General features: G+C 40.4%; 1 long non-coding RNA gene across 1 annotated transcript, besides 3 other annotated features; it reads right to left on the reverse strand.

Moving 5' to 3' along the window:
* Positions 1–15,792: 15,792 nt before the first annotated feature.
* On the reverse strand, positions 15,793–49,395 carry LOC105373579 (uncharacterized). Its single transcript, XR_923251.3, has 3 exons — positions 48,796–49,395; positions 46,087–46,330; positions 15,793–16,119 (listed from the first exon to the last, which is right to left on the reverse strand). It is a non-coding gene; the product is annotated as an uncharacterized LOC105373579 (long non-coding RNA).
* Positions 33,073–33,608: an enhancer, noted in NCBI's record as "NANOG-H3K4me1 hESC enhancer chr2:119234661-119235196 (GRCh37/hg19 assembly coordinates)". NCBI's record gives its function as "activates a minimal SCP1, AML or CMV promoter by ChIP-STARR-seq in naive H9 embryonic stem cells {active_cell/tissue: H9 hESC(naive)}" and the evidence as "EXISTENCE:reporter gene assay evidence [ECO:0000049][PMID:30033119]".
* Positions 45,677–46,237: an enhancer, noted in NCBI's record as "OCT4-NANOG-H3K27ac hESC enhancer chr2:119247265-119247825 (GRCh37/hg19 assembly coordinates)". NCBI's record gives its function as "activates a minimal SCP1, AML or CMV promoter by ChIP-STARR-seq in naive and primed H9 embryonic stem cells {active_cell/tissue: H9 hESC(naive and primed)}" and the evidence as "EXISTENCE:reporter gene assay evidence [ECO:0000049][PMID:30033119]".
* Positions 46,238–46,797: an enhancer, noted in NCBI's record as "OCT4-NANOG-H3K27ac hESC enhancer chr2:119247826-119248385 (GRCh37/hg19 assembly coordinates)". NCBI's record gives its function as "activates a minimal SCP1, AML or CMV promoter by ChIP-STARR-seq in primed H9 embryonic stem cells {active_cell/tissue: H9 hESC(primed)}" and the evidence as "EXISTENCE:reporter gene assay evidence [ECO:0000049][PMID:30033119]".
* Positions 49,396–72,089: the final 22,694 nt, after the last annotated feature.

Here is a 72,089-nt window from a genome sequence, read left to right on the forward strand (position 1 = left end):
TGAAATTGAATATTATTTCCCACATATGTTGTTCAATCAAACTTTCTTGTAGGTGAAATGACTATTCATATTTTGGTCTATTTTTCTATTAGGTAATTTTTTTTTACTAATAATTTGTAGGATTCCTTGCATATTCTGTATACTAACCATCTGTGTTTATTAGTTATATAAATAGAAAGTATTTTCCCTGCCATATGAAAAGATAGAAATTGCAATTAATTTTTCCCCAGTTGTCCCAAACCACTGATTAGTTTTTCCTCTCCCTTTTGACTTGCTATGACATTCCCATCATTTACAAAGGTTTTTTCTATGCATCATTCTAAGATTTCTACTGTGCTCCACTATCCTATTTGTGTATCTCTGAGCCAATGCCATATTTTAATTACTATAGTTTTATAATTGGTTTTAATATCTGGAAAAGCCAATCTTCTCCCTTGCTCTTCTTGCCTTTTCTTGGCTACTGTTGGCCCATTATTCCTCTATATGAGTTTTAGCATTTTTTTTAACTCCATGACAATTCTTTTTGTTATTTGAATGGAACTATGTTGAATTTATAGACTAATTTAACTAGAATTGCCATGTTTTTCAAATTGTTTTATATAGTCTATATTTTTATTTGTTCAGATTATCTTTTATTCTCAGTATTTTATAATTTTTCTCTATTAAATTTATTGAAAATATTTTATGTTAAATTACTCCTAAATAACTTAAAATTTGTAAATCTTTAGGAGATTATTTTTTCTATAATATTTCCTAATTGGTTTTTCTTTGGTGTATAGGCATACTATTTTTTAATGTCAATCTAGAAATCTTTATGAACTTTCTTATTGCTTCAAAATTTTGCTTGGATTTTCTAATTAGATACTTATAGTGTAAATATAAAAAACATTTTATTACTCTCAAATTCTTATAGTGTTAGACTATTGCAAATAAAGCTGTTATGATGATGATTTATGTACAAATCTTTGCATGGACAAGAGCTTTCACTTCTCTTGGATGAAGAATGGAATGGCTTGATCATGTGGTAGGTGTATGTTTAACTTAAGAAACTGCCAGTCTGTTTTCTAAAGTGGTTTTATGGTTTTCAAGTCTTATTAGCCGGGTATGAAATTTCCAGTTATTCCACACCCTTGCCAACACTTGATATGGTCAGCCTTTTTAGCTTTAGACATTCTAGTTAGTGAGTAGACAATTTTGTTGTGGTTTTCATTTGCATTCTTTTTGTCATTTGAATGGAATTATGTTGAATTTATAGACTAATTTAATGCTTTATGAAGTTTCGTACTTCATATGTACTTATTTGTCATCTGGCCAACTTTCCTAATAAAGTGTCTGTTCACGTCTTCTGCCTAGTCTTTATAACTGAGTTATCTATCTTCTTGCAATTAACTTGTAAAAGTACTTTATGTGTTCAAGATTAAAATTCTCTTTTAGGCAGATATTTAGCAAATATTTTCTCCCAGTTTATGGCTTGTCTTTTCATTTTGTTAACAGTATCCTTGACAAGAAGAAAATTTCAATTTTATCAAGTTCTATTTATTGATTTTTTCTTTTATAGTTCATTTTGCATGTGTGTTGTATTGAAGAAATCTTTGCCAAACCAAAGGTCACTAAAATGTTTACCTATGTTTTCTTCTCAAAGTTTTCTAATTTTTTGCACATGTCTATCCAATCGTTCCAGCACTGCTGAAAAGACTGTCCTTTCTTCCATTAAATTGCCATGGCACCTTTACCAAAAATCAATTGGCCATAAATATGAAGTCTACTTCTGGAATTGAAATTCTGTTCTGTTGATCAATATGCTTATCTATTTGTCAAAACCACACTATCTTGATTATAGTAGCTTTATAATAAATCTTGAAACCAGTTTATTAAGTACTGTTTTTACACATTGTTTTGGCTATTTTAGATTATTTGCATTTTCATACGAAGTTTAGAATCAGCTTTTCTATTTTGAAAAGAATAAATTTTCTGGGATTTTGATTGGTATTATGTTTAACACACAGATCATAGCAGCTTTTTCTGTAATAGTCCCAAACTAGAAACAACCCAAATGTCTATCAACAGGTTAATAAATAAACAAATTATGATATATCCATGTGATGGATGGTAACTCAGCAATAAAAAGGAATAAACTGTTGATAACTACAAAATCATGGATGAATCTCAAATCATTATGCTGAGCTAAAGAGCCAGCCCAAAGAGTATATATTGCATGATTCCATTTATATAAAATTCTAGAAGCTGCAGCCTAATAAACAGTGGCAAAATGTATATAAGCTGTTACCTGGGGCTGGAGGTTGGGTTCCGGAAAGGCATAAGGGAGAGGTTACAAAGGTATATGAAGAAATTTGTGAGTGATGAATATATTAATCATTTTTATTGTAATGATGATTTCACAGATATATATATAGTCAAAACTTACCAAACTGTACACTTTAAATGTGTAGCTTATTATATATCACCTATACTTCAATAAATCCATGAAAGAAATATTATACCAATTATTCTTTTTCTTATCTTTTTTCTCCATTGGCAATCCTCACATAATATGGGATGATGGTAGGCCTCCTTGTGTTGTTTTTGGCTTAAAGGAAATGTTGCTACTGTTTTCTAAGAACTTTTCCTTTTTCCCACCCATTTCATCCTTTTCTTTTTCTTCCTCCTTACCTACCTTCCTTCCTCCCTCCCTGCCTCCCTCCCTCCCTTCCTTTTGTCCTTTTTTACTTCCTTCTTGTCTTTCTTGAGATAGATAAAGTCTATGAAGTTAAAGAGATTCCTAGATCTCTAACATTTTTTTTTTTTTTTTTTTTTTTTTTTTTTGAGATGGAGTCTCGCTCTGTCGCCCGGGCTGGAGTGCGGTGGTGCAACCTCGGCTCACTGCAAGCTCTGCCTCCCGGGTTCACGCCTTTCTGCTGCCTCAGCTTCCTGCCTCAGTCCTGCCATTTTCCTGCCATTCTCCTGCCTCAGCCTCCTGCCTCAGTCCTGCCTAGCTGGGACTACAGGCGCCCGCCACCACGCCCGGCTAATTTTTTTTGTATTTTTTTAATAGAGACGGAGTTTCACCGTGTTAGCCAGGATGGTCTAACATTTTTTTAATCAAAATCAATGTTGAGGTTTACAATTGCATTTTTTTGCATCTGAAGGAGTATCATATTTTTTCTTCTTCTGTTAATGGAAATATATATATATATACACACACACATACTGATGTCTAAATATTGTATTTTTTAGATAAGCCTTGTTAGTCTTGAAACGTTTTTGTTCTTAAAATTATGGATTTGATATGCTACGTTTTATTTAGATTTTTTTGTATGAATGTTCATAAATGAGATTGGACAACATTATTTTCTTGCCCACATTTGGCCAGTTTTGATGTCATGTTTGAGTTTTTACCTTATAAAATGTGTTGGGACACTTTCCTGCTTTTTAGATTTTTCAAAACACCTTATACAACATAGAACTTATCTATTCCTTGAAGGTTTGTAAAACGTCACCTAAAAATATCTATTGACATATTTTAGGGGTAAGGTATATTATTACAGAGTCAATTACTTTAATAATTAATTGACTTAATCAATTACTTTAATAATTGGCTGTAATAATATGGCCTTACTCCTAGAAGATATATTTACTTTATACTATAATTAATATATATGTTAAAGTAATTACTATGTAATTACTCCAATAATACTGTAATAGTTAATTATGGATTACTTAGCTTTTTATTTCTTATTTAGTCAATTTTTGTGGTTTACATTTTCCAGACAGTTCATCATTCTTTTAAAATTTACTTAAAAAATATATTCATATCAATTATATAAAAATAAATGTATACTCATATATATAAATATAAATGAATATATACAAAAAATATATACATACATGAATATATACACTGAAGGAGAGTATGTAGTAAGACACACACACAGAACATCTCTATTGTTTCTGTAGCTTTGTCTTATTTGTAGTCCCTAATATTGTCTCTTTGTGTTTTCTACTATTTGCTTGATTGGACTCACTAAATTTTGTCTTTATTTAAAGAACTAACTTTTAGTTTTGCTGATTTGTTTGGCTGATTTATTACTGTCTGTTTTTTAGTCCATTAGTTTCTGCTCATGTAACTATTAATTCCTTTGTTCTCTTTAGGTTGTTACTGCTTTTCTAATTTCTTCAACTGAAACACCATTTTTCAGTAAATATATTTAAAGCTATCCATTTCCCTATAAGCTAGCTTTAACCTCATTTTACAGTCTTGAATATCTTTATCTTTCTGTGCTGAACCTGGGATAAGTCCTCAGAACTATCTTACATTTCACAGTTTGTTCTTTGTGTCCAATCTATAGTTTGTTTTGGAATCTTGTCTACTAAGTATTGTATTTGAATGTCTATACTTCATTTCTAAGATCTCTAGTAGGTAGGTTCTTTTTCAGCTTAAGTTTGTAAAAAAATATTTTTGGTGAGAAGAAAATTCTAGGTTGGAATATTCCTTTTTAGCATCTTAAATATGTTATTTTACTGTTTTCTGACTTTCATAGTTTCTATTGGAAAGTTAGCCTCCAGCCTCATTGCTGATCATTTGGAAGTAACATACCCTTTTCCACCCCTTCTTCATGCTTTGATATTTATCTCTCTGCCTGCGTCTTCCAGCTGCTTCACTATAACCTCAAGTGTGTTTTTTTCTGTATCTACATTGCTTAAGGTTTCTGAATCCGTAGATTAATATTTCTCATCAGCTTTGCAAAATTTTCTCTAGAAATAGTGCCTGTCCTTATTCTCTCTCCTCTCCTGTGAGACTCTAGTTACAGGTACTTCAGTCCTTTACATTATTTCCTTTACGTCTCTTATGCTCGACTTTGATTCTCCATTCGTTTTTCTCTTTGAGCTTCAGATTGGATATTTCTACTCACATATCTTTAAATTTATTTCTAAAATTCTTAACTTTGGATATTGTATTTTGTAATACTAGAAGGTCCATTTGATTATTTATGTAGATTCGCATATCTAGTACCTTTTTTGTTATATGCCAGACATTTTATTAAAAGGAATTGTAGAGGCTACAGATAATATCTTTCACAAGAGAGAGCTCTCTGTCCCTTATGTTAGGCATATTAGTAAGGGGCCGACCACCTTGATCTAATCACAGCGTAAGCTAGGTTAAGGCTGGTTGCAGTTTTGCTAAGATTTATTTCATTCACCTCTGTTTCCTCTCCATTTCTTGGATGTATCTCTCTTGAACTTTTGATTGACAGGCTGCTGGTTTCTATCTTTTCAATCTTAGAACACTGGGAAAAATTCAGTCTCAACCTTCGAAGGTTTGGATTTTTGCCCCTTTGGAAATTTGGAAAATATTTTGGAGAGGAGAGTAGGTGTATGTTTGCAGTGGGCCACACTCCTCAAGCAGGAAATTTTCTCCCAAATACTGTGAGATCAAGAGATTTTATCCCACTTTGTCAAAATCCCATAGCCTTTTGTACAGCCTTAGAATTTAGAAAATGAAACATAGCGAAAGCCAGCTGTGCATTAATGGCTCCCAAGGTTTCTAAATTGTCGTGCCAGCCCTGCACAACTTCCAAAAGCTTTGCTCATTTCTCTTTTCTCTAACAAATCCCTTTGTGTTTGTTAGATCTGGTCCTCAACCAAATACAAAATTGGCAAATGCACCCAGAGGAAAGAAACAGCCAATAACTGACTACTCTCATCAGAAAGAATTTCTCTTCTCTGGAATTTTAGTTCATTTAATTCTCTTCATTTCTACAGCACTCTAGTATCTTTAAAAGCACAACTTTTGCAATCTATCTGGATTTTTAGCTGTTACAGTAAAATTGGTAGTCTACAACTACCAACTACAGTCTTTCTCAGAACATAATCATATTTTAAAGTCATTTTCAGATTTCTTCTTATTCTCATTTTATTTGGGGTAAAAAGTCTAATTTAATTTTCAAACATCATTTTTATCATTTATTTTCTTTTATATATATATATAATTTTGATTTTCAAGCTCATTTGGATAAGATTTTTTTTTTCAGTCTTGCTCTCTCTCTCTCTGTTTCTTCCTGCTCATCACTTAGCAGCTAGGGGCTTTGAAATTACCTCCCTCTCTCCCCTTGGCAACCCTTAAGACAAGAACCATGTTTTTATATTGATGGTGTGGGGTTCTCATTCCCCTAGGAATTATAAGCCAGCAAAAATGCTTATCTTAAGTCTTTACTATAGACTTCTGTCCCCAGGTCAATGTGGACAACTTCTCCAGCTTTCTGTTATGGGTAGGGATGAACTGCCTCAGTGTCTGCTCTCAACCAAGGAGCTCAGTTCTGCTCTCCTGTTTCATGTGTGTGTGTTTGGGGGTGGGGGATGTTTTCAGCTTGTTAGCCACAGGACACAAATTTCTTCTCACCTTTATCTTTTTCTAGACCTGGAGTTCAGTAGGTCCCTGCTTCATCATTTCTAACCCGTTTGCATTTTGTATTTCTGTTCTTTTTTGCTCTGTGGAAATGGCATGTTTTTGAGCATAGCTTTATCTTTGTAATTTTTGTATTTTATCCATCTTAGCTATGTATATGAGTTAAGAGGAGATGGCTTTGCCTAAAGCTTAACATTACAACACAATTTTCCTGAGATTTTTTTTTTTTGCCAATGTTTTTTGGCTTTTAAATAGCGAGTGAATGCAATCTTCCTTTGGACACACTAGGACGTCACCTCCCACTGATTCTTTCGTGTACTCAAGAAGTCTCAGCATCATTCAAGTAGGCTGGATCAGTCACCTTTTCAGAATAGAGTTTTGAACTCTTCAAAAAAAAAAATGAATAATGAGCAGAACTTTCCACAGAATTCCAAAACAAAGGAAATGAGATGTAAACAAAGTCTCCAAGTGCCCTCAACCCATGATGAGGCACATCTAATGCATGATATTTAGTTACTAAGCAGATCTCTCTCATCATCATCATTAAGAAATAACAGTCCAGGGTTCTCAGGCAAGTTTGGATTTCTCTTTGCTCTTGGACAACTTGTAAAAACATTCGGATTTCCTTAATGTTTCTACCTACCTTGGCATCGCTCATCTCTCGTCTGTCAAATGCTTAGTGAGCACAGTCCTGGCATTAGGATAAGTCTTCTCAGCACGCCGGCGCAGACCCTAGGCGACATCCATTCAGGAACCTCCCACGTTGCTTTTCTAAAAATATCATCTTTATCTTCTTTACTATCTTGAAATGTCTGTTGTTACTCTCTTTTCAGAAAAAAAAACTGTTATAGTCAAATATCATATCACATTTTCTTTTCAAAAGTCTAATACCATAATACCTTGGATGAGAATTTTTTTTTTTTATTATACTTTAAGTTCTGGGATACATGTGTTACATATGTATACATGTGCCTACTGGTTTGCTGCACCCATCGCCTTGTCATCTACATTAGGCATTTCTCCTAATGCTGTCCCTCCCCTAGCTCCCCACCCCCTGACAGGCACTGGTGTGTGATGTTCCCCTCCCTGTGTCCATGTGTTCTTGTTGTTCAACTCCCACTTATGAGTGAGAACATGTGTTGTTAGGTTTGTTGTTCCTGTGTTAGTTTGCTGAGAATGATGGTTTCCAGCTTCATCCATGTCCCTGCAAAGGACATGAACTCATCGTTTTTATGGCTGCATAGTATTCCATGGTGTATATGCACCACATTTTTTTTACCCAATCTATCATTGATGGGCATTTGGGTTGGTTCTAAGTCTTTGGTATTGTGAATAATGCTGCAATAAACATATGTATGCATGTGTCTTTATAATAGAATGATTTATAATTCTTTGGGTATATACCCAGTAATGGATGGCTGAGTCAAATGGTATTTCTGGTTCTAGATCCTTGAGGAATCACCACACTGTCTTCCCCAATGTTTGAACTAATTTACACTCCCATGAACAGTGTAAAAGTGTTCCCATTTCTCCACATCCTCTCCAGCATCTATTATTTCCTGACTTTTTAATGATCGCAATTTAACTGGTGTGAGATGGCATCTCATTGTGGCTTTGATTTCCATTTCTCTAATGACAAGTGATGATGAGCTTTTTTTCATATGTTTGTTGGCTGCATAAATGTCTTCTTTTGAGAAGTGTCTGTTCATAGCCTTCACCTACTTTTTGATGGGGTTGTTTGTTTTTTTCTTGTATATTTGTTTAAGTTCCTTGTATATTCTGGATATTAGCCCTTTGTCAGATGGATGGACTACAAAAATTTTCTCCCATTCTGTAGGTTGCCTGTTCACTCTGATGGTAGTTTCTTTAGCTGTGCAGAAGCTCTTTAGTTTAATCAGATCCCATATGTCAATTTTGGCTTTTGTTGTCATTGCTTTTGATGTTTTAGTCTTGAAGTATTTGCCCATGCCTATGTCCTGAATGATATTGCCTAGGTTTTCTTCTAGGGTTTTTATGGTCTTAGGCTTTACATTTAAGTCTTTAATCCATCTTGAGTTAATTTTTGTATAAGGTGTAAAGAAGGGGTCCAGTTTCAGTTTTCTGCATATGGCTAGCCAGTTTTCCCAACAGTGTTTATTAAATAGGGAATCTTTCCCCATTTCTTGTTTTTGTCAGGTTTGTCAAAGACCAGATGGTTGTAGATGTGTGGCATTATTTCTGAGGCCTCTGTTCTGTTCCATTGGTCTATATATCTGTTTTGATACCAGTACCATGCTATTTTGATTACTGTAGCCTTGTAGTATAGTTTGAAGTCAGGTAGCATGATGCCCCCAGCTTTGTTCTTTTTGCTTAGAATTGTCTTGGCTATACAGGCTCTTTTTTGATTCCATATGAAATTTAAAGTAGTTTTTCTAATTCTGTGAAGAAAGTCAATGGTAGCTTGATGGGGATAGCATTGAATCTATAAATTACTTTGGGCAGTATGGACATTTTCATGATATTGATTCTTCCTACCCATGAGCATGGAATATTCTTCCATTTGTTTGTGTCCTCTCTTATTTTCTTGAGCAGTGGTTTGTAGTTCTCCTTGAAGAGGTCCTCCACATCCCTTGTAAGTTGGATTCCTAGGTATTTTATTCTCTTTGTAGCAATTGTGAATGGGAGTTCACTCATGATTTGTCTCTTTGTCTATTATTGGTGTATAGGAGTGCTTGTGATTTTTGCACATTGATTTTGTATCCTGAGACTTTGCTGAAGTTGCTTATCAGCTTAAGGAGATTTTGGGCTGAGACAATAGGGTTTTCTAAATATACAATCATGTCATCTGCAGACATGGACAATTTGACTTCCTCTTTTCCGATTTGAATACCCTTAATTTCTTTCTCTTGCCTGATTGCCTGGCCAGAACTTCCAAAACTATGTCGAATATAAGTGGTGAGAGAGGGCATCCTTGTCTTGTGCTGCTTTTCAGAAGGAATGCTTCCAGTTTTTTCCCATTCAGTATGATATTGGCTGTGGGTTGGTCATAAATAGTTCTTATTATTTTGAGATCTGTTCCATCAATACCTCATTTATTGAGAGTTTTTAGCTTGAAGGGGTGTTGAATTTTATCGAAGCCCTTTTTTGCATCTATTGAGATAATCATGTGGTTTTTGTCATTGGTTCTGTTTATGTAATGGATTACGTTTATTGATTTGTGTATGTTGGACCAGGCTTGCATCCCAGGGATGAAGCCAACTTGATCGTGGTGGATAAGCTTTTTGATGTACTGCTGGATTCAGTTTGCCAGTATTTTATTGAGGATTTTTGCATCGATGTTCATCAGAGATATTGGTCTGAAATTCTCTTTTTTGTTGTGTCTCTGCCAGGTTTTGGTATCAGGATGATGATGGCCTCATAAAATGAGTTAGGGAGGAGTCCCTCTTTTTCTATTGTTTGGAATAGTTTCAGAAGGAATGGTACCAGCTCCTCTTTGTACCTTTGGTAGAATTCAGCTGTGAATCCGTCTGGTCCTGGGCTTTTTTTGGTTGGTAGGGTATTAATTATTGCCTCTATTTCAAAACTTGCTATTGGTCTATTCAGGGATTTGACTTCTTCCTGGTTTAGTCTGGAAAGGGTGTATGCATCCAGGAATTTATCCATTTCTTCTATATTTTCTAGTTTATTTTCATAAAGGTGTTTATAGTATTCTCTGATGATAGTTTGTATTTCTGTGGGATCAGTGGTGATATCCCCTTTATCATATTTTATTGTGTCTATTTGATTCTTCTCTCTTTTCTTCTTTATTAGTCTGGCTAGCAGTCTATCTATTTTGTTAATCTTTTCAAAAAACCAGCTCCTGGATTCATTGATTTTTTTGAAGGGTTTTTCATGTCTCTATCTACTTCAGTTCTGCTCTGATCTTAGTTATTTCTTGCCTTCTGCTAGCTTTTGAATGTGTTTGCTCTTGCTTCTGTAGTTCTTTTAATTGTGATGTTAGGGTGTTAATTTTAGATCTTTTCAGTTTTCTCCTGTGGGCTTTTAGTGCTATACATTTCTGTCTAAACACTGCTTTAGCTGTGTCCCAGAGATTGTGGTACATTGTGTCTTTGTTCTCATTGGTTTCAAAGAATTTATTTATTTCTGCCTTAATTTTGTTATTTACCCAGTAGTCATTCAGGAGCAAGTTATTCAGTTTCCATGTAGTTGTGCAGTTTTGAGTGAGTTTCTTAATCCTGAGTTCTCATTTGATTGCACTGTGGTCCGAGAGACTGTTTGTTATGATTTCCATTCTTTTGCATTTGCTGAGGAGTGTTTTACTTCCATTTATGTGGTCAGTTTTAGAATAGGTGCAATGTGGTGCTGAGAAGAATGTATATTCTGTTGATTTGGGGTGAAGAGTTCTGTAGATGTCTATTAGATCTGCTTGGTCCAGAGCTGAGTTCAGGTCCTGAATATTCTCGTTAATTTTCTGTCTCGTCGATCTAATATTGACAGTGGAGTGTTAAAGTCTCCCACTATTGTTGTGTGGAGTCTAAGTCTCTTTGTAGGTCTCTAAGAACTTGCTTTATGAATCTGGGTGCTCCTGTATTGGGTGCTTATATATTTTGGATAGTTAGCTCTTCTTGTTCCATTGATCCCTTTACCATTATATAATGCCCTTCTTTGTCTCTTTGGATATTTGTTGGTTTACAGTCTGTTTTATCAGATACTAGGATTGCAACCCCTGCTTTCCATTTGCTTGGTAAATATTCCTCCATCCCTTTATTTTGAGCCTACATGTGTCTTTGCATGTGAGATGCATCTCCTGAATACAGCACTGATGGGTCTTGAATCTTTATCCAATTTGCCAGTCTATGTCTTTTAATTGGGGCATTTAGCCACCCATTTATATTTAAGGTTAATATTGTTACATGTGAATTTGATCCTGTCATTATGATGCCAGCTGGTTATTTTGCCCATTAGTTGATGGAGTTTCTTCATAGGGTTGATGGTCTTTACCATTTGGCATGGTTTTGCAGTGACTGGTTCCAGTTTTTCCTTTCCATATTTAGTGCTTCCTTCAGGAGCTTTTGTAAGGCAGGCCTGGCGGTGACAAAATCTCTCAGCATTTGGTTGTCTGTAAAGGATTTTATTTCTTCTTCACTTATGAAGTTTAGTTTGGCTGGATATGAAATCCTGGGTTGAAAATTATTTTCTTTAAGAATGTTGAATATTGGCCCCCACTCTCTTCTGGCTTGTAGGGTTTCTGCAGAGAGGTCCACTGTTAGTCTGATGGGCTATCCTTTGTCAGTAACCTGATGTTTCTCTCTGGCTGCCTTTAACATTTTTTCCTTCATTTCATCCTTGGAGAATCTGATGATTATGTGTCTGGGGTTGTTCTTCTTGACGAGTATCTTTGTGGTATTCTCTGTATTTCCTGAATTTGGATGTCGGCTTGTCTTGCTAGGTTGGGGAGGTTCTCCTGGATAATAGCCTGAAGAGTGCTTTCCAACTTGGTTCCATTCTCCCCATCACTTTTAGGTACGCCAATCAAACATAGGTTCGGTCTTTTCACATAGTACCATATTTCTTGGAGGCTTTGTTCGTTCCTTTTCATTCTTTTTTCTCTAATGTTGTATTCACACTTTATTTCATTAAGTTGATCTTCAATCTCTGATATCCTTTCTTCTGCTTGATTGATTCATCTATTGATACTTGTGTATGCTTCATGAAGTTCTCATGCTGTGTTTTTCAGCTCCATCAGGTCATTTATGTTCTTCTCCAAACTGGTTATTCTAGTTAGCAATTCCTCTAACCTTTTTTCAAGGTTCTTAGCTTCCTTGCGTTGGTTTAGAACATGATCCTTTAGCTCGGAGGAGTTTGTTATTACCCACCTTTTGAAGCCCACTTCTGTCAATTTGTCAAACTCGTTCTCGATCCAGTTTTGTTCTCTTGCTGGTGAGGAGTTGTGATCCTTGGGAGGAGAAGCAGAGTTTTGGAATTTTTCAGCCTTTTTGCACTGGTTTTTCCTCATCTTCATGGATTTATCTACCCTTGGTCTTTTATGTTGGTGACCTTCGGATGGGGTTTGTGTGGACATCTTTTTTGTTGATGTTGATGCTATTCCTTTCTGTTTGTTAGTTTTCCTTCTAACAGTCAGGGCCCTCTGCTGCAGGTCTGCTGGAGTTTGCTGGAGGTCCACTCGAGATCCTGTTTGCCTGGGTATCACCAGCGGAGGCTGCAGAACAGCAAAGATTGCTGCCTGTTCCTCTGGAAGCTTGGTCCCAGAGGGGCACCTGCCAGATGCCAGCCAGAGCTCTCCTGTATAAGGTGGCTGTCGACCCCTGCCCGGAGGTGTCTCCCAGTCAGGAGGCACAGGGGTCAGGGACTCACTTGAGGAGGCAGTCTGTCCCTTAGCAGAGCCTGAGTGCTGTAATGGGAGAACTGCTGCTCTCTTCAGAGCCAGCAGGCAGGAATGTTTAAGTCTGCTGAAGCTGCAACCACAGCCATCCCTTCCCCCAGGTGCTCTGTCCCAGGGAGATGGGGGTTTTATCTATAAGCCCCTGACTGGGGCTGTTGCCTTTCTTTCAGAGATGCCCTGCCTAGAGAGGAGGAATCTAGAAAGGCAGTTTGGCTACAAGGGCTTTGCTGAGCTGCAATGGGTTCCACCCAGTCCAAACTTCCCAGCGGCTTTGTTTACACTGTGAAGGGAAAACCATCTACTCAAGCCTCAGTAATGGCAGACACCCCAGCCCCACACCAAGCTTGAGTGTCCCAGGTGGACTTCAGACTGCTGTGTTGGCGGTGAGAATTTCAAGCCAGTGGATCTTAGCTTGCTGGGTTCCATGGGGATGGGATCTGCTGAGCTAGAAGACTTGGCTCCCTGGCTTCAGTCCCCTTTCCAGAGGAGTGAATGGTTCTCTCTCACTGGCATTCCGGGTGCCACTGGATTATGAAAAAAAACTCCTGCAGCTGGCTCGGTGTCTGCCTAAATGGTTGGCTAGTTTTGTGCTTGAAACCTAGGGCCCTGGTGGTGTAGGCACCTGAGGGAATCTCCTGGTTTGCAGGTTGCAAAGACCGTGGGAAAAGTGTAGTATCTGGGCAGGAACGCACTGTTCCTCATGGCATAGTCCCTCATGGCTTCCCTTGGCTAGGGGAGGGAGTTCCCTGACCCCTTGTGCTTTCTGGGTGAGGTGATGCCCCCCCTGCTTCAGCTTGCCCTCCGTGGGCTGCACCCACTGTCTAACCAGTCCCAGTGAGATCAGCCAGGTACCTCAGTTAGAAATGCAGAAATCACCCACCTTCTGTATTGATCTTGCTGGGAGCTGCAGACTGGAGCTGTTCCTATTTGGCCATCTTGCCTGATGAGATAAATTTAACCCTGATTTCAGTGAGACAGAAGTGAACATGAGAGGGAGCTGTTCAGAATAAGGTGTTTATGAGCTATGAAGATACTCTGTGTTGCTGAGAGATGGTCCCACCATTTAGTGGGACAGACAGAAGATAAAACACCTATGTTGAGAAGGAGGAATATAAAGTGAAAATTTGAGGGAACATTACAATTTTGCAAAGAAACAGTTCTGACCTGGAACATCTGAAAAGAGCATCTGGTATGTGCGGACATGTGTGAAGATGCTCATGTAATTGGGGAAGTCAGGGAAAATCTCCCAGAGGGAGACTGGAGCCAGGGCCAGTAGAAACAGTGTGTGCATGGCAGATGCTTCCAGGCAGATGTGTGCGTCCAGGCTCTGGGAGTCACAGCACCAGGACAGCTGGGTGGCTGGGATCCTCCAGCTCCTCCTTAGCTGCCTGGCCAAAGACACAGCTGGCTCTGGCATGCGCATGGGAATGCCTTTGGAATCCCATGCAAGCTTTATGGATACTGATTCTGGTATAGAAGCAAGTGTTGTCTAAAGTGTCATAACAGACAGAAATGGGGACAATTCTAGGTAGACTGTTCCCAGATGCAAATGATCTCCCAGAAAGAGAATAAAACCATGCTTTAAAAGTTAAAATATTTCTTTGTTGCTTGATTCATTTGTTCATGTTTTTCATTTGTTTATCAGATATTTGTTGAGTGTTTCCTCTGTGGCAGGTACTACACTAGGTGCTGAGAATATAGGTGACCCAGACACTGCTTGTGTCCCAAAGGGGCTCACATCCATTGGAAAAGACAGAAGTTAATGAGTAAGCAAGGAAGAGTGGGAGGTGCTGAGGACACCCCCTCAGGAGGGGGGATACAATAATTACACCCAGAAGTATTAAGCGAGTGAATTCTGAGTGACCCTGGATGTCCAGAGGGGTTTCTTTCCTGTTTCCCCTAAAGACAGATAGAGAATAGCAGCCTCTCCCACACAATATAAGAAGAAAATCTAAATCTGTGCAGAGAATCTGTGTTTTGGTGACACACAGCGGTAGGAAACTCTCAGGTTTGTGTCTTCTTTAGCAAACCAGATCTCCCTGCCTCCCATCCTCTGACCCCACCTCTCCACCACTGAGAAGAGCAGTGGATGAGCAAGTATGAGACAAAAGGAGCCTGTAGAAACTTGAACTTGGCTGTTGGTAACATTTATCCAGATATGCAATGCCTTGGTTTGGCCCTCTAGGAACTAAGGCAATTCACAGGATTCAGGAGTGAGTACTAAAAACGACCCCCACTATCATAGAAGTGTGGCAGATGAGCCCACAATGTGTTTCCACAGTTAAAAAATAAATTACCACAAAAAATAACAGAAAATGTTCATATTCTACTGTTCTTGTTTATGTAACATCAAATACCTGAGCATTCACAATATCTCGAGGTTGAACATCCTGCAGAATGACATCAACTATCATGTCTTGAGATACTACCAAATGTCAGGTATAGTGTTAAGTGCTTCATAGGCATAATCTCATTTGAGCCTCATCTTTTATTATGATCTCATTTTATATATTAAGAAACTGGGGTTCAACTGAGGTTTCTTAACTTGTCCGAATTCACACAATGTGTGAATAGTAGATCCTGTATTCAAACCTGAGTTGGCTTTCTTTTCAATACATGATTCTTTCTTTACAAGCACCTAGCTATTCCTAAGAAATACCTGAGTATTTTCTTATGGATTGATGGCTGGGTAAATGCATTATCTTATAAGTTTCTAAAAACAGGTTGCCTTACTATTAATAGCTGTTTTCTATGCTTATGTACACTCTACTGGACTGCGGATGACAATGTGCTGGAAGTCATGTGTCTCATCTCTGTCTTCACATGTCACACAGCAGCCAGCAGAGGGCTGAACCCATTCTAAGTATTCACAATTGACCACAATCCACAAATCAGTGGAATAAAATGTCCACCATTGTAGACTAACTCACTCAGTTTAGGACTGTGCCCAATTCACTGGGAACTCCTTCCTTCTTTGTCTTTGGGAAAAGCCTGGACCATTATTTATTAAACTTTTAAGATTTATTATTTATTGAGGCTCCTCTATGTCAGGGGTAAGCAAACTAAGACATGGTTCCCATCTTTAACAAGGTCATAGAGCAGTTGGAGAAACAGACATTTAAGCAATTACAATGCAAGGCTGTGTTCAACACTGGACAGCTGCATAGCCAGTCTTCTGTCAGAGTGCAGAGGCACAACCATGCCACTGCAGCGGGTGGAGTTGGGGCAGGTCTCTCTGAAGCAGTGGTCATTAGGGAAGCAATCATGGCCAGAGAGGCCTCAAAGCAGAACCGGAAGCATGCTCAAAGGTCCAGAGCTGGGAACTTGATGCCTCCTAGGAAATAAAAAAATCCATCATGACGAGAATGTGCTCTGCAAGGTGGGCAATGCTGAGAGATAAGGCTGAGAAGTAGCAAGGGGACACATTATGAAGGACTAAGAAATAGGGCTTTTTCTGGCTATAAAACAAAGCTAATGAGATTGAGTGTTTATCATCTCCAAATGTTCCCAGCCAACAGGAAGCTTTGGCATTGTTGCTTCTTTCCCATTACTGAGGTTCCTAAAGTTTTTTTCTTGTCCAGGAAATCCCCTCCAATGACAGTTCTTCATCCACTGAGCAGCCAAATGTGCCCCCTTCACTCTGTCCATCACCATGCAGGACAGGGTGGCATGGAGCTGCAGCCCGACGCCTCCCCAGGCTGAGTTTAGAAAAAGGCAGGGCAGCTGCCTGCCCGGCCTCCACCAGGCTCGCCCAGCAAATGGTTTTCTCCAGGCCTAATTAAGGATGACTTGATGTCTATAAGCCTACACTTAAGTCTTTGTTGGCTTGCTATTGTTTCCACTGAGCATGACAAGGTCTAGGAGCTTCAGTCTGGCTGTCTCAGCCAAGTGCCAAAGGCAAAATTAACAAAAAGAAAATCACTACTTTCATTCACTAAACATGCCCATTTACTTGTTTTTCTATTTTATTGCATTAGTCATTGCTATAAACCCAGCGTGGTCTCCTTTTTTATTTTCTTTGTATTGTAGTAATATCCCAAAGCCAGGTGAGTACTCAAGTCATGAGACAGACCTATCCCCCATGTCCAGGGATGCCAGGTGAAACTCCCACAAGCAGCTCCTCCACAGGCACCCCCAGAGGCTCCCAGGTCTAGCAAGCCTGTGTTGCTGCACCCTTCAGAGTCCCTCTGAGAGATCAATGTGATTGGTTGTATCAGTCATTATCATTCTAGTACATGATGTTGACCAGATCATTGCTTTCTTTATTCCAAAAACTAGAGTTGCCAGATTTAGCAAAAAAAGTAAAAGACATCCAGTTAAAATCTTCATTTCAGATAGGCAATAAATAATTATTCAGTATAAGTATACCTCCTATGGTTTTAGGAATAGGCTTATACTACTAACACTTTATTTTATCTACCACCAACTCAACTCTTCAAACAAATATTGAGTGCCATCTCAGTACTGAGCACTGTGCTTGGTGCCAGAGAGTCAAGCATGAATCAGACGCAGTTTTTCATCTTAGGGGGTTCAAAGGCTAGTGAAGGTGAGATTAGTAAACAGCTGAAATATGTACACCCTGATACTGACAATTCCCCCCCACCCACACTCACCCAGATATACATGCACAGGCACAAATTATAGGTGAATATCATTCACAAATATAAACATAAACATAATGTGAATTAATAAAATGTTAGCACATTGGAAACTATTCAGGATTACAGAAAGAAGAGTAATTTGCTTCAACCAACTAAGATTCAACCCTAGAAGACACGAGAGAACTTAAGATTTGAATATCTGTTGATATAATACATCACATTATTATGTCAAAACAAATCTGATAATCTTAACATGTATTAGAAGAGCTTGACCAAGTTCATCCCTGATTTTTAAAAAAACACTCAAAAGCAGGAATATATAGGTAAGTCCTTAATATGATAAAATATAGAAGAAACGTTCGTTTCTAATTATGAGAAACACAACAGAAAGTCTTAAAAAAATGGGATTAGATAAATGTCGTGTGTGTGTGTGTGTGTGTGTGTGTGTGTGTGTGTGTGTATACCAAACCAAAAGTGAGAATCATGCTTAGTGGCAAATAGTAGAATGTCTTCTTTAAAGCTGGGAATGGTTATCATTATAATTATTATTTAATATTATACTGGAAGTGGTTACCATTTCAATTAGACAAAATAAAGAAATAATAGATATAAATACTATATCATGTAATATATATTTATATAATAATATAAATAGAATAAAAATTTCATTAACAATGTCAACCAAAGATATAATATCTACATGCTAACTTATTTAGCATATGTGCAGGTCCCAAATAAAGAAAACTTTAAACGCAAGAGTCTCAAAAATAGTTACGTACCAACAAAAGATGCACTAGCCTCTTGGCATAGAAAGCCTCAATTTTATAAAGACACCATCTGTCTCAAAATTAATTTCAAAATGTAAATGTAATTATAACACCAAAAGGATTTTTGTAGTTGTTGTTATCAAAATTTTTTGAAACTTAACAAAGTTATGCAAAATTCACCTGAAAAAACAAACATCCAAAAAAAAAGGAAAATGAGAGGAGGCAACTTTTACCAGATATTAAAATGCATTTTGCAGTTATAATAAATAAAATACTTGGAGAAAATAAATTCAGGGGTAGAAAATCACCCCCACCCACACTAACCCAGATACGCATGCACAGGCCTTCCATACCGAAATAGAATGAAGAGAACAGAAATAGACACAAATATATGTGGGTCCTAAATACAAGACAAAATAACATTTAAAAATCAGTGGGAGAAAGAGAGATTTTTTTTCATGATTTTGCAAGAACTTGGAGAAATAAGCTAGATTACTCCTTTTAACAAAAGATATTACAATTGGAGTGAAGATTTAAACATTTGACAATACAAAGCTATATAAGTTTCAGAAAACAAAAAATTAACAAGCTTTTATAAAGCAGATACATAATTGAGAGACCATAAAATAATCAAATGATACTGTTGGTGATTTAAAATTTAAAACCTGGCCAGGCTTGGTGGCATCCACCTGTAGTTCCAGCTACTGAGGAGGCTAAGGCAGGAAGATCACTTGAGCCCACGAGTTCAGGGGTATAGTATGGGATAGTCACTCCTGTGAATAGTCACTGTACTCCAACCTGGGCAACCTAATGGGACCCCATCTATTAAAATAAATAAATGAATAAATCTGTAAGCAAAGTTATATACAGAAAGTGAAAAGACAAAAAAAGGAAGTGTTACATCACAAAGGGCTAAATTTTTTAATTAACAAAGAGCTCATAAAATTCAATAAGAAATAAAGTAACATCCAACAGAAACAAATGTGCAAAGTTTGTGAATAAGCAACTAATGAAAAACATGAACAATTTCTCTCATATTTTAATAAAAGCAGCAGTAATTTTCATAATTTATCATCTGGGCAAAAATTAAAGAGTTTCATGGTATCTGGTGCTGGCAATTGTGTGGAAAAATGGGCTTCATGCACTATTGATGGACATTTAAGTTAGTATAACCTTTCTAGACAACAATTTGGTGATATCTACCAGAAGTGGAAATGCATGTTTGCTTCCTTTGGCTGCTAAGATCACTTGTAGGAATTTATCTTTGGAACATATGCATATTTTTGTAAACAATTCCAGAACAGATATACAAGTTTATTCACTGCCATGTTGTTTGTAATTTTGAAGGGGGAGGAGGAAAATAAAAGTGGAAACAAAGTGTCCATCAGTAGGGTACTCACTAAAACTTATTTATGATATATCCATATGGTGAGCAAATATGCAACTGGTAAAAAGAATGAATTATAAGGTTTGTGCTTATGTGATATTAGAATGAAATATCACACAGAGATGAATGGTATATCGTGGCATATTATAGTCTCGTGTTAAATATATGTTTTGTGTGACCATAATGTATAAATATATTGTGCAAAAATATACAGAATATGTATTTTATATATATATATACAGAGAGAATCATAAATACTGATACATGCATGTCTTTCTTGTAAAAAACAAAAATTTTTACTAATGTTGAAAGTAAAAAGAGGGGAAGATTACCTTCCATTTTCTTCCTTTCGCTATACATTGGATTTTCTAAGCACGCATGTGTATTTTCATTTTTCTCCTATACCAGCTGGAGTTATTTCAAGCTGTGGGATTAAAGGTTATTTTTTGTTTTCTTTAAAAATGTACTATCTCTATTTTTAAGTCAGGCAAATTTTTCTTAGGACACGGTGTGATGACCACAGCCAAGGCAATGCTCAGAAGGCTGAGTCTCCTGATGCTGAGGCTCTTGCTTGTTCTCTGACTCCTTCTTTCTCTTCCAGTGTGGCTCCGCGTCCATCATGGTCTTAGGTTCCCTTCCTCTGCCCAAGTCCCATCACAAGTGCAGAATCACTGCAGTTGGATTAACTGGACCCAGCCACAGCTGAGTATTAAATGAAATCATATGTGGCTTTGGTAAGTGATCAAGAAATGCTAGCTTTCCTTTGCTTTTTGTTTTCCTTTTCAGTTTTGTTTTTCCTCTTCTTATGGTGATGAGGAGAGGGGAAAGAAGGCTACTGCTGTCATAACCCTAAGCATCACCTCCCAATGTGACACTTAAGTTTATGACAAGACGTAGCAGTAGGAGCCTTCAGCCTCATATCCTCCAGCTGCAGAGGAGTTAATTCTTCAATCTGTCTCTCCATGATGAGGTGCCCAACCCCAGGGAGCTGCGCAATCCCAGCGGCTGATGGGATCCCCGCAGGCTCTCCTGGGGTAAGCCTGGTCTTCACCAATTCTTATTTCTTCATCACTTGATTTACAGACACACACCTATGACCTGCAGGTCTCTGGGCGTGAGCATCCAAACAGAAAAGAGTCATTAAAGTTCAATCAGACCTGGTGGGTAAAGTTCCAAGTCCGCTGTGAGCCCAGAGCTGGGAAACCTAAGCTCTCTATTAAGGACCGCCGGCAACCCCAGCCCTGTGCGGGTGGAGACAGTCTGTAGTACCTGTTTCGATTCTCCAACCAGAACTGCAGGGCAAGATCTTATTGTTATTATTGCTTGGAGAACTTAGCTTGCATTTTTTTTCCCCTTTGGAATTTTACAATTCTCCTTTAAAATAACTCAAGAAAATTCATAGTTTTAAAGCTTTTTACTATTCAAAAACATATGAAGACAATGAAGAGGGTCTGTAGGACACAGCCTCTGCAGTAGACACATTTGGATGAAATCCCAAGTCTGGCACTCAGAAGCAGAGCCAGAATTTGAGTTTCCAGCTTTAGCTAGCTCATTTGTCAACAAGGATAATAACATTCTCTGCTTCAGGATTAAATTAGGCAACAAATGCAATGCACTTAACAAAAGCCAGGCATACACTAAGCCCACAAGTGATGCTGGCTATTACTGTTACGGGTTGGCACACAGGTGGTGACTTATAGGTGAACTCTAGAGGCAGAGTGCCCAGGGTTTCAATCCAGACTTTGCCAAGTGCTGTTTGCATGATTCTGTGAAGTTATTTAACCTTTTGTGCCCCAGTTTACTCATCTGGAAAATGGGAATGAAAATGGCACCTGCATCGTGTAGTGGTTGTAAGAATTAAATTAGTTAATATATGCAAAGTGCTGTTGAAGGCCTAGCACATAGTAGGTACTAAACTCATGTTGTTGTGCATCAACTATTTACATTTTACATTTTTTTTCTTTTTCAACTTTTAGAATCAGGGAGTACATGTGCAGGTTTGTTACAAAGGTATACCGCATGATGCTGAGGTTTGGGGTGTGATTGAACCTGTCACCCAGGTAGTGAGCATAATAACCAATAGATAGGTTTTCAGCCTTTGCCTCCCTCCCTCCCTCCTGCTTTGGTAATACCCAGCGTCTATTGTTGCCATCTTTATGTCCATGAGTACCTGATGTTTAGCTTGCACTAGTAAGGCAGAACATGTGCTATTTGTTTTGCTATTCCTACATTAGTTCACTTAGGATGGAGGCCTTCAGCTGCATCCATGTTGCTGCAAAGGACAAGATTTTGTTTTGTTTTGTTTTGTTTTATGGCTGTGTTGTATCCCATGGTGTATATGAACCACATTTTCTTTATGCAGTCCACCGTTGATGGGCACCTGGGTTGATTCTGTTTTTGCTATTGTGAATAATTCTGTGATGAACCTACAAGTGAATGTGTCCTTTGGGTTAAATTACTTTATATCTTTGACATATACACCCAGTAATGTGACTGCTGAGTCAAATGGTAGTTCAACTCTTAGATCTTTGAGAAATCTCCAAACTGCCTTCCATGGTGGCTGGACTAAGTTATATTCCCACCAACATTCCCACTGTTATCTTTTGACTTTTCAACAAGAGCCATTCTGACAGGTATGAGAACAGTATCTCATTGTGGCTTTGATTTGTATTTCTCTGATGATTAGTGATGATGAGCATTTTTTCATGTTTCTTGGTCGCTTATATGTTTTCTTATGAGAATAAATATTTTTAAAAGTATTATTGATAAAAAAATCTAATGAAGAAATTCAAAATAGCAAAATAAAACAAAAAAATTCATGCACACAACAAACCCCAAGGAAAGCAAGTAGGAGGCAATAATGAAACAAAATCAGAAAACTAATTTTAAAAACAGGAAAACAGAATTGATAAATAAATTCAAATGAAATACCTCCCCCCACCACACACACACACACACACACACACACACAAACACAAAACACTAAAACACACGAGCCTCTGGTGAACAATGAAGGGATATGAGCCGTAAATAAAATCAGCAACTATGAGCTCAGGTTCCCCCAATTTGAAGTTTTAAATCCCTTTGGGTGGAGGTGGGCCCGGTGTAGCCAGTAGCTGATGGAGTCCTTGCTGGCAGAGGGTCTGCTTTGGTGACTTGTGATTTGTCTCTAGTGGAGTTGTTTCCACCTCTCCTGGCCTGGATATTGGCCACTTGGTGCCAGCCGTCCTGCCCCAAGCCGGGACTTTCTTTGTCATCACCCATCTCTCTATTGGCCTCTGAGGACAGCCCTGATGTCGGCACCATCCTTTCTGGGAGATCTGACTCAGACCTCCTCCTACTGTCCTAGCAGGGCCCGGGACACCCTGTTCCTCAGCCAGCTTCCTGCAAAGCAGCCCACTAGCACACCTGTGGGCTGTCTTAAGACTTGAGACCCAATTTGAGAAATGATGAAAGAGATTTTCCACTCGCCTCATGTAGTATGGTGTTTTGTTTTGTTTTGTTTTGTATTTGTATCCATGGGGGATTGATTTCAGCACCTGTGTCAATGCCAAAGTCCTCAGATGCTCAAATCTTTTCTATAAAATGGCATAGCATTTGCATACAACCTACACATGTGCTCCTATATAATTTAAATCATCTCTAGATGACTTATAGTACCTAATACAATGTAACTGATATGTAAGTAAGCATTATACTCTATTGTTTAGGGAATAATGACAAGAAAAATGGTCTTCACATGTTGAGCAAAGATGCTTTTTTCCCCAAATATTTTCCATGCATAATTGGTTGTTGAATCCATGAGTGCAGAACACGCAGATATGGAGGGTGAACAATCTATCCCCTGGGTCCCCTCTGCATCAAAGACCTTGGGAAATAGATGCTATTCAATAAGCATGAAAATTCATGCTGGGATCTGTGGAATACTGGGCTGGTATGGTAGTGTGTTATGAAGTATAAGAAAAATAATTGACTTTCTACTGCTTTCCAAGAGAAAAAAGAGTTGAAAGGAGAAAAAAATCCAGATATTGGGTACAACCAAGAATATGTCAAAAGAGTAAACAAGAGAGTGTTTGCAAATTCCAAGTGCCTGGCCCCGTTAGTGAGTGTCATGAGCAGGCAGGGAAGGGAAGAAATGGCCCTGTTGTAGTCATGGATGTAAGCCTTGATGGACAGAGAGCCAGGTGACAGACAGAGCCAGAGAGCAGGGGAAGGATCGTCACCGTCAGTAGTACATATTGAGCAGTTCGTCCACTCCATGCACTTCAATGTATTCATTCATTTAGTCTTTACAACTTCCCTATGTGGAAGGTGCCACTGCATGGCCATTTCACAGATGAGAAGACTGACGCACAAGGAAGTTAAGTACTCAGGCCTGTTCTTTTTTTTTTTCTTGAGACGGAGTCTTGCACTGTTGCCCAGGCTGGAGTATAGTGGCAAGATCTTGGCTCACTGCAACTGCTACCTCCCGGGTTCAAGTGATTCTCCTGCCTCAGCCTTCCGAGTAGCTGGGATTACAGGGGCCCCCACCAGACCTGGCTAATTTTTTGTATTTTTAGTACAGACAGGGTTTCACTATGTTGGCCAGGCTGTGGCTCACGCCTGTAATCCCAGCACTTTGGGAGGCCAAGGGTGCAGGCCTGTGTTCTTAACCACCCTGCAGAGCTGCCAGGTAAGACTGTGGTTATATTCAGAGTTGGCCACTTACTCATAGCCTCAGTTTCTTTATCCTTAAAATGGAGGTAGTAATACTAACCTCATAGGGCTGAAGGGGCCAAAATGAAATAACATAGGTAAAGTCTCTGGCATACAGTTGATGCTCAGACATCCCTGGCCATTGCCTCCTAGTCCCACCAAACCTACCTTTGAGCATTATTGACAGATATGTTAGTTCATGCCACGTGTGGTCACCATTTCTGAAATACCCATGAGATTTCTGACTCAATGGCTTTGCTCTGACTCAAAGGCTTCTCTAAATTGGGGGCTTCCCAATTTCTGGAAACCTGGAGTTAAAAGGAAGAGGCATCCCAGATAGAAATGATTTCCTCGAGCTGGAGTGCCTTTTCCTTCTATTTCCAGGTTTCCAGAAGCTGGGGAGCCTCTGAGCCCCCACCTATGTAGCATTTACCCTGTGAAATCCCATCAGTTCCCTCCAGTGTTGAGTCATGTTTCTTCCCTTTGTGCTCCCCTGGCTCTTTGTGGGGGCTGTTCCTGAGAGCCCTGGGTCTCAGCTTTGTCACCTAGAAAAGGGGATAATAACATCCAGTCTGTAGGAACTGTGTAAAGTATGCAAGCTGTGTAACGTTCTGTAACTTTCACAGAACGCAATTAGCACCTAATAAGTGGTGCCTGTTATAATCATTATTGCTGGGCAAAGGCTTTCTCATATTACAGTTACCATTGGGCCAGGTTTATATTTCCTCCTAGATGAGGGATTAGGGCAGGAATGTTATTAAATCATGTTTTGTTCTCCCCACGTTGTCTAGCACACAGCCCGGAGCATAATAGATGCTCAGAAAATGTGGAATGAAGTGAACAAGTATGAAGCTAGAGACCACACAAATGGGGGAGGCTGGTCCCTGTAATAGGAATGAGGCTCTTTCCACATTTGCTGCACGCTTACAGTCCGCAAAGCCTCATGCTACGTGCTCTAGAGGGTATCAGAAGGAACACGTTGAAATGCTCTCTCACCCCAAGGGCTAGCATTGTGGTTGAGCCTAAGTGGGAGGGCACAGCACAGGGTTTATCAGCAAAGCACAGAGATTCCCGAAGCATTGAGGCCACCCTTGGGAAGGTTGAAAACGAGGTCAGGCAGGACACAAGTCCTGTGGCTGTAGGGATGCTGCTCTTTTTATCTACTGCTGTGTGTCTCTTGTCTAGCCAGGTATCCTGGCAGCTGCCCTGATAACAACATTTGTTAAATGGATGAAATGTGGAAAGGCTTCCTGAGGAGGATGAGAGAAATGGTGTGGGGTGTTCGGTAGGAACAGCGTTGATGACAAACTATTGGGAAGAAATTATATATACAACAGTAGGAAAATGATTAGCTAAATTATGATACTTCATTCAATGTAATTATTTATAGTCATTTAAAATTAGGTTTATGAAGACCTTATACCAAGGAAGAATGCTTTTTGTTTTATTTTTAGTGAAAAACACAATGATAGAAAAATTCAGAAACCCTAACATTGTAACTATTAAAGCTATATATAAAGACTAGGAACAAACACACTAGATGTTACTAGTAGCTTGCTCCAAATCCTAGGTTTATGAATAATTTTTTCACCTCTCTTTTGTTCTATTTTTCAAAATTTCTATGACCATGAGCAACTTTGATCATAGAAAAAGAATGAAATTATAAATTGTATAACATATCTACATTGATTAAAGTATTTTCTAGAAATAATTTATGAATTCTATTGGATTATCCATAATTGGTAATCCTCTTCCTTTCCTGATTTTAATAATTTAGAAGATATTGAATATGTATTGTGTACATCATATTTTGGGTGCATTCAGGTGAATCTCTGCAAATACTCTTTAACATGAGAATGTATTTATCGCATATGTGTATATACATCGGAAATACACACACACACACACAGGAAGGGGATATAGTTAGCGTGGAGGGAGATGGACAGGTGGCTAGACTGATGGGGAATAGAATAGGGATAATAGATTCTTAGTGTGTACTCAGAAGTTCAAAGATGTGTTACAGAACTGAGAGAGCCCAGGACAGTCTACCAAAAACACACCCTCTCTCTGGAATGGACTGAGGATTTGAGAGAGAAACGAGACAACAGAGACAATGTATGAGTCCCTTCCTTTCCATCTCTCTCTTGTTCTCTCACTTTCACCTCCCATTCTCTGCCCCCGCCCGACACCCCTTTTCCTCCCTCTCCCTCCTTCTGTCTCTTCTCTGACTGCCTCATGAGCTGTCCAGCCCCAGGGGCTGCTGTCATAAAACACACCATCCATGAGCATTTTGCTGGCTGGGAAGAGGCAATCAGGACTTTGGCAAAACGTTTCTGACAAAGACAAATGCCAAAAGTGGTCAAAATGGGCTGATTTTTGAGAGAAAAAAATATATTTTTTGACCTGGCTGGGCATTTGGGGGTTGTGTTTTGAAAATAGGTATTTAAGGTTGTACGTAATTCATTTAATGTGCAAGGAAGTTACTAATTTTATAGAGAAATGAAGATCCACAGAACTCATATTCTTCTGAGCTCTACCTCAGCCTTAGCCTGGGGTAATTACTAACTGCTTTGGTGAGAAGATAATTTTATTTTAATTCTCATGCAATAGCTGAATAACTTCCATACAAATGCCAACTACTAGTCTTTATGAGTAAATTATTGTCCTCACTATTAGGGTGTGGTAAAGAGAGAATGACATACTTTAGGAGTGATAATGCTTCTTGGATATGAGTTCTTTCTAGTCATTATAAACATAATAACCCTATTTTAAAAATAGTTTAGGTGAACATGTTGAAAGAGCACAAGTAAGAGACAAAAAATTATCATTTAAAAAATAAAACAACTATGCAGATACTACTTTGATAAAGGAGGATAAGATATTTACCTTTTAGTTCCATCTTAGAGAGAACCATGGCTTTCTGACTTTCTGTGCCTTGGGTCCCCACCATCCCCAGCCTCTCTTTTCCAACTCTTTAGACCTATGTTACTCAGCCAAGGGACAGTTCCTGCCTTGAGTATCCTTGCTCTACCTTTAAAAAAATGTGGAATGACACGCCTGTAATCCCAGCACTTTGGGAGGCCGAGGCGGGCGGATCACAAGGTCAGGAGATCAAGACCATCCTGGCTAACACGGTGAAACCCCGTCTCTACTGAAAATACAAAAAATTAGCCGGGCGTGGTGGCGGGCGCCTGTATTCCCAGCTACGCGGGAGGCTGAGGCAGGAGAATGGTGTGAACCCGGGAGGCAAAGCTTGCAGTGAGCCGAGATGGCGCCACTGCACTCCAGCCTGGGCTACAGCGAGACTCCGTCTCAAAAAAAAAAAAAAAAAAAAAAAAAGTGGATTGAAAATTTTAAAAATGTGAACTATGGTATTTTTTTTAAAGACAGAAGGCAAAAACTAAATGGAATAGTTACCATTTGTGCCAAACACTTCGCACAAATGCCGTAATGCTTTTTTATTTACAGAAACCTGCATCAGGCAACCCAGGAGCATTCTGTAGCTGGAGGGGTTTGGCTGTACCTGTAAAAAAATCTAAAATATTATTTTTATTTTTTTCTTTAAGGGAGGAGGGCATAAAAGTTAATAATCAAATATTCTATTTTTCCATTAAGCACTTTGCACACACGTGCTCACATTTGATTAATATGGAAACCTGCTGATGCAGGCACTAACTCTCTCAAATTAGAGGCACCAATGCTCCAAGATAGGAAGCAGCTTGCCTAAGAAGAACAGATGACTAGTGAGTGAGAAAGTGGGATTTTGCCTGACTCCAAAGTTTATATTTTTCCTCCCCAGCCACCACCCTGCTGCAGCCACCTAGAGAACTACCCAGTTTCCAGTTCTGTACCTTGTTTATTTCCCAAGTTTTAACACCTGCACTGGGACTGAACTAGAATTCCGGCTGCAAAACTTCATTATCTCAAAGGGTTTGTGCTCAGAATTACGGAACCGGGGTCTGTCTATGGTGGGTTGATGTTTTTGTTTTTGTTTTTGAGAAGGAGTTTAGCTCTTTTTGTCCAGGCTGGAGTGCAGTGGCGCTATCTCAGCTCACTGCAACCTCCACCTCCCGGGTTCAAGCCATTCTCCTGCCTCAGCCTCCCAAGTAGCTGGGATTACAGGCGTGTGCCACCATGCCTGGCTAATTTTGTGTTTTTAATAGAGACAGGGTTTCACCATGTTGGCCGGGCTGGTCTTGAACTCCTGACCTCCAGTAATCCACCCGCCTCGGCCTCCCAATGCTGGGATTACAGGTGTGAGTCACCACACCTGGCCAGGTTGATGTTTATCTCCATAAATTTACTAGGTGGAAAGATAGATAGCAGTTTAAAGGAAGATATATTTCTACTCTTGGGCTGTGACACTATCTACTTTTTCAAGGACCCTCACTTTCCCAGGCCCCTGTTACTGACAGTTCTGTGAGCCACTCCTCCCACCTCCACCAACACTTTAAAATGTAAAATGTGAATGAATTAATTTTTTTACTTTGAAGTTCTCTTGACACTCCTTGAGGTAACTGGAGTCATCTGTGATAAAAATCAGATTTGGCAAGCAGATTTCTCCAAGCTTTCTATGTTTATTCTTTGCTTTCTTTCTCAGCAGACCAGTTTGCAAGGCCCCACCCATCCACTGCCCCAAATCATTGGTGCAAAACTTCTCCAGTAGAGAAGATACCCAAGCCTGAAATCCAAGCCACGATTTCATTGGATACATGAACACTTGACTTATTTTAAGGCTCTTGGCTTTGGGGTTTTATGAAAATCATAACCAGAATTAAAAAGGACAATGGAAGCCAGATGCTTCCTGTGTTTTATTTATTGATGAAGAAATTAAAGCTAAGGAGCTTAAGCAGGCTTCCAGAGTCACCTGCTGTTAGTGACAGAGCTGGAATTAGAACCTGGCGCTATGGACTGGAGCCCCAGCTTGGAGGGTGCAAGCACAGTTTCTCCTCTGGTGCATGAAGAAAGCCAGAGCGCCGCGCGGAACCAACACAGGGTGGTACCTATCCCAGAGGGTTAAGAGGGATTGAGTGAGTCCATACATGCGAAGTGTTTAGAACAGTGCCTGGAGCATAGAAAGTGCTCATTCTCATTATTATTTGATTAGCCCAGATGAATGTCTTTCAGAGCAGGAGAATGAGGCAGTGAAAGGTTTTTAGCGCTGACCTCCAATGCCAACGTGTGGATGCCAGAATAACTGCTGGTCATGTGTTGGAATCCGTACAAGAATGCAAGTCACTCACTCTTTCTCTAGGTTTTTAACTTCATTAGGCCAGCATTTTGAAAGCAAGTCTTTGAAATTAGAGTTGTTTACTTTTAAAATATTTAAAAGTCCTCCCGAACCTCTCTGTAAAGAAAAAGTAACTGGGCTGATAGAGGGAGGATTGCAGTCATTGTCACAAATACTATAAAAAAGCAGTTTACTTTCTCTGTTAAAACTAAGTATGACTTAAAGACTCTTTGGGCTTCTTTTCCTGGAGAAACTGGATATTTGTTATACAGGACTGATAAGTCTTTCAGGATCCGGTGTAAAGCCGGAACTTTTTGCAGCTTATGTCCTTATTTAAAAGGATATAGGGTACGCCTTTATTTCCTGGATATTTAGGAGATTCCAGAGAATTTGTTATTGTAAGAGAAATCTGCTTTGTGAAAATGAGAGCCGTATTTGCATTTCCTGTTCTAAACTCTTTTCCTAAAATTTGCACATTATGCTAACACCTGGACTGCTTGCTAAATTTCTGGAAAGTTGTCAGCTCTTCCCCTCCCCATGCTAAAGTCTCTGAGTTAGCCCCACCCTTTCCTACTCTTTATCCCCCTACTCCACGCCTAGACTCCAAGTCACAAGGCAAAGACTGAAAGGGGCGAGAGGCTGTAGGTACTACTCTAAGTAGAGGTACCAAGCACGACTCCATCACCTTAGAGGGACATTTGAGGGGAGACTGAAAGGGTGACTTAGGTCTGTGATATGTGGTTGGCCTCTGTGCATAGGTGGCACGACTCACCCCTGAACAGAGGACTCTTGCTTAGAGATTTCTGCTGGGTCAGTAAAGCTGATTCTTACAAAGGAAATGAGCCAGGCTAATTGATAATAACAGCTGTCATTATGGAGGGTTTACTTTGTGCTAGACGCTGTGTTAAGTGCTTTGCACACATTATCCCTTTAAATCCCCTGTAGCAACCCTGCAGAGAGGCCGTTATCACCCCTATTTCTCAGGGACTCACAAGGTGAAGCCCGGGGCAGAGCTAGAACTTCAGCCTGAGGCCCCCTCCCCCACACTCCTATGTGATTCAGGACCACAGAGCTGTTTGCAAATATCTCCTGTTTTCCTCCTTCATGAGAGAGAGATGTTATATGTGAGCTTCAGCCCTGGAAAAGGGGCTGCTCTAGGGCCTGGGCCCATTGGCATCGACCTGTATGACTTGGAACAAAATGCACGGTTCATCTGTGAGATAAGTTATTCTACTGGATCCTGCTTTCTTGGATTGTTATAAATTCTGTCTAGCATGTTGTTGGGATTCGTGACAGCCTCAAAATGTGAATATTGAGCCCTTTGGTCTAAGATGTTGTTTTCTGCTTATGCTTTGCTGAAGTTTGCCTCAAATGGAGGATTTAATGAGACAAAGCTATTTTCTCTTTAAATCTATTTCATTGCATTTAGGCAAAATGAAAATATGCAAATTCTCTTCCGTAGGGCTTGCCCTCGTCTCAACACCAGATTTCAAATGCAGAGGTGAGGAAAGAGGTTTAAAAGGTTTCGAGTTAGGACTTAGTCTTTCCTTCACATGCCCTGTGCCCTGCTGTCCTGCCATAGGCCGATTGGGTATCCAGGCTGGTGTGCTGCCGGTGTCCTGACATCTCCCACGACTTCTATCCCGTAAACATACTAGACACAACTTCCTTTTGAGGTCCCTCATTCTCTCTAAGATTGGGGGTCAGAACTTAGAAATAGTTTCTTTTTAAATTAATCACTGTGCCTTGACTGTTGACCCTGTACCCATTTATCATAACCAGTTCCTTTCCTAACCAGTTTCCTTGTGAGTGGAATTTCCAGTTTAAATTGCTTTGATTTCAACTTTAGTTTTTAAAGACTGCTGTCCCTCCTTCTTTCCCCCATTGAAGTAATGCTGTAGTAGGGCTGAGGGGCATATGAGGGCAAAATGTAGGGGAACCATTTTGGCATAAAATTTGACTACACCAAATGACTGTATCAAGGGGCAAAATCTGACCCTTTGTAGAGCCAAGTCAATGTCATGAGGCAGTTGTTTCTGGAGCTCTGATACAGTGGGTGTTTGAATCAAACTGCAATCCTCAGTCCCACCTTAAGTATCAAGCAGGCTTAGACGCTCTTCATGGTGTGCACCTGAATCTTGTATATGATCTATTGTTTAAAACCCATATCCCAAGAGAAGCAAATACTTAATTATCACCCTTATTTCCCAAATGCAGTTAGGTTATTGGTTTTGACTTAATGAAGAAAATAGTTGGTGGGAATGAGCCAGGCTCTGAAACACCAAGGAAAGAGCTGAGAGTTCTGAAGGAGGGGAAAGGGTGGCAAAGAATCAAATATATGCAACTAAGCACTTTTCATATTTCACATGAAACAGTTTGATACCATTTTTTAAAAGAAGGAAAGAAATATTTTAGATATTCTAAGCATATTGCTTAAACCACAAATTCTGTAAAAAATGAACAGCATAAGCTATTAACAGCCGCACGCGTCATAAACACCTTAGGCGAGACAATCAGATACTAATGCCAAAAGCACCTTGGAGCCATCAGTCTGCACAGGGCTCGACTTCTGCAATTTCATAAGATAAATGCCTCTGCTGTTTTAAGATGATGAAACTACAGCTGAGACGAATCTCCGTGTTTTTCACCAGTGATTTAATAAAGGCCAGCTCAGACTAAATATGGAACGGCTACTCTGAAAGCTTTTTTAGCTTTGTGCTGAAACGTGTTCAAACTTTCTTTTGTAAATTGATTGTATTCAAAGTTCCGATTTGTTTCGACATTTACTAAGTCGTGGACTTTAAATGTTCCATGTAACGCACTGTGGTTTTATGGGGAATTCAGGGAAAGATGCTTTCTTGGGCAAAGCCAGGGGCTGAGGATCCAAAAGTTGACTACTTTTCTTGGCCAAAAATGGCTGCCAAGGGAGACAGAGGAGAAAAAGGTGTCTGCATCATGGATTTTGCTGTCCTTACAATTAGGCTTCTCTTTTTTTAAGTGCTTATATCCATATGATGTCACCCTTGCCCTCAGGTTTATTTTTGTGTCTTAAGATGCTTTAAATACACATCCAATCAGTAAGTAGGTAGACAGTGAGATGGATATGGAGATGGACAGTCGGCAGCTCAGATAGCTAGATAAACACGCTTCAATATATTACAGGCAATTACTTCCAAAAGTATTTAAAATCCTAGGGGACAAGCCTGAATATAATTTTAGAGGATCTATTTAAATCCTATATTCATGAGTAAGAAAAGGTTTTCTTTTTCTCCATTTTTGATGAGCAAGAGAGGGCAAGCCAGCAAGAAAGCAAGCGAGGCAGGCCTGATTTATTAATATTTCTTTGGGCCCCTGTACTTGGCAACTGACTCTTTTAGTATGTCAACCATCCTCTTCCAGAATTACTGATGAGGTTGTGTGTGTGTGTGTGTGTGTGTGTGTGTGTGTATGTGTGTGTGTGTCCATATATGTGTGATTGTCATTGGTCTGCCAGCCCATTTTTCAGAATGGCAAGAGCCTGTTGGGAAAAAAGCAATGGTCCGTGTGCAGGTTTGGCTGGGGGCCCAGCACAGTTGACTCCTCAGAGGTGGTAGAAGCCCCCTGCCCACTGTCAAACGCTGCAGCTGGGGGCTGTGTCCGTCTGCCTGCCTGCCCCCCTGCACTGGGCCCTTCTGACTTTAATTACGTCCTCCTTGGCTAAATTCACAGGTGGCTTTCCTTGGAGGAGGCGTTTACCTCTCCCCAAGCCCCCGGCTGCTCATTTCCTCAGTGGATTAGCAGGGCCACGATGAAACAGAAGCTTGTGCCTTCTCCATTCTTTACACAACCTGGTGTTAGAGGTTGACCTTTCACCCCTGGAGATTCGGAGGATTAAGGCTGCTTTTAAGTCTCGCTCTGGTTACTAATCCACCACTTTCACTTCATGTTATGTAAGCACTTCCTGACTTACCCTTTAAATCCTGTAAACATAATAAAACAGAGTTTAACCTTTACCTTTGGATTTCCCCACTATCTTTTGCTCCATTGAATCAACTGTGGAAGGATCCAGGAACAGAAAGCTAATAAGTGATAGCCTGGATTTTTTTTTTGCCCTGGGACATGTAACAAAACATTACAATATTTAATATATTCAGGTCAAATAGTTGTGGGAGAGCACCAAAAGCTTCAGACTGGGCAAATACTGTTTTCCCCTTTTAACTGCATATATTCCCACAAAACAATGAAGCAGATGGTATTGGGTGTTTCCTCCCAAAGGGAAGCCCTTTTAAGCAAATTAGAACCAATAAGGTCCAAAAGATAGCTGGAAAAAAAAATAGGCTTTTGAGGCAGTTTGCAATAATACAGACTTTCAGTCTGGCTGTCTCAACCCTGCATCCTCCCGATACTAACCTGAGAGTCCCTCTCTTGAAGGCTTTGCTCTTTAATTTTTTGTTTTTTTTTTTTTAGACGGAGTTTCACTCTTGTTGCCCAGGCTGGAGTGCAATGGCGGATCTTGGCTCACCACAACCTCTGCCTCCCTGGTTCAAGCGATTCTCCTGCCTCAGCCTCCTGAGTAGCTAGGATTACAGGCATGCGCCACCATCCCCAGCTGATGTTGTATTTTTAGTAGAGACAGGGTTTCTCCATGTTGGTCAGGCTGGTCTTGAACTCCTGACCTCGTGATCTGCACGCTTCGACTTCCCAAAGTGTTGGGATTACAGGCAATTTATCTTATCTTTAATCCATATGATCTGTGGATGAAACCAAAGTTCTGAGATCTGTACATCTCCAACTTCAGCTTCCATTTCTGGAGCACTTACTATATGCTGGAACCCATGCTGGGGAATATACTTGTCCTTTGATATCTGTTGGGGGTTGATTGGTTCCAGGACCCCTGTAAGTGCCAAAATCTGTAGATACTCAAGTCCCTGATATAAAATAGAGTAGTGTGTGCATATAACTTACACATACCCTCCTGCGTACTTTATTTCTAAGTTACTTAGAATAACCAATACAATGTAAATGTTGTATAAATAGATGTTATACTATATTGTTTAGGGAACAATTACAAGAAAAATTATCTATGTGTTTAGTACAGATGCAACTATCCATTTTTTTTCAAGTATTTTTGATTTTCAGTTGGATGAATCCATGAATGCAGAAGCCATGGACATGAAGGGCCACTGTACATGCATGGTATTAATTTAATCCTTACTATCGCCCTGTGTTGTAGGTGTTAGTAGGTGTCCTCATCCGTTTTTGAAGAGACTTAAATTCAGAGCTGCTAATACAGAACTGGGGTGCCAGCCCAGCTCTGCCTGGCCCTGCCCAGGCATGGAGCCTGCCTGAGTGCTGAGCCACTCTCAGGTAGACACGAGCACACCATGCCCTTTGTCGCTCCTTCTCACAGCAACTTTTTCAATCCTCACAGCTTCCGGGGCAGGTAGCAGAGTTGCTCCCATTTGAGAGTTGAGAACATGAGGAGCCATAAAAATAAAATATTAATTTTCATGTATGAATATTTCAAAATGTTCACAGGAGAAAATGTGACGTGCCCTAGGAGGGGTGGGAATCAGGGATGTGGGGGCTGCTGGCCCATGCAGGTGGTGAATCTCAGTTTCTATGGGGGTTCCCTGGGATTCCTTTAGATTCTCTATTCATCTCTATCCCCAGAGGCTTTCTGCAGGAAGGGACCCCTGCCCTGTCTGCCTACTAGAGAGACGCCTTGCCTTGCCAGTGTCCTCAAAGGGGGAAGGTGATACAGAAGCTGAATGCCAGGTGGGTGGCCAGGGCAGCCTGCTGCTCCGCCATGCTTCTCACAACCTGCCCTGCCACTGTGGGGGAGCTAATGGGCATCGGAACACTTAAGAAATGCCTCCTGACAAGAGACACTTGTGATTCGTGTCCTGCGGTCAATGCCTTCTCAGTGAGTCTCTGCAGAGGTTTACTGTGCTGTTAGTGACGAGCATGTCCTTTCTTGTAAATGGCTGTGTCACTGCTTTGCTCCTGCACAATGCCCACACACGTGGGGATACCTGTTCCCACTTGAGGTGCTGGCCCCCCAACCTGCTAAGCATAATAGCTGGGGAGGAAGGGCACACCCACGCCCAGCAGATCTTTCCTCTGCGTTCCACACAACTTCCTGCAGAGGTGGAAAGACAGAGAAAAGAGGACATCTGAGAGGGAAAGGAGATGCTCCAAAGCAGGTTGAACCCACATCCATCTCGGTTTGGGGTCCTCAGGCTTCACAGTGCAGAGACCCAGGTATGCACACACTGTGCATACTCACTCACACACTCAGCCCTTTTGTCTCTCCTGATAAAGTTCACTCAGTTCAGTCCTTCCTGGGTTCTACCAGATGGGAAGAGGAAAATCCAAGTAAGTCTCTTCATCTGTGAAATGCACAATTAGTACCCACCCTGCCTACTTCTCAAAGTTTTTTGAAGGTCACATGAGGGTGAGTGGGATTAAATTTTGCAGGCATTTTAAAATTGTAATCCAAATTAAAAAACCCTAATAGCATATAAGATCCATGAAGACAAGGACTTTGTTTTGTCCACTGCAATATTTCCAGACCCTAGAACAGTACCTGGCACTGAGTTGGTGTTCAATTAATATTTGATAAATCAGTGAATCGATAATTGCATAATACCAATAATAAGTTAATATAATTTATCACAAAACCATGGAGGCACATGACCATTTTAGATATACTTGCAATGGAATATGCTATAAATGAGCTTACCAGGTAACAGAGCCTTTTTGGTTTTTGCAAACCAATATTCCTGTAAAGGATACTAGGCAGCATCTGAATATTTGACAAGATATAACAGGAGTTCTTGCAGTTGAAATGGCAGACAGTCATAGTAATTACAGTAAAATATCCTTAGCCCAAAGTTGCTTGACCTGCAAGCAGTGATCTGAAATGCAGCTGAGGACCCAAGAGGAAACAAAAAGCTTGAGTGGTTGACATGGCTGTCCTAGAGCTCAATATGTTGGAGCTCAATTGTCCCACTTGGAATCCATTAGCTCTTACTTTGCACCTAATCATAACATACACAGCGATTTATTTTCCCAAACTAGAAGTGAAAAGAAAAGGTGAGAGAAAAGGCAGAAAACCTAATAAAAATAAAAATTTTAAAAATGCATTCTAAAAATATCTGAGTTGGGATCAATTGAGTTAGAGATCAATTTACTTACAAAATCTCACAGTTCTTTAGTATTCATTCACTTTTTAATTTTTAAGCAACTTGAAATTCTTAATGATAGCTCAGCATTTCCATGAAAAACTTAAATGATTTTCTGAATATGCTTTTAAAAGAAACAGATGTGATTTCTAGCCAAAAGGCACTCTAAAGGCATATAAAGGGATAGCTGCTCCAATAAGATGACAAAGAACATGTATCCCGGAGTTATGTTGAGTGTCTCAATCTCAACATCACCATAATAGTATGCAATACTATTATATAAAATACTAATATATAGAATTATAGCAATATATTGTTCTATATAATTCTATATATTAGTGTATAATAATACTAATATAATAATACTAATATATAGAATTATAGCAATAATTAATAATACTTTCAGTTATCATCCTGGGGATGACCTAATAAAAGATTCTTAACAAAAATTCAGCTCTCAGTATTAACAGGATTTTTTTTTCTGGAAATTTTATGTCAAATATTTCTGGCAGCAAATGCATTTGCTAAATTTCATGCCATAAATAACCATAACCACTTAGAATTGTTGTTACATGGCTTCCTTGTAGTTCACACTTATCAATCAGTACGGGTTGCTAAGGCCAAACAGTTCCCAGATCAAATGGCAATGAAGAAAAGAATCAGGGTAGATGTATTTTATGGCATAAGATTCTTTTCAAATTGGAAGTGTGAAAAGAATCAATTTAACCAGGTGTCTAAGTGTCCCAAGAGTCCAGAGAGAGCAATTACTGAAATAACAAAAATGGATGCAAAAGAGAAAAAACAAAAAAGGCCCTTCCTATCGGTAATTCTGGGAAGGCAGTTTATGCCTTGTAAACTTTCTGTTTCCATAGCTCCTCCACAAACAATGGATTTGAGCTATAAAAAACTGCATGATCTACAGTCCAAACACTCAGTGCAAAGATGACTTTTCTGAAAGAAAATGTGACAGAGCTGGGGTTTTGAGTTTCTGGATAATTCTCTTTGGGTAAAAGCCATTTAATATTATTGTGGGTAAGAAGTGGCCCTCTTCTGGCATCCATCTTGCCTTCTACAAACCAACGAGTTGGGTTAGTGTTTGTTAAATTTCTTTTAATTAGGACCCCTTGATTCAGTATGTGCCTGATAAACAGATAAACATAAGTTGCTCTAGTGAGATCTGGGATGGGCGGTTCTGGAGTCTGTTCACTAACTGCCCTCTCCTCCACCCGCAAGGCCCTAAGGACACCTAGAAGAACCCCTGGCACTTGATGGAGACCATCAGAAAATACTTCCTCTCCTTGCCCGGGTCTAAGAGTCTATGGTTATTTTATTACATTCAGATGCAATCCTCTCAGTCAGAAATTTCCCATGTTTGAGGACATGGTTAGGGAATCAGGACTGCTCCAGAATATTTTTAAATTTATAATAAGAAAAAGTCAGCTTCAAAAAAATGCTGAAGGTAGCAGCACAATCACAGTTCTAATGATGGAGGGCACATAATAACTAAGCTCTTAAGAAATCCAGAGCAGTGAGGGCTGGCCTTCAGTCTGGAGCACCGTTAGCGACCATCTCTAAGGCTTGCCCTTCAAGCACATTTAACACCCAGGGTGAAGAAACCCTGAAACTCTACGCTCTTTAGGGACAGAACCTCAACTTATTAGTCCTGGAATACTCAGTCAATAACAGAAGAGTCAAGTTGAAGGGAACCTTGAGTAGTCAGCAGGCACATCCTCTGTGTCCAAGTGGTTTGTGCCTTTGTTTGTTTGTTTGTTTGTTTGTTTGTTTGTTTGAGACGAGGTCTTGCTCTATTGCCGAGGCTGGAGTGCAGTAGTGTGATCACAGCTCACTGCAGCCTCTGTCTCTTGGAATCAAGCAATCCTCCTGCCTCAGCCTCCTGAGTAGCTGGGACTATAGGCACATGCCACCAAGCCTGGCTACTTTTTTTTAATTTTTAGTGAAGATGAGGTCTTGCTATGTTTCCCAGGTTCTCGAACTCCTGAGCTCAAGGGATCCTCCCATCTCAGCCCCTCAAAGTGCTGAGATTGCAGGGATTATGTGCCTGGCCATTCTTGTCTTAAGATTTCCAGGGAAGAGCTTCTGTGACATGCCCTAGTCACTATTATGGGGACTTGTAACCTCCAGGACTGAGAAACCCTTTTTTGATAACAAGCATAAACCTTTCATACAGGGATCAGTACCCATTTTTTGTCTCTACAGAGGCAATGAAGAACTGCTGATGAGTCTTCTCAACACCTTGGAGCTTTCTCAAGTCCCGTATCTTTATTTTTTCCTTGGTGTGGAAATTGCAAGTGACTTCAGCTACAGACGTTGTGAATTAATTTCCTATGCCTGCCCCTGGGGTTCTGGAAGGAAATGGGTGCACCTGCCCCAAATCAAATGAATAATTCATATCGCATCTGGGTCTAAAAGGTGATAGGCAGCATAGAAATACAGAAACAGCTGGAAACAAGGTTAAGGATGTCCTCTCCAAAACAGAGAGGCTGGAAGGCAAACTTGTTTTGCTGTTTACCCTGGTGCTAGTCTTCTGAGCTTGATCAGCTTGAGGTTTTGTCACATGCATTTCTCTGAAAGCTCTGGTTGGGGCTCAGAGGACAAAAAAGTCAAAAGAAGACAAGGCTCAGGGAATGGCCAACTTCTCCAAAGCAACAGAAGGTCACCCAGCATGGAAGCCCAGCGAGCATACCTCTGGGTACTCAGACATCTGTGGACAAGTGTGTCTCCCTCCCAGCAGCAGAGCTGGTATTGCGAGAAGGCAGGTGTTTGGGTATAGCCATAGCAAAGATAGGACTCCAGTTCACATCACTGTGGAAGATTGTTTTGGCAAAGATTTCCAATATATACTCCATCTCACATGCTCTTTTTAATGAAACATTGACATTGATCTTGGAAAAGTGAGAGGTCTTTTTTTTTTTTTTTCCTTCTTGGATCTGGATGGATGTCTGTAATTGTTTCAATGAAAAGAATATGGTGGATGTGGCATGCTGTGACCGCTGAGGTAAGCTCATGAAAGGCAATATATTTTGCCTAGCTCTTTTTCTTTCTGGATGCTTGTTCTTGGTATATTACCACCATGTCGTGAGGAAGCCTAGATCACACGGAGAGACCACTCAACAGCCACAGCAAAGGGCTTTGCAGGCAGCTAGCATCAACCTCCAGGCATGTAAGCGAGTAAGCCTGCAGATGATTCCAGTCCCCTGTCATTGCATGTTCCAGCAGAGGCACTAGGCATTGTGGGAACAGAGACTAGACATTTCTGCAGTGTCCAGGCTGAATTCCTGGCTCACAGAAATTGTGAGAGATAATAAGTCATAATTGTGGCTCCTAGGCACTACGTTTTGGGGTAATCTGTGAACAGCAACAGATAACTAATTCAGCCACCTTTGGCAAATCAGTCACCCTTTTCTGCCTCAGTTTTCTAATTCTCTACAAAATCTGCTCTTGAAGGTCCACAGGTGAAATTAAAAAGGTAACCGATGTAAATGGTCTTCTGCATAGTGTGTGGTGTGTGAAAGGGAGCTGATGTTATGTTATGGGTGACCAAGACAAGTCAGAGACACACCCAGCAGGCTGATTCCCTTTGGGCATCTGTTTATGTCACCTGGGGCCAGTTCCACTTCCAGGCCACACTGTGCATACAGTACCTGCCCTCGTCCTGCTGCCTTTGTTTTCTCATCATTTGCCCTGCTCAGTTCTCAATCCCTGAGTTAGATGCTGAGCGCCTGTGGACTGAACCTCAACACTCTGAGCACCTATGAGGCATGCAGCAATATTGGGAGTTCTGCTTTGCTTTGTTTTTTAACTCAAGAGTTTTGCCAATCCCAGGGAGGACCTGCACTGGGGCATGGGTGGGGTTAGAGAAGGAAGAGGTGGCCTTCCCTTCCTGCTTTTTGTGCTTGATGATTTGTTTTTCTCTTTCCAGACTTACCTCTGGGTTCCTTCTCCTTGGAACCTCTGCTCACCTGCCTCCCGGCTCCTCTATGTCTTCTGGGGCAACCGGTATTCTCTCCTAGTCGTACCACCACACTGTCTACATTATCTCCAGCACCCCATTAGCCCATGAGCCCTGGAGAAATGGGATTGAGTGTCTTATACCCATATCATCAGTAATTTACACAATGCTTGACACAGAGCAGGTGGTCAAAAAAATGTGGGAAGATGAGTAACAACACATGAATGAATGAAAAAATGAATTGATAAAGCCAGATCTGGTTTATTTGCCATTTGTTGCCATGGTAATTTAGGAAAAGTCTATTTATTACTCTTCTGGCTATTTTAATCATCTTCAATTGTGGAAAGTGTTAACACTCTGTTAAAAAGGTAAACTGAGGTGGCTGGGCACGGTGGCTCACGCCTGTAATTCCAGCACTTTGGGAGGCTGAGGCGGGTGGATCATAAGGTCAAGAGATCAAGACCATCCTGGCCAACATGGTGAAACCCCGTCTCTACTAAACATACAAAAATTATCTGGGCGTGGTGGTGTGAGCCTGTGGTCCTACTCAGGAGGCTGAGGCAGGAGAATCACTGGAACCCGGGAGGCAGAGGTTGCAGTGAGCTGAGATCGCGCCACTGCACTCTGCCTGGTGACAGTGCAAGACTCTGTCTCAAAAAAAAGGTAAACTGAGGCATAATACAATTTTTAAAAGAGTCTATTTGATAAAACAATGATTCATGAATTGGGCAGCTCTAAACCAGAAGCGGTTCAGGTGCTCCACTGAGGGAATGCAAGGGGGTGGAGCAGGGTGCAGCTTTTATAGAACAGATACACATTTAAAGCAAATAACGTATTTGATTGGTTACAGTTATACAGTTGCCTCATATGGCCTATCCAATTGGAAAGTCCCTAGTTATATAGTTATAAGATTGTTGGCTATTTCTGATTTGTTGAACTTAAATTCTGTTTGTTTTGTTTGTTTGTTTGTTTTTAATATAGGAGTTTACAAGAAATAGCTCGAGTTAAGTTTCCCTTATGTTTGCAAATCAAGCAAGGCTTAGGTCACTTATGAGGCCTAACTGGTTTTGTCCACTCAGGGATTCTCCATTTTAATTTACTTTAACAACCCCTACTAAAGACAAAATGTGTATGAAAGTAGTCACGAACTGTAAAGTGTTATTCAAATAGGAAGAGTATCGTTTGTTTACTCTGCATAGAAGAAAAGACGGGCTGCGAAGAAAGAGAACAGCATCTTTTGGCTTAGGATTGACTTGGCGATGCGGGCTCTATTTTGGTTCCATATGAACTTTAAAGTAGTTTTTTCCAATTCTGTGAAGAAAGTCATTGGTAGCTTGATGGGGATGGCATTGAATCTGTAAATTACCTTGGGCATTATGGCCATTTTCACGATATTGATTCTTCCTACCCATGAGCATGGAATGTTCTTCCATTTGTTTGTATCCTCTTTTATTTCGTTGAGCAGTGGTTTGTAGTTCTCCTTGAAGAGGTCCTTCACATCCCTTGTAAGTTGGATTCCTAGGTATTTTATTCTCTTTGAAGCAATTGTGAATGGGAGTTCACTCATGATTTGGCTCTCTGTTTGTGTGTTGTTGGTGTATAAGAATGCTTGTGATTTTTGTACATTGATTTTGTATCCTGAGACTTTGCTGAAGTTGCTTATCAGCTTAAGGAGATTTTGGGCTGAGACGATGGGGTTTTCTAGATATACAATCATGTCGTCTGCAAACAGGGACAATTTGACTTCCTCTTTTCCTAATTGAATACCCTTTATTTCCTTCTCCTGCCTAATTGCCCTGGCCAGAACTTCCAACACTATGTTGAATAGGAGTGGTGAGAGAGGGCATCCCTGTCTTGTGCCAAGTCAATCCTAAGCCAAAAGAACAAAGCTGGAGGCATCACACTACCTGACTTCAAACTATACTACAAGGCTACAGTAACCAAAACAGCATGGTACTGGTACCAAAACAGAGATATAGATCAATGGAACAGAACAGAGCCCTCAGAATTAACGCCGCATACCTACAACTATCTGATCTTTGACAAACCTGAGAAAAACAAGCAATGGGGAAAGGATTCCCTATTTAATAAATGGTGCTGGGAAAACTGGCTAGCCATATGTAGAAAGCTGAAACTGGATCCCTTCCTTACACCTTATACAAAAATCAATTCAAGATGGATTAAAGATTTAAACGTTAGACCTAAAACCATAAAAACCCTAGAAGAAAACCTAGGCATTACCATTCAGGACATAGGCATGGGCAAGGACTTCATGTCCAAAACACCAAAAGCAATGGCAACAAAAGACAAAATTGACAAATGGGATCTAATTAAAATAAAGAGCTTCTGCACAGCAAAAGAAACTACCATCAGAGTGAACAGGCAACCTACAAAATGGGAGAAAATTTTCACAACCTACTCATCTGACAAAGGGCTAATATCCAGAATCTACAATGAACTCAAACAAATTTACAAGAAAAAAACAAACAACCCCATCAAAAAGTGGGCGAAGGACATGAACAGACACTTCTCAAAAGAAGACATTTATGCAGCCAAAAAACACATGAAAAAATGCTCATCATCACTGGCCATCAGAGAAATGCAAATCAAAACCACTATGAGATACCATCTCACACCAGTTAGAATGGCAATCATTACAAAGTCAGGAAACAACAGGTGCTGGAGAGGATGTGGAGAAACAGGAACACTTTTACACTGTTGGTGGGACTGTCAACTAGTTCAACCATTGTGGAAGTCAGTGTGGCGATTCCTCAGGGATCTAGAACTAGAAATACCATTTGACCCAGCCATCCCATTACTGGGTATATACCCAAATGACTATAAATCATGCTGCTATAAAGACACATGCACACGTATGTTTATTGCGGCATTATTCACAATAGCAAAGACTTGGAACCAACCCAAATGTCCAACAATGATAGACTGGATTAAGAAAATGTGGAACATATACACCGTGGAATACTATGCAGCCATAAAAAATGATGAGTTCACGTCCTTTGTAGGGACATGGATGAAATTGGAAATCATCATTCTCAGTAAACTATCGCAAGAACAAAAAACCAAACACCGCATATTCTCACTCATAGGTGGGAATTGAACAATGAGATCACATGGACACAGGAAGGGGAATATCACACTCTGGGGACTGTTGTGGGGTGGGGGGAGGGGGGAGGGATAGCATTGGGAGATATACCTAATGCTAGATGACGAGTTAGTGGGTGCAGCGCACCAGCACGGCACATGTATACATATGTAACTAACCTGTACAATGTGCACATGTACCCTAAAACTTAAAGTATAATAAAAAAAAAAAAAGAAAAAAAAAAAAGAAAGAGAACAGCATCATCAGCAACAGTAGTGGTCATCATGATAGTAGCTCACACCTAGCACTAGTTACATGCCATGCTCAGCAATAAATGTATTAAACCTTAATCTTCTGAACAACTCAAGGGGCTAAATGCTGTGATTTGCATTGACACTTTACAAATGTGGAAACTGAGGCACACAGGGCTTAAGTAACTTTCCCAGAGGTGCAGAGCTTGGATTCGAGCCCAGGCTACTTGGCCTTAAGGTCTGTACTTTTAACCACAACCCTGAGCTGTCTCTTAAAATTCACCTGCACAAGGAAGCCTCTGAGACCTCCTCCCCATCTGCCAAGAGGTCCAAAGGCCTCAGTACCCATTAGACTCAGATAAAACATACCAGCAAAGAGATGTTAGGAGGGAGCTTTGTAACAGGCTAGAAGGGATTTATCTGAAACACCTTCCTTACTGGCCAGGCTCTGGACTGGGATTGCCACCATTACAGCTTTGACATCTTTGGATAGACTGACCTTCAGAAGACTTGTTAAAGTGTAAATGTTGGCCGAGCACAGTGGCTCACGCCTGTAATTCCAGCACTTTGGGAGGCCGAAGCATGCCGATCTCCTGAGGTCAGGAGTTCGACACCAGCCTGGCCAACATGGTGAAACATCGTCTCTACTAAAAATACAAAAATTAGCTTTGCATGGTGGCGGGCACCTGTAATTCCAGCTACAGCTGAGGCAGGAGGATCACTTGAACCTGGGAGGTGGAGGCTGCAGTGAGCCAAGATTGTCCCACTACACTCCAGCCTGGGCAACAGAGCAAGACTCTGTCTCAAAAAAAAAAAAAAAAAAGTGTTAATGTTCCTGGGTTGATAGGGAAACTCACTGACATTTTGGCAAGAATTTGTTCTCAGACTTTCCACCTTCATCTATTTATGTCCTGCCGACGCACACTCTAATTAAGCCAGGCTTCATTCTCTTCCTCCTCTCTAAGACAGACCCCTTCTTGCCCCTCCACCTTTGCTCAGTCCCTTCGCTTTGCCCAGGATGCATTTTCCTGACATTTGCTATTAAAGCTTTGCCCTCTCTAAGATGTTGCTCAAGAGCCACCTTCTCTAAAAAATTTTCTGTTATTTTATAATAGTAACACTATTCTTTTCACATAAGGTTGTTAGAAGGACTACATTTTTAAGCAAGTAGTAAATTACACTTTAAAGTAAAAGACTTAAAAATCATTCCTTAGAGATAAATTAGGAAAGAGAAAAAGAACAAAAGCAAGTTGACGTAGTGGAAAGATTTCAGGGCGAGAAGTCCTGGGTTTTAGTCCTGATTTGCCCCTAGTTAGTGGAGTGATTCTGGTACCTCCGCTACCGTGAATGAGAACTTTCAACTAAATGACCTCAAGGACTCCCCCACACTTTGAGTCTAGACTATCAGGAGAAAGGCACTCAGGCAGAGGAGATGAAGAATGCGGAGGCTGAAGCTCTCCTTAGGCTGGGGAGAGGGTGCTGAAGAGCCTGTCTTCTACTTTTTAATCTTGCACCAGACCAGGGCTGCTAGGCTGGGTGGATTGATGGTTTGACCCAAAACAATTATTGTTTTTTAAATGTGAATACTTCTTTCTTTTTTTATTTATGGTGTACAACGTGATATTTTGATGTATGTATAAAAGTTGAGCTCATAGAAGCAGAAAACAATGGCGGTTACCAGAGGCTGGGGTGGGGAGATCGGGGAGGTATTGGACAGAAGACACAAAATTTTAATTAGACAGGAAGAGTAAGTTCAAGAGATCTACTTTATATTATAGTGACTATAGTTAATACCAATATACTGTAAACTTGAAAACTGCTAACATAATAGATTTTAAGTGTTTTAACCACACATACAAAAATCAGCTGGGCGCAGTGGCTCACAGTTGTAATCCCAACACTTTGGGAGGCTGAGGTGGGAGGATCGTTTGAGCCCAGGAATTTGAGGCCACAGTGAGCCATGACTGCACTGCTGCACTCCAGCCTGGGTGACAGATCAAGACTCTGTCTCTAAAAACAAATCAACCAACCAAACAAACAAACAAGCAAAAGATAAGTATATGAGGTAACGCATATGATAATTAGCTTGATTTAGCATTCCACAAAACAATTATGCTAATGGACTGCTCACCAGGGTCAGCTTCAGCCTGGGGGCTCCTTCCTGTCTGCTTCTGAGTTTGTTCCTGGTGCTTATGCTGCACATTTCTCCCTTTTCGAGCCACGCTCCTTTGCCCTTCCAGCTTATATGGCTCTCAGGCAATGTCCTGAAGGTCTGTAGAACCCAGGACCCACCAGGAAACGTGCCCATTCTCTTCACATTTGTATCTGGGACCCGAAGATAACAAAACAGAGCAGGGAAAGCCATCTTCCATGGGCTATAAAACAGGAAGGCTCCAAATGACAAATCAGAAGACCCATTCTTATCCTCCCTTTCTTCCCCCCACACTAAAGTTATTAGCATTGTCATTGTTATTAATGATTCGAAAGCAACCCATGCATTAGCCTTGGATCCTTTGCTGCTTTGACTCCGCAAGGGCTTTGTCATTAAGCTGGGGAATTATTTTCACTGTGGATTCAGTGGGACCAGGTGTTTTTCCATGTTCCGGAGAGATGTCATGGAATTCGGGGCCTTGGCAGAATAGCAGTCTGCCACAGATCAAGCCTGAGGGGTGAGGCCCCTCCTATTTCACTCCAGCTGTGTTTAATGCTGAGGAAACCAAAGTGGTTGGAAGACAGCCTTAACTTTTTCATTCTTATTGTTCTGGCTAAACTCAACACATCCCTCGGGGCCCCGATCAAACTCATGTCCTCTCAGGGGCCTTTTCCAAGTACACTGTCCCTTTTTATCTTTCCTTTCTTTGAGCAACTTGTGCCAGTACCGCAACAGGCAGTATGGCACCCTTGGGTGACCAAAATGGAAAAAGGTTATGGTGCTCACAAAAGCAATTCCCAAAAAGAGCTCTACCAGCTCATAAGATAAAGGCAAGAAAAGCCAGTACAGTTCTGATTTCTCCCCAAATTCCTTTACAGACTTTCAAAATATCAAATTCTACTTTTAATGGTGTTGTCTTCATTTCTTTGGCACGCGGTCTTTGCTGTTCTCTGAGTATGTGCTGTGTGGTCTGTTGGGGAATTCACTACAGGCATTGATGCTAAGGCAGAGGGGAGGGTAAGAAAGAAGAAAAAGAGAGAAGGATGGTTCAGAAGAAGAATTGTTGCCTGTTGTGCACAGACCCTCCACCTTTTAGTCCTAAGAAAGCAGCCTAGAGAAAGATGAAAAGGAAGGAGAAAGACAGGTGTGAGCTCCTCAGGGAACAGCCAGAAAACTGAAAAGGGAGAAAAGGCACTTTTAGACTCTCATCTCCAACTGCTCCTCATGCACAAACCTTCGGCAGCTCTTTGGGAAAATGCAGAGGTACAGCATGGCCAGAGACGACTCATGCAAGTTAAAACGTTCAGATCCCAATTAGCAGTGACCAGTGATGACACCAACTGGAGCAGTCACTTTTTTCTCAAAATAGAAGTGCCTGCATTTCCACATTCTTGGGTGTAAAGCAACTTTTATAAGATTTTCCCAGCCTAGGTATGTTTTATGGCTTCTCAACTCAGCCTGAAAATATTAATCAAGATTTAAAATATCTGACTTGGAAAGGCCTATAAATGTTCAGGGCTGTTGTGGAGGTGAGAGAAAAAGGACTGCAAAATGCAGCCTGAGAATTTCACCGAAAGCACTGCTTTCTGCATGAAAGCAGGACCATAAGAAACAGAAGCGAGAAGCGGATCTTTATAAGGGAAGGGTCCAGAGCACCATATCTTATCTGTTAAAGAGTTTTTCATCACAGGGCTAATAAGCATTCTAGAAAAGAGAGGTTCTGCTGATAAACAATCTAGAAAAATGCTGAATAAAACAAGTAAGTTTTTAAAAATGTTATTTTAATTGTAGGACTGCTCATATGGGCTCACTGCATTGTGACTGATGGGAAATCTTGTGTCAAGCATAAACTTAAAAAGACATTGAACAAACAATGGAACACTATTTGGGAAATGATCAGATGGCCCAGTAGGTGGAGGGACGCCTGTCTAGCTGGTATGGAGTGCTCTGTACCAGCCTAAATTGCCAACATCAATTATTTACTGGGGGATGGCATGAAGCATTTTCCTTGGCTGTTCTCATTTACAGTGCAAGAATCCTGGATAGACTCAACTTAGATTTTAACCCATGAGTTAGAAGAGAATGAGCATTTTGATGGAGGGAGGGATACTGAATTTGGACTATTTAGGGGGACTTGTGCAGAGAAAGAGCCTGGAGAACCTAGGGATGGGGTTGGTTTGAGAGGATGTGGCAGAGAGGAATGGCAGTCAAGGAGAGAAGAAGAAGAAGCAGATGGACACTGCTTCAGAATCACCTGAGAGACTTCCAAAAAAACCAATGCATGGGGTACCACCTCAGATCCATCTCAGGTGTGACCTAGGTCACAGTACTTTTTAAAATCTCACCAGGTGATTCACTTGTGCTACCAAGGTTGAGAACCATCCTTTAAGGTTTTACAATATGCTTGCAATTCTGATAGCTTCCACAAGGTGGTAGTTGATTTTAGTTTCATAAGCAAATAATTAGACTCACTCTGACAACTGAGAGAAAGCAAGATTAAAAATTATGCAAGCTTGTGCTTCCCATTACAATATATTTCTTCATAAAGATGAAAGCATGGATTTAATTAAGCTACAATGCCTACCTAGAAATAACAAACAACAATTTAGAAGATTTTAAATAAATGCAAACACCTAAATTCAAGGTGAACGCTCACCAAATTTTTAATTATAATTATTCACTACTTACCTTTTATCTTATTTCCAGGGAAGATTTCCTGCATTCACCTTCCCACCGGGACTTACACTCAACTTCCACTGGGAATTTCAGCTCTAGCTCACCAAGAGCAACCAAACAGTGAAGGGGGAGCCACCTCGCACTGTAACTGATGGAAATAGTGGTCACAGCAAGAAAAAGATTGTCTATGACAAGCAGTGAGCATCGCTTCAGGGCCTCTAACCCTGTCCCTATGCCCCAAAACAGACTGCAGGCAATTTAAAAGTCGTGAGAAATCTCAGTAATGCTTTCCAATCTGAAAAGAAGAGGACCAGAGCCAAGTGGAGCAGCTCTGAGGAAAGTGAAGAAAAAGTCATTGAGAGTAGGGACTTTGATGCGCTGCCATTGCCTCAGCAGAGGGAGGGTCAGACCATGGCAGGAAAGGCCACCAGAGCTTTCCATAATGCAGATGACTCTGCCAGGTTGGGGAAGAGGGCTCAGCTAATCCCACAGGACAGGATGCACCTCTGGCTGAGTGGAATGGTCGCTGGTACAGAACGTGTAAAAAGATCTCAGAAAAGAAAGCAGAACCGAGACTGTCCAGCCAGGGCTGTGCTCAGCTGCCATTAATCTTTTTTCTTCACTTCTGCATCGCTGAGTCACAAAGGAGCAGTGGATACGTAACATTGTCGCCTCACAATACAGCTCTAAGGAAAGACCTATAACTGTAATAGGTTCCTTGCCCGATGCATACAACAAGTCAATACACTAAAACACTGAGTTGCAGCACAGAAAGAGATTCAAAGGTAGGGTAGCTGAGTGAGGAGATGTTAGGAAACCTCAAATCCACCTCCCCAAGGAGATTGGAGGTAGGGTTTTTAAGAGTTTTGGAGTGGGCCAAAGTGTGGAGATCATTGATTGGTTAAAGAGTGCAGGGTAAAGTCATTGGATACAGAGATTAAGAAGCTGTGTTCTCATGCTGATCACGTTCCTCTGTGGGGGGTTGGGAAGGGGGACTTTAAAGTGGCTACTCGAATTTGGGGCTGGAAAAAACCTTCTTAAGTGATTCTTAAACAAAAACCTTATGATTCTAATGTCAGAGATCCTGTCTACAGGAACAATGAGGATGCAAGTCAGTTCCTAAACAGTCTTATGACCCTATATCAGAAATCCTACCTACAGGAACGATGGGGATGCAAGTGGCCACTATCTAGTGCTATGTGGCTTTTAGCAACAAGGAAGTGGGCCAAGGTGCAGTCTGATTAGTGCTTCACTTTAACTATATTTCTGTCCAGAACCCGGCACGCAATTGTTGTCACCCCTGTGGGGTTGGTTTCAGACAGAGAAGATGAGAAGGATTCAGAAAGAATGAACTCAATACTTCAAACAAACAAGGTCTGGACAAACATGGCCAGGTTAATCATGAGAAAGAAAAAAAAAGAAACGGCATGAGAACTGCTAAACGTACTACACCAGAAACACTAATACAATGATAATTGATAATCAAATGAAAAACACATATAACCTGCAAAGAAGCAGCTGAAGGACCCAGTCTGGAAGAAGATATGACTGAAGAAACAGTAGCAGGTTTCCCACAAGTACTTTATGCTATGGAAGAGCTTAGTAAGAATATTAAAAACAAGACTACAAAGGCAAAATTATTAAGTCTTTACAGTATTTTCTCTTGTTGCCCATAATAATAGCCTGAAGATATAACCTAATATTGGTTATGTTTTGCCCATCCTAAGGACCTAATAATTCTGCAGCATCTTTTCTAGGAGATAACTTTTTCCTATGTGAATCCTTCCTCTTAAAATCTAAACTTACTCTCTTAGAAAAAACATCAGTCTATAGACTGATTCTCAGATGTATACATCAAACCCTGTTATAACATTCAAAGTTAAGAGTTTCTCCTGTGCCCATCAGCCTACTTCACTCTTGTTTTTTAAATCAAACATTATACAGGCCTTTCATTAAGCTATTATGGTTTCTGAAGTTATTTCAGCACTTGAGTTTAGACATCTGCTCTCTTAAAATGCCTTATTTTTGTCTTTTCTCTCTAAACTTTTAGAAACACATTTAAATCAGGTTATAATAATTAATAAATATAGCTCCTCAATGGTTAAATAGTAAAAATAAACTTCAGGTTGGATCGCTGTGGAAACTCTGCTAGATTACATATTAGGTCTAAAACATAACTGAACCAACAAGAGATTATATAAAGGTATCACTGTGATAATAAAGAGACATTGTCTGTTCTATATTTCTGGACTCCAGAGGCATTTGTAGAAAGGGCAATTATTCAGTCTAGAAGATATCACAGTCAACTCTTGCTCATCAGCACATGTAGGAAAGAAGACCATCCAAACATCATTCTCCTGTGCTTTGAGCTACACATTATGTTCTGGTGACAACCAATCAATCAACAGACATTTGGTGCCTGCGGTAGGTTCAGCACCAAAATGAACACTGCAAACCAGCTTGACATCCTAGTTACAGTTGCAGAGGTAAATGTTGTAGGAGTCTGAATGTCATCCAGGAAAATGGGGAGGAAGACCCAGAGAGGGTGGAGTAGTGGAAAAAAACAGGCTGGAATTAAAAGTTGGTCAAACGTAATCCATAAACAGGAAAATCCTCTCCTGCAGAGTTGAGAGTTGACTACATAGATGCAGACCAGGCCAAACTAGTCATGACCTGCCCTGCACTGTGGGTAGCTCAGATCGTGAGCACAGCTGAAGTCATTATTCCTGCAGCAATCCCTTCTGCTCAAGGACAGTACCGCATCCTACCATACAGGCATGAAATGCTGGGCCACAGGGCTGCTGTCATGAGTTTTGCTCATTCTCCCATCCCCGAGCTGCTAGACAATGGAGATTCTGAAGGAAGTGTTGCTACATTTTGTGGCTGGCCCAAACTACAGCATTCAGATTGTACTGTACCCCAGTGGAAACATTGAATGACTGGGAGAGCCTTCCAAGGGGTTTGCCCTCTGACATTTCCTTGGCTTGAAAAGTTTTGTTGCTATTTCTGCAAAGCTGCCTGTTAATGTATCTGAGCTTGGGGGAGGCTTCCTGAGACCATGGTAATGCCTGGTGGAGCCTAAGTAGCCACCCTTCACCCTTTGCCTAAATTGGTAATTTTAACTCTGGGGACTTTTTAGAATATCCTGGGAAGATTTTAAAATATACCTGTAGTTGGGCCCACTTGAATCTCAGTCTCTGGGTGTGCAGGCTAAAGGCTAAACAATTCTTACATGCAGCCAGGGCCGAAAACTGATTATTAAGGGCACTCTTTAAGCTAATTAATCTCTTTTTGTTGTCTTCCAAAAGTATCCTCCAAATCCCTCCTCAAAATTCTATTGGAGGCCAACCCACTTGTCAGGAGCCCCGGGTCACAGCCACCCCACCCTCTGCTGCTGGGCGGTGGCACTGCCATGTATGGGATCCTCATTGTGCATCTTGCTGTCTCTTGGTTGCCTGGAGCCCCCTTCCTAGGACAGAAAGGAACATTAGTGGAACGTACCTGGCCTGTCACTCTACTGGTGAATCACCATCTTCACTAGTTCTCGCCACACTCCTGTGAGAAGTTGCTCGCTTAGCAAAAGAGAAAACTGAGGCCCACAGAAATAAGGAACTTGGGGACCATATTCTTCCACCTGCTACCTCAGTGCCCTGAGCCAAAGGTGTCTCAGGTGTCTTCTCAGTTGGAACTTTTCTTGTCCCTGAGATCTCCTCAGGCGTCTTGTTCTCTATGAATCAGAGAGCGCCCTCATCTGCACCAGCCTCCCTTGAATAGCCACCTACTTTGCTGGCTTGTAGTCACTGCCCATGCCATCTCCTGCAGCTGTGGGATGCGGCCGCCCTGGAAGCCCAGCCTTTTCCATGTCTGGGGAGAACACTCACCTCAAAGGAGCAGCCCTTTCCTACAGTGGTTACAATGTAAACATTACACAACACATAACCATGGCTACTCAAAAGCCTGGTACATTCTCCCAGGAGCCCCACAGTATGCCCACCTGAGAGCAACCCAGTATGGGGGCTCCGACAGTTCCCATTGAAGATATGGAATGAAACACCACCAAGGTACAGGACTCGTATTGCTCATTTCATTGACAATGATAATCAAGTGGGAAAATGTTCCCGAGTTCAAAGCTACCACCTTCTGCTCTGCAGCCCTGATATGTAACAATCAGAGCCTCCTTTTCCTCATCTGTAAAGTGGGGATCATCATGGCATTTTCCTCATTGAGCTGCTGCGAGGATTTAACAAGGTAATAAAAGTTACCTATTACATTTTGTACAGTATCTGGCATGCAGGAGGTACATAATAAATGTGGGTGGTGGTTGTCTTCCACTTGTGCCTTTCACCTGTAATTCTCCCTCATTCCTTCCTGTTCTGTAGGAATGGAGGACCCCGCCAGTAATATAGCTGTTATTTTAAAACAAACTCAGAAGCCTCCTTGCTCCTCTCTGAAGGCATCCTTGGACCAGTTGTGCAGTTGCATGTATAATTTCTGCACCATGAGCCCACACTCCCTGCCTAGCTCAGATCTCACAGCTCTCACCTGCATCCTGCCATCGATCCTCTCCTGTATGGACTCCCTGCCAACCGCCTGTCCCACTTGGCTCCCACACTGGCTGCTGCAGGACATTCCTGCAATCTAATCTGATGTGTGACTTCCCTGCTGAAAAGCCTTTAATGGCTCCTCAGTGCCTTCAGGGTGAGATCCAAGCTGCCCTCCCACCATGTTTGGCCACATTTGCTGACTGTATCCCCACGGAGACCGACAAGCTTCACAGCTATTACTGACCACTCACTCTCTTCTCAGAATGCCCCCTGACCCCATCCACCACCACCATCTCAGTGGACATATATAACATATTCATTGCGTGAATTCGCTCTGAGGGTCTCTTCTTTCCGGAAGTCTGCCCAGCTCACTGCACCCAAAGGAGACTGGCCACGTCCTTCATGTGTGCCTTTCAATAGACTTCAGTCACTGTACTGGAACAAATTATTGCGTTACTTTTTATACACCTGTCTCCACCTCAACAAGAGAAATCGTGCCTGAATAGTAATAGTAATAATTACAGCTTAGATTTATTGAGTGTTTGCCAGTGCCAGATATCATTAAGGGCCTTTCAACAGGTATTATCATCCTATTTAATCCTCACTACCCAGTGAAGAAGGTTCCGTTATTACAGATGAGGAAACCAAGGCACAAGGAGATTAAATAAGGGTGCCAAGATCAAGCAGCTGGTAAGGAGTTTATTCTCAGAGTCCAACACAGTGCTCAGAGTCCAACATAGTAGGAACTGGGTACATTTTGTGGAACTGAGATATTTTGTTTGTGGTTGAACTACACCAAATTCAGTTGATTTAGGGACCAAGCACTCCTGCACTGGTGTGAAGTGCCTTCATCTGTGGGTCACCAGCTGGTACTCGAGCCCGAGGCCACATGGCCTGGGATGTTAGTGAGTGCTCGGCTGGCACACATCCCCCTCCAGGTTCTCAGGTTAGTTGTTCTGTGAATTCACGGCACACAAATATTTTATGCCTGCATTTATTCTTCATAACAATATGAATGAGCAACTGAATAAAAGCCAAATCCCTCGTGAAGCCAGAGGAAGAGTGATTAAATTATAATCATCCTGGATTAATTAATCTATAATATTTGCTCTTTATATGAAAGAAGAAAATCAGCCTTCAACATAAAGGTTATGTACTCCTGAGGTCTGTGTCTTAATAAAGGAAAGGCTTGGGGAAAAAACTTGACAAGCCCCCAAGATACGACATGTTGTAAATGTAGACAGAAGGTTATTACTGATATAAAATATATTCAATGTAATTATCAGCCACAACAAATAATCAGAGTGATGATAATGAATAATTAACATTTTTATACTCCTATAGTAAGGTGTCTAATAGATAAGTGCACAACATTGAATTAATTTATTGTGCCATAGTGTTTTTAGTAATGAAAATTGCCTAATCAAAACATCTCTTCCACAGTATTGCCAGATATTGGCATAAAACACCGATAAGGTTTAGTTTATTTCTTTGTTTCCTGATCTAATTGTAGTAGAGATGCTGTAAAATATCTAGAAGGAAACCTCAGTAGAGAAGTTATAGTAAGAATAAAGTCAAGGCAAGCTATTGATCTCAGTTCAGGAGGAGACAAATTTAAAGACATTGCTTTTGGTTCCTGGAATTAAGGGTTAATAAAGATGTAGGAAGCAATGGTGTCTGCCTGAGAAGAGAGGCTGTACAAAGAAGAGAGAGGATTTTGTGATTTGAAATCCCAGTGGTCTTTCATGGGTGTCTTTTTATTCCAGCTGCTGCCTCCTCAGGTCTGTCTTCCTTACTACAGTGTGGGAAAGGGGTAGGGGACATTTCCTCCATAACACTGCTGGAGAGATCAAAGCCACTCCCTCCTCTTTGCCTTCACATCATTTTGCCCACATGTTGGACTGCCAGGGTGTTTCTTACATCTGCCTTTCTCCTGAGCATAGCAAGGGCCATCTTCTGCTCATTTTCTATCTTCAGGGGCCAGCCCAATGCCTAAATGCACAGTAAAATCATTGATGAATAAAGGAATTGCAAGCCTGTCTATTTCTACGGCCACTGGGAGATACAAATGTTGATGTATTTAACATGGTCACAATCTCATCCCCCTGTAATCGACTATCTAAAGCGTAGCAGCCGAAGATATTAAGGAATGGGACTATGTGAACAGTAACTGCTTCCACTTGTATTAAGGATTCTTATGAAGCATAAATCAAGAAATAAAGGAACTCCCTCATCTTAGTGTGCAGTAAAGTGCTAACAAACAGCGCATGACATCAGTTAAGGTTCACGAGAGGGACCAAATTGTATCTTAGACCACTTGTTGTCATTTTTTAAATGTTCTCCATGGAAGCCCCTTTGCAAACTTTATGTGCACATGAATCACTGTGGATCTTGTTAAAATGCAGATTCTGATTCACTGGATCTGGGGTGGGGCCTGAGTCTCTGCATTCCTGCCAAGCTACCAGATGATGCCAATGCAGCTGGTCCTCAGGTTACACTTTGAGTAGCACAGACCTGTGAATCCTTTCTTTCCCTTTCCCTTTCTCTGTTTAGCTGCTTTTAGAAGTGTTTATATTTACATAGTAGAAGCACAGTTGAGTGGGGACAATATGTTAATCTTTCTGTTTACCAGGGATATGGCTGTCTTCCTAAAGAAGCTATAACAAAAAAATCAACATTGCTCACCTGGTAGCAGAACAGTCCAACTACATGTGTGGTACTTACAGAGAAACAGGTAGTTTCTTAAGTGCTAAGCTTATATAACAAACCTACATCTATGGTGTGACTGTGTGTCTCATTTTCAAAGGCCTTGCATGGCCTGTGGTCTGTGACAACTGAAACATGCTTGCTGGTGTAAGTTATACATCAGTTTCGTGTTAGTAAAAATTAGCATTATTTTCACACCAACAACAGGAAGGATATCACAAGAGTGAAGGAGATAAAAAGAATGTAAAGAAAAAGAAATAACCCAGTCTATCCTGACAATAACCACCCTTTAGTCAACAGTTGTTGGGAGTCTGTTTCTGTACTAAACCCTTTTTTTCTGAAACTGAGGCAAATAGGGCCCATGGGACTTAGGACTTTGACCAAAGTCATAGATCTTAGATATTGCCAAGCTGAGATTTGAACCTGTGCCTGCCTGATGCCAAACTTCATAATGTGGACAACTGTGGTAACTAGACCAGGCTCAGCACCTCTGCTGTGACACATGGCGCCAGGTACTCTAAGTCTGTGAAGTGTACCACAGAGGTGCAGTGTATAAGGGCTCACATTTTGACAGGTGATATAAAATATACTCATGACAAAAGAAATTGCCTAGGCTCTGTGGATCCATTGCTAAACGAGGGAAGGCCCCACATTAAACAGCCTAGAGAAAGAGGAACCATTGCAAACCAGAGTTGCTGCTGATGGCTTCATGAAGTTGGTGAGGACCAAACTTGACACTAGGGGTTGATGTGACAGCAGATTTAAATAGGAAGGAGCAGGAGGAGGGCATGAGCAAAGGTGGGCAAGAATAGGGCTTTGGGGAGTGGGGAATGGAGAATCCACTGGAGCCTTCTTTGTCCTCTAGAAATGAAGTTCCTAAATCTAAGTCTGCATCAGACTCAAATGGGGAGAGGGATTAAGACACAAACTCCCAGCCACCCCTTTCACCAGACTGAGGCATCAGCATCTCCTGGAATAAAGTTTTTGCCAATGTGATGCCCAAGCAGGTGCCTTCCACAGGCCCAAGAAGCTCCAATAGCCCAGGAGCCTGTGAGGATGGAACCACGAGTGCCTCCTCTCAGGGTCTCCAGCCTTAGTGACTCACCTGGCACAGAATAGGGGCTCAGAGCTGGCAGGAGAAGCAGACAGAAGTGGCCTCGGGGAGGAGAAAGAGATAAAGAGGCTGTAATTAGCGCATCATCAGGGAAAGGTGACAGCACTTGGATTCTGCTCGCAAGGGAGGAAATGTGCCGACCTCTTTCCTCAGACTAGTCCCCAGCTCCGGCGTGTGAAATTGCAGGTTTTTTGGCCAGGAATGACAGTGGGCTGCACCACACCTGACTGGACCCAAGGCCTGCCCCTGTCATGCCTGGGATGGAGCCAGGGCTTCGAGGTGAGTGTGGTGAGGCAGGTGGGGCTGGGCTTAATAAAGAATACAGGCTTCTCTCTGCTCCTTGCCCCAGGGAATCTCTAATCTTCCTCTCTGCCTCAGTGAGGACCCCTGATAGAATTGCTTTCATTCTTGTTTTCAGATTTATTGAGGGGTCCAAAGAAATTTAAAAAGAGGGCTGGCACAGTGACTCACGTCTGTAATCCCAACACTTTGGGAGGCCGAGGCGGGCAGATCACCTGAGGTTGGGAGTTCGAGACCAGCCTGACCAACATGGAGAAACCCCATCCATAATAAAAACACACACACACACACAAAAGCCAGGTGTGGAGTCGTATGCTACTCGGGAGGCTGAGGCAGGAGAATCGCTTGAACCTGGGAGGCAGAGGTTGTGGTGAGCTGAGATTGTGCCATTGCACTCCAGCCTGGGCAACAAGAGTGAAACTCCATCTCAAAAAATAAAAAGAAAGAAAGAAAGAAGGAAGGAAAGAAAGAAGGAAGGAAAGGAAAGGAAAGGAAGAAAAACAAAGAAAGAAGGAAGGAAAGAAAGAAGGAAGGAAAGGAAAGGAAAGGAAAGGAAAGGAAAGGAAAGGAAGAAAAACAAAGAAAGAAGGAAGGAAAGAAAGAAGGAAGGAAAGGAAAGGAAGAAAGAAAGAAAGAGAGAGAAAGGAAGAAAGAAAGAGAGAGAGAAAGAAAAAGAAAGAAAGAAAACAAAAGAAAGGAATGAAGAAATTTAAAAAGAGGAACCTCCATATTTAGCCACTATTGATTTATTTAGGTTCTGGTTGGCAGACTTTTATATAAAAACAAAGAACAAAGTGACACTCCAGGGCTGGCCTGAGTTGATTCCATTAGAACCTGTTCCACCTTGTGGCGCTGGGGAGGGCCTGATTTCCATCTGAGTGGCAAGCTTGAGACTGAGGAAGACTAATCCACATCAACAGAGAAAAAGAAAACTTAAAGCAAATATCTGGCTGTTGAGAAGTAAAATTCCACCAATTACAAAAGGGGTAAAGCAAGTGAATGATTTTGACCTGCACCGATTGAATGTATTGCTCATTGATTCTCTGGCTTTTGCCAGTGTTAGACATACAGCTTCAAAAAGGTGTAAATTAGGAACTGCACCCAGCTGTGTGCAACTGGAATCAGAAAAAAAATGGCTCGAACATTTTAAGCGCAAATAAGATATGTGGAGATGGGTAGTGAGGGCTGCTAAAAAGGCTCCATGGTGCCACTGGAGACCCAGACTCCTGTTTTCTCCTCTGTTATCCTTTCCATTTTCTGATGGTCTCATAGGGACAAGATATTTGCTCTGCCTTCACCATTGCTTCCAAGAGCCAGGCAGAAACAGAGAAGAGAGAGAAGGACATGTGCTAGCTAAGTCTGCTCCCATTTTAAGGCAATTGACTTGCAACTTCAGCTTATATGTCATTGACCTGATCTGTTCCTAGCACCATAATCAATATACAAATCATTTCCGTCAACCCAGAAGTTTCTCTTGTGCTCATTCTAGTCAATTTGTAATTCTACTCCCTACCCAAGACAACTACTGATTTCTGCATTTTTGAGGAGTCAAAGCAGCACTCCATTTTGAGAAAGGCAAATCCCATTTCAGAAGTAGAGGATATATTGGGTACTATGCTCACTTTCTGGGTGACAAAATCATTTGTTCATCACACTCCAGCAACATGCAATTTACCCATGTAACAAACCGCACATGCACCCCATAAGCCTAAAATAAAATTTGGAAGAAAAACAAAAGTGAAGGATAATGACTCCAGAAACTGCAGTGAAATGCACAGATGGCCTGGGCACCAGAGGTCTTTACCACTGACAGGACATGGGTGGCTAAGAGAATGGGATTTGAATGGATACAGTGCAAGAAAGAAGGAAAGAGCCAAATGGTAAGAAGCAGGGAAAGGAAAGAAGAGGGAAGAAGAAGGGATTCTGTCTGGTGGGTGGGAGAGAAATTCTGACAAAGCTTTACAGAGTTGATGCCAAGTGTGAGATTGTTAAAAACTGATGGAACTTGCCAGATTTTCCAAGCAGAGGAAATCAAGTGCATAGCAGCTGGAAAGAGCGTGAACTGTAATTAGTTCTAGCAGGCGTGACTATCAGAAAGGTAGGCAGGGACCAAATGAGTAAGGATTTTGTATGCCATGGTAAGCATTGTAAGTAGTAGCAAGTCATTAAAAGACTTAAAGGATGGGGAATCATATAATCAGATTTGCATTTTAGAAAGAAGACTCTGGTAAAATCTTTAAGAAAGACTGGAGGAAGGTAAGATTAAGGTCGTTAGAAACTGGTACAATGACACAGGTAAGAAGTCACACAGTCTGATATAAGGGTTAGAGTGGGAAGAGGGAGGAAGGGACTCATAGTAAACATATTAAGGAGGTAGAATTCACAGGTGGCATAAATTAAGCAAGGTCACATAGCAAAGATGAGGCAGAGCAGAATTCAAACCTGGTCATGTGACATTGAGCAAGTTGCATCATCTTGGGCCTCAGTCTTCTTATTTGTATAGTAAGACTAATAATAATACCTGTTGTTGAGAGACAGTTCTCCAGGGGTCTCTTGACTTTCTGCATTATCTTGTGAGCAAGGCATGGCTTGCTCTTTGTTTTGGCCTCTCTCTTCAAGAATATTTGCATAGTCTTGAAAGATGAGGCTTGGTGCCATGAAAAGAGAGGCTATTGTCTCCTTCCAGAGCAAAGGATAGGTAGGCTTACTACCTCTTAGAAAAGATTCAACTTCCCTAAGCTGAGAGTTTGTCTCCTGTATCTCAACCCACTGTGTGTACGGGTGTCATCTGGCCCTCTTCACACCACTCTGTGTGAAAGCTTGGGGAATTGCCATGCAATTTCTAATACTCTGACTACTTCTATTGTTATGTCCTTTGTCTTTAACCCAGGTCTCTTGTGTCTTCTACCAGCATCCATAAAATGGTGGCAGAGTAACTTGTTAGCTTGCAAGTAGGGTGAATCTGAGACCCCTCTCACTTCTTAACAGCTATGTCATAAAGGCTGTGAGATTAATTAGGTGAATATTATAAAGACCTTGACTGATGTCCAGCATGTAGTAGGCATCAGCAAGAGTCACTTTAATGAGGCAGAAAGCATCATGTCTTTAAGGATGGCTTGCTTCTGAAGTCTGAATGCCTGGGCTCAGACCTGGCTCTGCCACTTACTGCTGTGGGAACTTGGGATAGTTGCTTCAGCTCAGTATCTCAGTGTCCTCAAGATTTTAATGAGATAATGCACATACTATGCTTTTAACAGTGTGAGCTGTTATAAATTATCCCATAAGATCTGTGGATTCAGCAGTACAATGACTTCTTCATGGACCTAAGTTTTGTGCATAGTAAGCTTTTAACAAAATGTAGTCATTATTATTATTGGAGGAGACAGATCCATACAGAACCATTAAGTGACCACATTTCAAGACACTGTTAAGCAGCATTGCCTATTTATGAACATAAGTCCAATTTCGACCTTAGCAGGAGAGGAAGAAGGATTATGAGAATGACACTGGTGATGATGATGGTGATGATGATAATGATGATGATGATGATGGTGATAATGATAACAAGTGCTGAGCATTCCTATGGGTTGACCATTGTGCTATTCTCTTTATATGCTTTATCTCAATTAATATTCAAGGCAATCCTAGATGCCTCGTTAGCGCAGTCGGTAGCATGCCAGTCTAATAATTTTCAATGCAATCCTATGTGATATTTATTAAGCCACATTACAGAAATAATAGAGTAGAGAATTTACCCTGAGTGTATCTGATTCTGAATTCGCTAAGGAGATAAAACATTATTCCCAAACTACAACTGACCCATGCCATCAGTGTGGTGACTTGTCCTCGCTCTATGAATTATATTTCAATTTTACCTAAAGAAACCCACAGATAGACCCTCTAGACTAGTCACACCTGGACCAATACTTTGCCTTTCACATGATGAACCTCCTGGATTACCCTGGGAAAGTTGACCAACATCTTCAACTCTGTCAGGAGCAGAGATGACTTACGGATTTAAAAGAAAAAATGAGAACCCCTTATTCAGTCTTGCAGGAGATGGCTAAAGCAAGTGGCCAGACAGAAGTATTCTTTGTTGGCTAAGCCACTTTCTGGTTAGTTAAACACTCAAAACAAAGTGGCTTAATCAATTAGGAATATCTCTTATCTCATAAGATTTGCTGATTCAGCAGTACAATAATATTTTCATTGACGTAAGTTTTGTGCATCTATCTGTTCTATCATTACCATGTTCACTCTGTTCTTTTCTTTTTTGAGACAGGGTCTTGCTCTGTCACCCAGGCTGGAGTACAGTGAGGTGATCATGGTTCACTGCAGCCTCAATCTCCAGGACTCAAACAATCCTCTACCTCAGCCTCTTGAGTAGCTGAGATTACAGTGATGTGCCACCATGCCTGGCTAATCTTTTTAAGTGTAAGTGTGTGTGCGTGTGTTTGCGTGTGTGTGTGTGTGTGTGTGTCTGTGTGTAGAGAGAGGGTCTCACTATGTTTCCCAGGCTGGTCTTGAATTCCTAGGGTCAAGCAATCCTCCTCCCTCAGCCTGGGATTACAGGCATGAGCCACCATGCCCAGCCTACTCTACTCTGTTCTTTATTTTCTCCTTGTCATGAGAAGAAACCCCCAGCAGATATCTCCCCAATGATTCACTGATCTGAATTTTCTCTCTTGTTCATGCTCCAACCAATCAGTGACAAGGAATTTGATGTTACAATAACTGGCTTAGACCAATCAGCATTCTCACTCAGAGTATGGAGTCCACCTCTCCTGAACTCCCAGGCCACATAGATAAGCATGGAAATCTGAATAAAACTGAGGTACTATTTGGAAAGAATGGATATTGGTTAAGCAGGCAGTAGTGTTTGATACAACTAACTGAAAGCAACTGTGCTGGCTCATTAAATTCATCATATATATCCCATACAGACTGCTTAGTTCTCTACCCAACATTTGATTGGCATAGATAGTGCTTTTCCAGATAAAGCAAGCATATAAATAAGGAAAGGAAGCAAATCTGCCTTCCATGTTATCTGCCAAGCTACCATTAGAGGACTGTCTGGGGGAAGCTATAATACTGAATGCAGAATCTCCCCTTTAATCCAGTGGACCCTTCTAGACATGTTCTAATCATTTTGACTTACAGAGTGAGGATAGATTAGGCTCAAGCTAAGAACACTGCTACACACTGCTGGGGGAAACTGAGGCTCAGGTACATATTAACTTGCATAAAGTCAATAAGTGGTAGGGCTGAGATTCAAATCTAAATACTAGATTATGCATTCCAACCTTATTCACTATGTGGGGAAAGAAAAGAAGGGTGGGAGCAGCTCTGGAAAGAGTTTAACATTTTGTTTCCTGGCATTGGCTTAATGAGATAGTGTATGTAAAGCACCTGGTGCAGAGCAGCCACACAGAAGAGGAAAGCAAAGCCCAGAGGTGCTCAATGAGAGGCACAGAGTCACACAGCAGGCAAAACTAGGATGAGAGCTCTCCCGGACTGGGAGTCATAGAGGTGATGATGAGTGTTTGTTACTAAGCAACACTGCACTGTAAATAATTATTTTTGGTAAAATTATCTGCTTGTGTATCTAAAGGGGAAAGCTTTAAAAAAATTCGGCCTATAAATCAAATGTGAGAGTATTTTTTTCCTTAAGAAAAGCATTCAGAACTCTGCCTGCAGCAATTAAATATTCCCTGCAACCTACCAAGTTTGTTTCCTGTTGACTTTATTGAATGGATGGATACCCAGCTTAGCAAAGTCTTCACCTTCTTATTAAGCACCTTAATAAAATGGTGGCAATTGCCTAAAGTGACTTGAAAAAAAATGATTTGTTGTCTTTCTCCTTCAGATTTTTCCCAGTTTGCCATGAAGATGTCTAGCTGGAAGCATTCCTCAAAGCTAAGAAAAGGTGAAAAGCAAATACTGGTCAAAATGTTAAGATCACTAAGAGTTTACTGTTTGTTCCAAATATAAAGAAGAATTCCTAGATAAAAGGTTTACAAATTACAAAATCTAGAATAGCTGCATAATCCTTAACACATTTTTAAACATTATTCTATTCCTGATGAAGAAACATAGTAGTTTGACGGACACAGGGAAGGAAACATCACACACCAGGGCCTGTTGGGTGGTGGGGGGCAAGGGGAGGCAGAGCATTAGGAGAAATACCTGATGCATGTGGGGCTTAGAACCTAGATGACAGGTTGATAGGTGCAGCAAACCACCATGGCACATGTATACCTATGTGACAAACCTGCGTGTTCTGCACATGTATCCCAGAACTTAAAGTAAAATAAAAATAAAAATAAAAATAAACAGTAGTTTGACCAAGATTTCAATTCTGTATATCTCATCAAATGTCTATATATATTTGATTTTTATTTTCAAGTAAAACTTGAAGTTATAAGGACGGGCTGTTGAAGATTTCTTTTTTTTATCTGAGTCAACAGCATTTATTATCATGAAAAGAATTACTATTACCTTTTATACTTGAGAAGCACCATTCATATTCATTTTTCCAATAAAAGGCCATTGATGATGGATATAAATATAATGCATTGTATGCCTGATAGAAGGCCAGGAGGAGATGTCTAATACCCAGGATATCAGATACTAACCTTGTCCCTACAGATTAGGGAGCAGATGTATTGCGATTTGTGAGTGCTCTCTCAAAGATAAAGTGAATGACACTTGAATTTCCTAAACAGCTTAAATTGAGTGCCAAAGATGAGCCCTCCTCAGGAAGCAGAGTGAAAACAAGAAAATCACTCAGGCCAAAGGGGTAGGAAAGGCAACAACAACAACAACAACAAGAGCTCTTCTCAAAGCCCCTCCATGGAGCCAGAGACACCCAGAATGAAAAAGCTCCTTTGTGATCACTCAGTCCACCTATTTCATTCTCACTTTAGGTGAAACTGAGGTTCAGAAATGTAAATTCACTTACCTGAGGCTCTAAATAGACACACTTTCCCCAGGGAGATCTGTAAATATTCAATGAGCACATGAAAAGATGACATCATCAGTCATCAGAAAAAATGCAAATTTCCCTGATGGAAAAACCCTAGTGAGATACTACTTCACACCCACTAGGATGGTTGTCATAAAAAAAGATGGACCATAAGTGTTGGTGAAGATGCAGAGAAATCAGAACCCTCATACTCCACTGAATATTAAATGGTACAGCTGCTTTGGAGAACAGTCTGGTCTCAAATAATTAGTTCTAGAGTTTCCATGTGAGCCAGCAATTCTACTCCTAAGTACATACCCAAGAAAAATGAAAGAATATGTCCACATAAAAACTTGAACACAAATGTTCGTAACTGTATTATCCATAGTGGCTAAAAAGTGAAAACAACCAAAATGGCTAACAACTGATTAATGGTTAAATAAAATGTGGTTTATTCATATGATGGATTATTATCCAGCCATGAAAAGGAAATGAAGTACTGATTCATACTACAACACAGATGAACCTTGAAAACATTATGCTAAGTGAAAGAAGCTACTAAAAACCTACATACTGCATAGTTTCATTTATTTGAAATGCCCAGAATAGGCAAATCTATAGATACAGAAAGTAGATTGCTGATTTCCTAGGGCTGGGAGGGATGGGGATATTGGGGAGGGATAGCTGAAGGATGTGGGGTTTCTTTTTAGGGGAACAATAATATTCTAAAATTGATTGTGGTGATGGATAGACAGCTCTGTGAATACACTAAAGGCCACTGGATTTTTTTTTTTTACACCTCAAATATGTGAATTGTATGATAGGTGATTACATATCAATAAAGCTGTTAAAAAATAAAAAAGCTAAAGCCCCCTCCACTTAGATTGTTTTTTATTCAAAAGGTCTTTTTTCCTAGGGCCTCTGTATCCTGTGCTTTATGCAAACCAGCCAATGGCTTGATCAGCAGATGCTTATGTGCATGCATATGTGCACACACAGAGATATACAGATGCACATGCACAAGCACACATACACAGACTCACACACACGTGTGCATGCACACACACTCATACACATCAACTACTCTGGCTTTCTGGTTGGAGCAGCGGTGACAGGGGACTGAGAGATAACCAAGGACTAATCTAAGTCTGTACCAAAACAATTGTCTTCCTTTATTTTCCCTGGAGCAGGAGGAGGAAAGTAGAGAAGAAGGGATGAAGGCAAGATATCACTTTGAACTTCTCGCTTACCGCACATGTGGGACCCTGTTCTCACTTCAGCAGCCTCCACGCACAGGTCCCAGGAGAGAAAGAAATAATGAGGTCTGGTTGGACCAGCTGATGCTGCCTTCCTTGTGTCTACGAAAGGCAGCTGCCTCTGTGGTGTGATTTCAGGGGAGCCAGAGAGGGCCATGCCCATAAATCTCTACCTTGCATTCTAACCACCTATTATCGTATATGAGACTAGTAATGGGAACTCACTTGTTGCAGATAGCTTCCAGGCTGTTGTGATTTTGATACTTGACTTCTCAGCATCTGTCCCTTGGCTGTGACCCCCTCAGGAGGTAGACTTGCCTGGTGTAAGTGCAATCTCATCTCCTATTTCAGGAAAGAGCACTGCCCTAATTATGGTCTTTAATACGGAGGAAGACATTTGCCATTGATTTTTAGAAGTTCTTCCTTGCTCTTAAGAAAGTTGAGGGAAGCCTTGGAAAGTTCTTCCTGGCTCCTAAGAAAGCCTAGGAAGGCCTCTTGTTTTCTTTTCCTTGATATGAACTAGGAGATGTGTAACCGACTGCTCCTGGAGGCCATCCTGCAGCCACAAGAGAACTGGACTCAGAGTGAGGATGATTCCACAAATGGCAGAGGAGGTGATAGGATGAAGTTTAGTTCTTGATGACAGCCTCCAGATCAGTTCTGAAGCTTGCTCTATCTCTGGACTTCCTATTATATGCAGCAAAAAATCTGTCTGTGACTGAGGCAGTTCACATTGAGATTTAATCCCCAAGGTTGAAACCTTGAAATCTGCAACCTAACTGTTGCAGAGACTTCTGAAGATACCTAGCTTGGCTTAGAGGGGTCCATGAAAGCCTTGGCATGTGTGTGGGAAGCTGTGAGAAGGGTATCCTCCTACGTTTGCATCTATAAGTGTATGTGAGTAGTGAGTATGAAGACATTCTTGGACAACTAAGTTCACTTACTCATTCATGAAACAAGCCCATAGTAAGCCCTTACTATGCTCGACTCGTCTCTTAATGTGAGGGGAAGGATATAAGTGTCTGAGTATGTGTGTAATCTTTCAGAATATGTGTGAAAATGTGTACACATGCCTGCTTTCTGCTGGGGGATTACTGAAATTGTCTGCAATCTGCTTTCTTGGCTGAAGCCAGAGTCTCCGTTAAAAAGGAATCCTTATCTCCACATCCTCCCTTCATCTTATCATTATTTCTGTGCTGAACAGAAAGGCAAGGATGAGTGGGAGGGAAGGTCAGTGCCAAGTAGTGTACAAATGACAAGCTCTGGCATTCATGATCTTTGCACCAGCAAGCAAGGTCTCAGGCCTTGGAGCGGGCGGTGGCACCAAACACATCCAAGGAAGTTTCATCTTTTATAATTGATTTCTTCTGGCAGGTCTGACCTCCTAATGGTGCCCAGGCCAGGCTGACACTATTGTAATTAGTCTCTGGTCCCTGAGACACCAACCACGTGCTGGCACATAGAGACTGGCTGCCTGGGATTAGAAACTTGTCATAGGTAATTCACAGAGCAACTGATTCCCTTTGCAGAATAGTTCTAGGTGCTTTTAAAATTATAAATTCTAGGTGTAACTTAATATCAAATTGTTAATATTATAAAGTGCTAATATGATAAATAAGAAAAATATGATTATATAATTATATGATTGCTATAGATGCTAAAAAACACTTTGGACTAAATTCTGCTTCTTTTTCTACTTTTAAAATATCTTAATAAACTAGAGATAGATATTTCTCCAGAATGATAAAGAAAACGTTCAAAATAACTACCAGTGTCGTAGTTAATGGTGAATCTATAAAGACAGTTCCATCAAAATTAGGGAAAGATGAAGAAGAACTCTATTAAACAATATTATTTAACATTGTTCTGGAAATTCTAACCAATGGAACAAGATGAGAACAAAATCAAAAGAAGAGATGCTATAAATAAAAGGAAAAAATAAACTATGATTACCTTGTAGGAACTGGAAAACTTTTCTTTTGACAGTGATTGATGTCAATAATTAAATTTGACTTCTGAATGAACTAGATACTCACCAACTAATCTAGAAAGATAAATATTATTCTCTACAATGATCATATAATCTTATGTATTGCTCCAGGGATGACTTCAACAGATAATTACTGTCTGACAATTAAAGGTAACTTATTTCAAAGCCCAAATTATCATGTCCGACAAATGTTCTCCAATATTAAATTGCTTCTAACCAATAATTCTACATATTATCTATGAACACACATTTGCAGATGCCATATTTCTTTGATTTTAAGATGCAATTTTAAAAATTATAAACATCTGAGAAATTGGGGCATGTCTTACAACCCATGTGTAGATTTAATGTTTTAGTGTATCCTTTTTTGAGTGGCCATTATTATTTTATAGTCTTAGAATGAAGTCAACATTTTTCACAATTAGGTATATGATGGGCCTTTGATGTGTTTTTATAAGCCAGGTGGATGCTTGGTAATGTCCACAGTGAGCATTTTCCAGGTTAAAAGCATTGTGGCTCTCTAGGTCAGAGAATATGGGAGCCTCATTCAACTATAAGTCTAACGTATTACAGTAAGTTTCAAACAGTCTTTGAGGAATGTGCTGACCAAGTCTGCAGGTTCTTCTTCAGCCTCCTTGGTGTGGTGTGGAATTGGAATGCCTGTTTTTATTATTATCCATAATTTTCAAAAGAAAGCTTTAACCTAATATAACAAGTTGGTTATCAAAATACATGATGCACCCCTTAATCTGGAAAAAGCTCACCCCATATTTTTGCTGAGGAGAACAACAAACTTGAACTCACTTTTTATCCAAAATCTATCAAGATTTGGTGATGAGAAATAACACCTGTAGATAATTGTCTCAGAGACACACAGACTCAAATCATCCCTGAGAGCAGTTGTATTTAAATGTTTTTTAATCATGGAAATGTTTGTTCAAGTATAAAAGAGATAGCTATGAGCTCTTCTGATTGAAATGAATGAAGGAGTAAGAACCTCATCTACCTCTGTTTTGTTCTTCCCTCCTCGTTCGAATTCCCAGCAGAGTCTGAGAAGATGCCAGAGATCATAGTTTGAAACTGATTACTCTGGATGTCTTTTATTTGTACCTGGATCATTCAAAATCACCAGAGAGATAATTCTCTAGACATCTAGGCAGCTGTTTTAACTTGATTGAGCTGTGGGCATAAGTCATAGATCTGAGTAAAGAGATATTACCAAAATGTTTGTGTGAGCACACACGATTGTACACACATATGTGCACAGTCATGTACACACACAAACCAGCTAAATGAAACTTGCAATAGTACATATTTTGGGGATATTGTTAAGGACGTTGCTTGCTATCGTTAAAAAAATGTAATTTTTAAATCAAATTAAAGTATTAAAATTTAATTAACAAATACTTACATAACACTACATGCCAGGTACTATTCTAAGGGCCTTGCAAATATTAACTCACTTAAGTCTCATAACAACCCTATGAGATAGCTTCTACAATGACCCACATTTTATAGAGGAGGAAACTGGGGGCTTTTTTTTTTTTTTGAGATGGAGTCTCGCTCTGTCGCCAGGCTGGAGTACAGTGACGCAATCTCGGCTCACTGCAACCTCCGCCTCCTGGGTTCAAATGATGCTCCTGCCTCAGCCTCCCGACCAGCTGGGACTACAGGCACCTGCCACCACGCCCAGCTAATTTTTGTATTTTTAGTAGAGACAGGGTTTCACCATGTTGGCCAAGATGGTCTCGATCTCCTGATCTCCTGATCCACCTGCCTCGGCCTCCCAAAGTGATGGGATTACAAGCGTGAGCCACCATGCCTGGCCCGAAACTGGGGGCTTTTAAAACAAACAAGAGTTCCAGTTGAGATTCAGGAGTTAGGGGGAAATGGAAATACACTAATATTGACTGAATAGATCAAGATAATTTTCTTATAGTCTAACTCTCCACCTAGAGAAAATTAAATGTCTGCTGGAGAATGAGAACTTATCCAGAACCTCTATAGTTTATCTAAATACTGGGCTTTGGATGCTGTAGATAGCAGACAAGGATTTAACAATGTCTAAGATTAACATATTTAAGAAAATAGATGAAAATATGGTGCACTTTCTCACGGATTGGAATCTGGCTACAAAAAATAAAATAATATTTGAGATGAGAAAAAAATAAAATCACTGAAAAGTAATTTAAGAGATGGAGTTAATACAAAATTAGACCATGCAAAAGAAAGAATTACTAAATTGAAAGATAAATTATTGACTCAGTGTTCTTTATAGTTTAAAAAACCTAAAAGATAAAGAAAAAATATGTAGAGAGAAGTCCACAGACATAAGAGAAAAAGAGATTCAGACATTTCCATAAGAGACCTACAAAATTGGGTAAATAAATCTGATATATATATAAGAAGTTATATAAGTAAATCTAATATATAATAATATATATAAGATGTTATATAAGTAAATCATATATGTATATATAAAATAATAATTGAAGTCCCAATAATGGAGGAGAGAGAGAAAAAAAAGATAATGACCAAAGATATTCCAAAATCATTGAAAGGCATCAAGCCACACATTCAAGTAGCTCTAAGAATCCCAAACAGAATACATAAAAAGAAAACCATAATTAAGTACATTATAGTTAAATTGCTGAAAATCAAAGAAAAAGAAAAAAATCTTAAAAGTGTTCAGATGAAGATGTCAGCTTGGTGATATCATATATATGGGCACATGCAGAAACATTTATAGATGCATCTTGTAGTCAAGAGAGTAACCAGGTGCTAAAGCAAGCAAACAAACAGAAAAACTACATTAATGGTGATATGGCAAAAGAACACATGAACCCAAGGGCCGTTAGAAAGGGCTATTGATGACCAAAGCTGGAATAGTCTGAGCAAAAAGATAAGGTGGCATTCGATTATACTGAAAGTATTAAAATATCCGAGGATTCATACTGATATAAATACATGATTAGATGGATGGATAGATGGAAGGATGGATAGATAGATAGATACATAGATAGATAGATAGATAAGAAGAAACAAATCTATGAGAATATCTTCAAATAATTTGCATAGATGCTTCAAGCTCAAGGAGGTAGAGCATAACTCCTCACTCTTTAAATGTGGACTGCAACTAGCAGCTTTCTTCCAAAGAGTACAATATGGAAAAAGAATAACTTTACACTGGAGAAATCTGACAGACACTACTTCAGCCAGGTGGTCAAGGTTAACATCTACAGTTATGTCATGTTGATAACATGTACCCTTAATATGATACGACACTTTAACTCTGTGATCTTCTTTTTAAACAATCATAACTTTGTTCTAATCTTGAGAAAAATGTAGGACAAATCCCAACTGAGAGACATTCCACAAAATACCTGACCAGTATTCCTCAAAATTGAAGATCATCAAAAACAAACAAAAAAAAAGCCTGAAAAACTGCCACAGCTAACAAGAGCCCAAGGAGACATAATTAACTAAACATAATGTGACATCTTGGATGGGCTACAGGAACAAATAAATTATAAAACTAAGGAATTTGAATAACATATAGACTTTAGTTAATAATAATTTATCAATATTGGTGTATTAATTGTAACCAACTATACTAATATAACATGTTAATAACAGGGAAAAATTAGGCATGGGCTGTGTAATAACTGTACTATTAGTGTAACTTTTCTGTATATTTAAAAATATTCTAAAATTAAAGTTTATTTTTTAAAAGAGTATTCAAATTAAAATGATATATGACTTTCAAAGAAACAACAAGACAAAAGTAATTCTCTATCATAAGTAAGACACTAGACAATGAAATCATATCATTTATGTGCTGAAAGAAAGTAACTGCTAACTTAGAATTATATATCAACTAAAAATGGTTTTCGGTTTTTTTTTTAAAGACAGATCTTTTATCCAAACACAGAGGGAATTCATCACCATTAATATAAATACTAAAAGGAATTATTTAGGCAGAAAAAAAAATTATCCCGGGTGAAAGCATATTAAATTAGGAAGGAATAGAAAGCCCAGGAAATGGTAAAAATGTGGGCAAATCCAAGTTAATATTAACTTTTAAAAGCATAATTAGGCCGGGTGTGGTGGCTCACGCCTGTAATCCCAGCACTTTGGGAGGCCGAGGCGGGCGGATCACGAGGTCAGGAGATTGAGACCATCCTGGCTAACATGGTGAAAGCCCATCTCTACTAAAAATACAAAAAATTAGCCGGGGTGGTGGCGGGCGCCTGTAGTCCCATCTACTCGGAAGGCTGAGGCAGGAGAATGGCGTGAACCCGGGAGGCGGAGCTTGCAGTGAGCCGAGATGGCACCACTGCACTGCAGCCTGGGTGACAGAGCGAGACTCCGCCAGAAAAAAAAAAAAAAAAAAAGCATAAATAATAATGTATTTTGGTGATTAAAATTTATG

The sequence above is a fragment of the Homo sapiens genome, chromosome 2 (assembly GCF_000001405.40).
Source record: "Homo sapiens chromosome 2, GRCh38.p14 Primary Assembly".
Classification (NCBI taxonomy): domain Eukaryota; kingdom Metazoa; phylum Chordata; class Mammalia; order Primates; family Hominidae; genus Homo; species Homo sapiens.